Source organism: Olea europaea, chromosome 10 (assembly GCF_002742605.1).
Source record: "Olea europaea var. sylvestris chromosome 10, O_europaea_v1, whole genome shotgun sequence".
Taxonomy (NCBI): Eukaryota; Viridiplantae; Streptophyta; class Magnoliopsida; order Lamiales; family Oleaceae; genus Olea; species Olea europaea.
In genome coordinates, this window is record NC_036246.1 from 24,217,431 (window position 1) to 24,279,843 (window position 62,413).

At 31.8% G+C, this 62,413-nt stretch overlaps 2 protein-coding genes across 3 annotated transcripts; one reads left to right on the forward strand and one right to left on the reverse strand.

The window, feature by feature from the left end:
- The first annotated feature begins 36,785 nt into the window (after window positions 1-36,785).
- On the forward strand, window positions 36,786-41,972 carry LOC111401582. Of its 2 annotated transcripts, none has more exons than XM_023029385.1 (9): window positions 36,786-37,234; window positions 37,991-38,196; window positions 38,283-38,385; window positions 39,161-39,240; window positions 39,328-39,405; window positions 39,951-40,042; window positions 41,143-41,254; window positions 41,457-41,582; window positions 41,663-41,972. In XM_023029385.1, exons 1-9 carry the CDS (start codon window positions 36,955-36,957, stop codon window positions 41,777-41,779), a joined length of 1,194 nt encoding a protein of 397 aa, XP_022885153.1. In that variant the 5' UTR covers window positions 36,786-36,954; the 3' UTR covers window positions 41,780-41,972. The 2 variants fall into 2 exon arrangements, with proteins under 2 accessions (XP_022885153.1, XP_022885152.1); XM_023029384.1 differs by having other exon boundaries at window positions 36,787-37,251; window positions 37,981-38,196.
- Window positions 41,973-49,929: 7,957 nt separating this feature from the next.
- Window positions 49,930-52,512, reverse strand: LOC111400428. The gene is made up of 3 exons (XM_023027849.1): window positions 52,182-52,512; window positions 50,938-51,125; window positions 49,930-50,097 (listed from the first exon to the last, which is right to left on the reverse strand). The coding sequence occupies exons 1-3, from the start codon at window positions 52,510-52,512 to the stop codon at window positions 49,930-49,932; spliced, it is 687 nt and encodes a 228-aa protein (XP_022883617.1).
- Window positions 52,513-62,413: the final 9,901 nt, after the last annotated feature.

Genomic DNA, 62,413 nt, shown 5'->3' on the forward strand with positions numbered 1-62,413 from the left:
TGGGTTAGTTATGGCAGTTTACTTGTGATTAATCAATATTTGGACTATCGACTAAGTTATCTTAATTTTAAAGATTTCGAATTTTCCTTTCAAGACATGTACAAATGATAAATTTATTCATCTGCTATTAGAATGTATTGTTTGAACCCCATTTTTGGTTAAAGAATTATTTTTAAATAGTGATTTAGTTGAAGAATGTGCTATTGAAAGATAAGAAAAATGTTTTGATTTACGTGTAATGTTATTTTATTAAAAAATGCGTAATTAAAAAGAAAAATGAGAAAAATGTATTTTGATAAAAATGAAATTGAAACCGTAAAATTTAAAATTTTAAACATTATCCATTTGATGGGATGTATAAATCAACGACATGAACAAGGTGGATGTTGGGTTGTTGAACAAATAAATAGAAATGCAACTTCACAAGTTATCACTATGTGATGGTATCCATATGAGACTATACCTCTCATATGATCATCCATGAATTGTATCACGTGTGATTTTTTTGCATATGGGATTCAAGGATCGAACTCTCTCCAAATCAAATGTACATGGTTTTTATCAACCAATATTTTTAACTTATAATTTAATAATGAAGACGATCTTATACGATTATATTTATGCTCAATTCATGTTTGGGCTCCATTTTTTTAAAAATATTTTTTTTCCAAAACTTATTTCTTAACATGTTCTTCCATAAAATAATGTTATATGTAAATCCAAAACTTTTCTTGTTTTTTAACAATGTATTATTCAAAAAATAATTATTCTAAATCACATTTTTTCCCAAAAAAATTCATTTTGATGAAGCCCAAAAACATTATTCTTGGACATGGATTGTGGGTAACGGCCATAATTTGAGGGCATTTATTCCGTTGCCAAGTGCCAAAGCCATGAGCCACACAGATGATTGTGGTGCAACACAAGTTAAGGACAGTGTTAAAATATTCAACAAAATTATTACTTCTATTATTACTACTGTTTATGAAAGAACCTCAAAATGCATGGGTGGTTGTGGATCCATGTTGTTTAAAGTTGTAGTTGAGTGTGTGTGAGTGGGAGAGAGAGAAAGATTTGCGTGGTTGACGCAAAATCAAAATAGATTCTTTGCTTCCAAGTTTAGGGATGATACCTACCATAAGTTTGTATCTTAATTATTTATAATTATTTTTGTTTGATAATTATATTTATTTTTTAAGCCCAATGCTGCAGGACATTGAACTTAATGTGTAATTAATGTAATTGAAATGTTCCTCCAACTTGCTCAACAAATCCCAACACCTCTCATGTTTACATGAGTCTTGTTCTTGCACACTTTGACAAATCGTTAATCATATATGGCCTTTTTCAGTGGGGTAGAGTTGGTCGTGAGCACTTCGTCGATTAAGTCAGTTGAAAAATCAATTATATGAATGTAGGAGGGCTTTAGACATGATCCTGCAATGCAAAAAGGGGGTCGATTTTGGGAGAAAGAATAATGATATGATGGAGTTATATAATAAGAGTTTAAATTTGCATTACATTTGGAATGACACCAAATGTGAACTTTTATAATAAAATAAGGTGAGTAAGACCCGTTGGATGAAAAGATAAGTGGCATCATCCTAGCAACCAGGGCCTCTTGTCATAAGCATCAATCAGTCAAACCTAGGTTCAAGTGCATTTGATGTTATGACCATTTGCAGCTCTAGGTCTAATATGTAAGACTAGACTTTATCGGTTGATTGAGTAGATCCGTCTATTCAGTGAGTTGTCACATTACTCACTTGTTACAGGATCTTGTATGAAGATCTTCCTTATGATGTTTCTACCTATCTCGCCTCATCCATTAGGGCTTGACTCCCATTCGGATAATAGGGGTTCGGACAAATTGCCACACGTGCAGAATGATGTAAAGTACGGACCTAGATTCCTTGCTGTGCAGGTGTCACTTAGCAATTATTAGAGTTTCGTTGGAAGGGGCGTAACATTTTCTTTATTCTTATTTTATATGTAATATTTGAAGTGTGGATGAAAATTATTTATTTATTTTTATGCTGTGAGATAGAAAAATAAATTTTATATAGATAGTTTAGCATTAAATTATTAAATGTTATAAAATAGAGACAAATCAATAGAGTTATGTGTATTATTCTGAAAATCAAAGCCATATATTTATAGGAAATAATTGGGAATACAATGGTAATAAAACTAGTGCTGCAGTGGTATAATTGTCATTCACTAATAATCATATTATTTACAATAATCTCCTTGAATGACATACTGCGAAATATTTACCTCATTAAAGCTTTGTCAAAGAAATTCAATGGAACAAAACTTGATCAAAGGGAAAAGAATACAGTTGCTCCCATAATTTCAATTATCGTACCAATTATCCTTATCTTATAGACTTATACGTTAATGTCTTCAAGTAACACTATCTTCATACAAGATATTTATCAACCTTTAATAATTGTAGTAACATGATCAATCAAAAAATATCCCATGTTGATCTCTTCGGAGGTCTCATACATATTATAGTATTATTTTGAGGGTAAATATCTTGTACATTATGAGCATTCATTACATAAAGAATATACCTAATTAAAACCTAAATAGAAAAAATTTGTGGGGAACATTCTTATGAAGGAGAAAGAGTATATTATTCTCTTCAGTACGCTACAAAAGTTATCACATTAAAAATCTTGGCAGGAAAATCCAGTGTGACAAAACCTTGATCAAGGGAAAAAGAATACAATGCATATTTACTTCCTTTCATGATAATATCACTTGTGTTATGTTTCAACCATATAAAATCCTTCAAGGATAATATTAATGGTCATGCTAAATGAGTTAACTCTAACGTATTTCAAATTTCATGCACAGTAAAGATAACATGATATGAACTCGTGATTTCATCCTCTACGATTGTGAAATTCACTATGTTGATGGTCGTGCATTACATATTATGATTTCATTTTTCTCACTTCTTTTTCGCATAAGTATACACCTTTAGATTTTCAAACTGTAGGTTCATAAATTTCAGGTTTACCTAATGAATTCAATTTAGGATTACAATCGTTTTATTTGGCCAATCATTACTTTAATCGATATATTTCGACACATTTATTTCAATTTCCTGATATATAATGCAATACATTATGTGTAAAGCCATTATCGATAACTTTTTATTTTTCAATTCTATTATTTTCTATAATGACATAACTTATTGAAGTATCTCAATTTTCAACATATCTAATACCTAAATCTCTTCTGGAATTTTATAATTTGCTATGTTTAAACACTCATCAAGAGTGTATGCTTCCTTAACAACCATCTTTGCTAATTGATCTATTTTTGTCTGGAGATTTTTTATATTAAAATCGAATATCATCACACTCCAGGCTTGCCATAAACTTATCAAATGTAATATTAACTAATTATTTTCTAGGACGTTAATTCGAATTTGAGCATTTAAAAATGGTTTGTAAGATATTGTTCATCTATTTGATCAGTAAATATATCTAAATGAATTATCATTCAAACTTCTGATTCAAATTATTTTTTGCGAGGATTTAGATAGGGATACATTTGTACATTATTTTTTGTTTTTTAATTTCTCTCCCTAATACTGAGAAAAGAGTCGAATCAATTTAATAATCAACAAATTGCGTTATAAAATATCATTCGTATAGAATAAGGGTTCAAGCTACACATTCATTTTCAACATTATTTACTTTTCATCTCAGTGTAATATGATGGATTAATTATACATATATTGCATTACTAAATAATTAGATGAAGAAATCAGGCTCTAATCATAAGCCAAATATAATAGGGAGAACTTAATGTTGGTATGATGCACAATATCATTTCCTAAATAGAAATAGAAATCACTTTGTTCTCAATAAAATTAATTGGAGGTGTTTAACAAGCAATAGTGTTAAATCATTCATCGACATCTCAACTAACATTTATTAAAATGTTGAAATTTAAGCTCATTAACATTAATAAGGCACAATACCATTATTGTGTAATCTGAAAACTATACTCATAATTTAAAATTTCAACAATAATTTTGCAATATTCAGGTTGCAAATACCACACAATCATCTAGTGGATGAATCAAATTGTGAAGGTAATAAGTCCCTTTTATCATCCTAATTAATTTTCAGAAATATAGAAAATTCAATCCATATTTTTAACCAGTGCTGATTAATGAAAAAGAACAAATAACATAAAAGAATCCATTGGATTGAAGAATCTTCTAGTTCTTCATTTAATGTCCATTTGAATTCTCAATTTCGCATGATTATTGATCCAATGATGATCCAACATGTAATGCTAAACAATAATAGAGGAAATATAGATGGTTAACGTGGAGGGTGACGATCCCCTTTTATCACTCTAATTTTATTTTATTTTTCAGAAATATAAGGAATGCATTTCATATTTTAGCTAATACTGATTAATGAAAAAAGAACAAATAACACATAGAAATCCATTGGATTGAAGAATCTTCTACTTTTTCGTTAAATGTCTATTTGAATTCTCAATTTCGCATTTTTTTTTATCCAGTGATGATCCAACTTATAATGCTAAACAATAACATATTCAATAATTAAACTTATGATTCAATATAATGTTTGTCATTTAAATAAATATTCAATCAAACAAAAGAGACGCATTTAAGAATCAATATCCACATGACATGAGTTTTATGTTTTCTTTCAGGGATAAATATTAATTCAAAATTATATATTTTTCGAAACATATGATATTTCAAGAATACATTGTATTCACTATTATTTATTCAAAAGTAATACATCAATATTCTGTTGGAATATTAGAATTTTAATATCATGCTTTCCGGGAGTAATTGTATATTATTATTTAAAATATAACTTATATAAAGACTTACTCTTCAGGAGTAAAAAATAATTTATGATAGATTTACTTAATTATGCTGAGCAAGTAAACCCTAACTAGAATATCAATAATAATATGTTATTTTAGGACTAATAATATTTTATTAGATAGATATGCAGTTACTAAATTCAAAATTATACTTGTATTAGAAAGAACATGAACAATATAATTAATTGACTGATGAGCAAGAAAATAAATAACTAACTAAAGAAAATATGAAACACGTGTAAAATATTGGGCTTGAATATATTAACGCGAATTCAATTAAACAAGATTAACGTAAAATTTGCTTTTTTTTTCCACTAACGTGAATTGACTTGATTTCATAATTGATTAATGTAAACAGATATTCATATAGAATAGAAATTTAATCAATATGCGTATAATAAAATACTTATTACTTTTTCAATAACGATGAATCAATTTTCTTCTGAAATATTAAAATTGTAATATCATGCTCTAAGAAAGTAATATTTCACTAGAATATTAGAATAAAATAATTTTTTTTTTCAAAATCTACTTAATATTCTCCAAGAATATTAATGGATTGTAAATTGTATTTTTCCATGAAAACACAGTTAGAGACAAATTCTATTCAAAAATTATTATATTTTTTCAAGATTAATAATACAATATCATTTTAAATATTGTATGTGTGAATTTTTACTTCTTCAAGAACAACTAATAGGGTGTTTGACGGCCATTTTTATGAAAAAATGAATTTTAGAATAGTAGATTGATGAAGAATGTGTAGATGAAAAATAAGGAAAGTTTTTTTTTTTTTTTATTTAAGCCCTTGTTTGTTTCCTATTCTTTCTTCATTAAAATGAAAAATATGACCGTTATCCATCACATCAAGCCACCAAATTTGAATTTCTATCTCTTGTGTGGAGCTCATAACGGCTATATTTTTCATTCTCATTTTTACCAAAATAAAAAACAAACGGGCCTAAGTGTAATATTATTTTAAGATAAAATTGCGACAGCGGTCCTAACATTTTCATTTTTTACAGACTTTACTCTAACCTTCTTTTTGTGCTAGCGAAGGTCCCTAACCTTTCATAAATGTGCACCTGAAGTCCATCTGGATGGAAACCGTCAAAAACACTGTAAGGTGAACTAGAAAATTCCTTGAGCTATATTTTATCGCGATAGTTTTATTAGATGTTGACACCTTATTGGACTGGTGCGTTTTAAATGGTGTTTTGGACGGTTTCCGTCCAGATGGACCTCAGGTGCATATTTATGAGATCTTAGAAACCTCAGTTGGCACAAAATAAAAGTTATGGTAAAGTCTGCAAAAATGAAAAGGTTAGGGACCGCTGCTACAATTTTTTTTTATTTTAATAAAAAAATGTGTGGTTACAAATAAGAGAAAGAAAAATATATTTTAATAAAAATGAAAATCAAACAGGACCTAAATAATACAAATATCGTACCTTTTTAAGCAATGTTACAATATTCTTCTAAAATATTAGTTTAGATTATTTCCTTTCAAGAATAATAATACAATCAATCATGCTATAAGTACAAATAATTTTAATAGTAAAATCTTAACAAAAAATACATGACGTGAAATCATTGGAAGATGAAAAAATAGGCGAATCAGGTTCCGACATGTCGGCATCTGTACGAGATTGATAAGGAATTCCCTATACTTGAGGTTTCTTCGTAATACAATATTCTTCTGAAGTATTGATTTAGAGTATTTCTTTTCGAGAACAATAATACAATATTTTTTATGGAATATTGAATGAAAACAAAAATTATATTCATGTAAATATTTATTTATCATAAATTGGTATAATCAAATAGAATAACTATACCTCATTGTTATACAATTTAAAGTTAAGATAGTACCAACATTTTCTTTGAGCAAAGTAAAAGAGTTTCTTTATAAACTCAATTAACTAGAACCCTTTTTTTTATTGAAGAAAAAAAATGCCAAATCTGAACTGGCTAAAGGTTTGAAAGCAGAAAGAGAAATAAATTTTGTTAACTCAATTGGCTAAAATCTCTCGCTAATAACATGTTATAAATTAGAGAGAAAATATAAAAAAAACAAAGAAATCAATAGACTTTTATCTATTATATTGAGAGTCAAAGCCACATTTATATTGAAAAATTATAGATACAATGATAATAAAAATTAGGACTACAGGAGTATAATGGCAATTATACCTAAATGAAAAATTATGGATACAAATCTTGAGTTAAATTTGAATGTGGGTATTCATTTTCACTAAAAAAAAAAAAGTCAGTTTTTACCTAAATAAAATATTATTAATTGTCATTCTCAAAATATATAGAACAAACTGCAAAAGGGTTGGTGGCTTGATGCCTCGATATTGTTGGAAAAAACGGGGAGGTAAGTATGGCATGATGTGAAGTATTGATCGCACAAGTAAGAACAAATTAAAAGCAAGAAGAAAGATAGTGGAGGAACCAAGTAATTTTATTATTGACAATTAATTGAGAGAAAAATACAATATCAACAATAATGCTTCATGGCTTCACAAATCTAGAAAAAGAGTCTAGTATTTATAGGGAACAATCTAATCCCTACAAGTAGAGTTGTACATAAAATAAAATGTCAAAAGTTTCCTTATTTTGATCTCTTCAAGTCCAACACAAATTTCAACTCTCAATAGGACTTTCAAATAGAATTTTAACTAGAATTTGACAATTAAACTAGAATAGGATTCCACAATAACATTCTAGTTAGACTTCCTCTTGATGTACACTTCAATTAGAATTCTACAATTATTTCAACAAGGATTTCGAGTCACGCACAATTTCTAACAATCTCCACCTTTACACGAATTTCACTGCAACAAACAAAGCTCCAAAATTTCTCCACCTGAAAAATAAGTCCGACTGAAGCAAAATAAACTAAACTCTTCAACCAAAACCAAACCTCTCCAACATACGAAAAATACTCGTCCTCCACCTCAGTATCCACAAGTGATACCCAAGCCCCATGTTCCCAAAATTCTAACAAAGAATTCAAAATTTACCAAACAGTGTCAAAGCACACCCTATAGCAGAATCCACACCAAATGTTTTAATTGAAGGCCCCTTGTTAGTCCCGATACCTTCAAACACACTGGAAGCATAAATACCAACATCTGCTAGAAATTGGTGACAAAGCAAAATTACCCATATCATCAAAACTCTCCCGAGTAGTGTTCCTCAACCACTCAAAGCCAAGCCCAAAAAGTACTGTACCCAATTGTATGTCTACTAAATTACTAAACCTATCTAGATTTTTCTTAACTGATTCTGCGTGACCTTGCAAGATGTATAACTGAGACTTTTTTCGTCCCTCCAGTACAATCTAGACACCCCTTTGGACTTTCAAGATTCCACCTCCTCCAGAGAAAATGTACCCTTTTGCGTTCAGGGTACTCAACAAAATGGGATTTTTCTTCAAGTTTGGAACATGTCGAACCTGGCCAAGATATCTAACTATCCCATCTTTCAACCTCAATCTAACCCTTCCAATTCCAGCTACCCTACAAGGTATGTTGTTTTCCATGATAACTACACCTTGCGTCATCGCCTCATATGCTTCAAACAAGTCCTGATTGGGACATATACGGAACGAACAAGCTAAATCCAAAATCCACTCGTCGTCAGGCTTAGATTCCTTATCAGTTTCGGTCAACATCGCATCTCCGCCATCTAAATAATCCTATGCTCCGAATGATTTGATTGCGTTCCACAATTTGCAGATGAATTACTTTTATTCTGCAACTTATCTCAATCCTTCTTGACGTGTCATTTCCTCTTGCAATAGAAGCAGAGCTAATTGCTGAAGTTCACCCTCGACTTACCCTACGTTAATCGCCATGAATAATAAAAGCTTCTTTACCACTGGACTTATCTCCAACTAGACGCTTCATCTTCTCCTTTGAGAATAAAATATCATAAACGTCATCAATGGTGAGTGTGTCACGACTGTACAGAATCGTGTCCCTGGATGACAATAACGAAGCAAGCAACGGGTACAACAGTATCAAGGCAAAGTCCTCTTCATCATACTTTATCTATAACATTTCCATATCAACGACAATCTCCTTGAACACAGCCAAATGATCTTCCAAGGGTTCGTCTTCTGCCATGTAATGAGAATACAGCCTCTGCTTCAGATGCAACTTCCTGGTCAGACTTATGATCATGCAAGGTTGCTCCAATTTCAACCATAATGTAGCAGCTGTCTTTTCCTTCAAAACATCTTGAAAAATGTTGTTAAAAAGATGAAGATGTATTTAGGAAAAAGCTTTTCGATCCTTCTATTACTCTCCTCTGTTGTCCAAGTTGTGGACATCTTGTTAAATTCCAACAACGTATCATCCAAATCCATCTACGTCAAAACAGTTCGTATCTTCACTTGTCACAACGAAAATCTTGTATTGAGATCCAAAAAGTGAAATTTCATACTTCATGGCAGCCATCGATGATAGAAACCCCAAACAAAAATTACAACCAATAGCTCTGATATTACTTGTTGGGAAAAAATGGGGAGGTAAGTATGGCACGATAAGAAGTATTGATCACACAAGTAAGAACAAAATTAAAAGCAAGAAGAAAGATTGACAGAGGAACCGAGTAATTTTATTATTAACAACCAATGGAAAGAAAAATACAATATCAACATAATGCTTCATGACCTCACAAATCTAGAAAAAGAGTCTAGTATTTATAGGGAACAATCCAATCTATATAAGTAGAGTTGTACATAAAATAAAATGTCAAAAGTTTCCTTATTTTCATGTCTTCAAGTCCAAGACAAATTTTAACACCCAATAGGGTTTCCAAATAAATTTTTAACTGGAATTTGACAATTAAACTTGAATAGGAATCCACAATAGCACTCCAATTAGAATTCCTCGTGATGTGTACTTCAATTAGAACTCTATAATTATTTCAACAAGAAATTCGGGTGACGCCTAAATTCTATCTGATATCTTATTCTTGAAATTTTCTTAAAATAACATGTCATTTTTATAATACATGAAGAAATTTTAATAAAATGGAAAAATGAATTCTCCTAAAGTTGTCTGAATTATTTAGAAACAATTTATCTTCATTGACATTAGAACCATCGAACAAAATGAGATAAGTAATTTATATAATCAACTTTAAATTTATTAAAAAGTAATTAATGGTTCAAAATTTATGTTAATCTTAATTTTTACTTCAATTAGTGGGGAATTTTCTATGACAATTGTAGGATGGAGATATTTAGGATATACAAATTTATCTTGGTGGACACTACTTCCTTAGAACTTCACTATAACAATCGTGGGCCAATTTCCTTATTTTGATGAAATTCTAAATGAAAATAATATCTTGACATTTTATATATACATAAACACGTCCAGAACGTAGGGAACCTCCCTTAAACCTAAAAATCTCTATATTCTACGTATTTTGGAGGCAAAGAACAAGACTAAACATTAAGATCAAGGCAGATTATACAAATTTATTGAAGAATATTCATCCCTTGTCAAGATTCAGGCCAAGAAATTGGATTTCTCCACTTTATTCATTATTTCTTCTTTTCAGATATTTTTTCTAATATTTATTGTATATTTTGATCATTAGAATGCTAGGCTAGTTTTTCTATTGTATTGGATGAATAATGAACCCTATTGTATATTTGTTTTGATTTAAGATTACTAATTTAGTTATTTCTTGATTGATTTTGCATACCCATTGAATTATTTAATTGATTGGCTACTAATTGAATAATTAATTGATTGTTATAGTGTTAAGAAATTCACAATAAGTTTAGAACTCGACAAAATTAACATATGTAGATAGAATTAGGAATAATTTTGTCGCATATGCAATCACATTGATAACCTATAATTTGATGCATTTTGGTCTTATAAATTCGAAATAGGAATAGAATCGGATCGTAATTAGAATAGACTTAATTTGTTTTGAAATGAGAATTAAATACACTAGTGTTATCAATCATTACGAAAGTATTCCTTAGTTTAGAATTAGTTTAAATAACAATAAAATCACGTCTTTTGTGTCACAAACATTGAATTTAGTAGTAACTAATAAACTAGAATTAAATATTATTCATCGTGGAATGATAACTTACAACTCACTTTATTATTACTTATTAACGATCCTGTGCGCTTACGGGTTTCAAGTGAACAATATAAAAGAAGTTATGCAAATATATTTAATATTACTTTCTTGCATAATCTCAATATGATATCCATTGTAGTAGATATTTTTGAAATTAAGCAATTTTTTCTGAATTTGATAGAATAAAGAACATAGTCAATTTATATTTTTGTATTATTTCGTAAAACAATACAAATTCTTCCGAAACTTTCAACAATATTTGATGTACATGATATCATATTAACATTATTTTTTGCTAATGTTAAGTTTGAAAATATTTTTTTGTCTTGAAAAATAGTATGCATAGTTGCATTATAAATCAAACAACTATTTTGGCAACCTATCATGAATCTATAAATATAACAAAATAAATGTTATTTTAAATACTTGAATTTGTATTCAAAAGAAGTAAACATAATTCAATAATATGAAAAGTAATGACGCATAATGAAGTTTCAAATTTTGAGAAAAATAAAAGCATATTTCAAGCTGAATTTCTAAAACAAAAGGGAAATATTAAAAGCATAAAACAATAAACTGATCTATATCTTCCATCACACCACCCCCAATCAAATGATAAATATTGTCATTTGGATCAACAAAGAAATTAGGAGACTTTCAAACGAGCCATGTCAATTGGACAATCATAACTCCAAAAATTTGTCTTCATTTTCTCCTTTTCCTTGATTGATTTTTGGAAGAGATCCATAATCATTCCACACCTAAAGCAACTTTCTTTATGCTTTTTTGGATATGCCACTTTTGTTTGCTTTGTGCCTTTTTGAAATTGTTGCCATGTTGCCGATAGATTTGTTGATTACTTCGTCCAAAGTTTATTCCAAGTTCAGGTTCGCATATGGTACAAAAATTAGTTGGATGTAACCTATGATTTTTATTAGTAGTATATTATTTTCTTCAACAAAAGTAGACAAGATATAACTTCTGAATACTTTTTAAAAATACTGTCATGATATTGCTGTTGTAGGAGCACGTTCATGCATGAAATGTGAAAAAAGTTTTCTCCAACATATCTTCATCGGTAATTTTTCTTCATACAAGATCAAGCTTGAACATATTCTAAAAGTTCATAATTGTACTCACTAGCAATTTTAAAAGTCTTACAAGTGAAGGTGCACCCACTTATAGTGGGTTTTAGGGAGGACTGTAGTCCTTTGGTGCTCAAACTTTCAATCAATTTTTTTTTCAAAAAATCCGTGGATCCCTTACAGTAAAGTATTCAATTTTCAATCCATCATGGAGATGATAACGAGTGAAGAAAAGTGCTTTTGCATTATCCTGCAACGATTCTTTGTTTTCTTCTTTTATCGTCTCTTCTAGACCCTTTGAGACAAAATGAATATCAGTATTGAGGATCCATGACAAATAATATTTGCCAAATATGTTAGGTGCAGTAAACTTAAGTTTTGTGATATTTTCCGTTTGATTCACTACACAATAAAGTAAAAGAAATACAATTATTTTCAAAAAAATACGTTTAAACACTGTATAAACACATAATAATTAATCAAGTAGTCAATATCGTATTCACATGAGTCATATATTTTTCTTCAAGGACAAACACTAATTCAAAATAATATATTTTTCAAAACATGTGCTATTTAGAAAGTACGTTGTATTTTACTATTACCTCTTCAAGAGTAATAATAAGAGTGTAAAATATAATATTTTCTCCTCTTAATTATTGTATTGGTATGATTATTTGATACCAAAATGTACCCATTATACTTATGCTTTAATTTAGGTTGCATCTTGGTAGAAAAGGTGAAATTTAGAAGAAAATAGCGAAAAATGACCAAAATGAAAGAAAGTGAAAGTTTAGGGACCAAGTTGCAAATAATCTAAATATGAGACGAGTGATGGGATGATGATTCGAGAAATTTAGGAGTCCACTAGATGAAATTAGAAGTCAAAAGAAGTTAAATATCACCATAACATATTCACAAATCAAATTCCACCGCGTAAAGATTATCCATATTTTTAGCCGGAGATTGAAGTCCACTTTTGACCTAGTAAACATTATAATTTCGAAAAATTATTTTTATCAAAATTCTAGCCCTTTATGTTAGATTTTCGACGCACTTTGAATTTTCTTAATTGAACATCGGAAGAGAAAGTTATGATCAAAATATTAAAAATAGTCGCACAGAATATTCTAGCCGAAAATTTAGTTTCCTTATTCAGTTCAATCTCTTTTGGAAACAACTTGGCACACGGTTTTAAGCCCTATACTGGATAGAAAATGCCTCTCTTTATCCTCACATCAATTTTCTTTGGTTTTTGGCTCAGAGTTCTATAAAGAACTAAAACACTTGGTGAAGTTTGGAAGGAACTCACTGGATTTGGGGAAATCACATCAATTACTCATGTAATTTGGTATTTTATTGTCAAACAATTCTAGATTTTAGACTTTCTCCTTATGAATTGATTTTGAAATTGGTTTAATTTTTATTAGATCTTTCATAGATTCAATCATGTTTTTCTATTGTTTGATCGAAATATTTATTGAATTGCAATTTCATTTATATTATTGGTGGGTTATTTATGATCTTATGCTTGAAGCATATGGTTACTTTTGATCTTAGTCCAATAACAATAGTGAGAATGTGTTAGAATGTCTCAATTTTAGAATTACAATTGGAATTAAAGTGATCTTTACTGTTAAATCTTCCAATTAGAAAGTTGGGAAGAAAACCTCTAATTGAGTAATAATACATGAATTATTGATGCTGATCGATCCAACCCAATTGAGGGAATTCCAAGGCTTCACTAATCTCGCATATTGATAATTAAATTTCATTCCAATTGACAAATTATTTTCACATAATTCACAAAATCCTAATTCAATAAATCCTTTAAATAATTTGTTCATCTCCCTGTGGAATCAACACCCCAAAGCCATGCTACAACTACCGCGTTATTCTTTGAGCTCCGTTGTCGGGCAGACGGTACAACTAATCAAAGGATTTTTAAGCAAAATGGTGACTTTGTTCATCTTTTACATTTTTTTAGTTAGTTTAATTTTATTAGTTTTTATTCTGTTATTTCTCACAAAATTCCATATTTTTTTTGTGTTTTATGAACAGAGATCGAGCCGAGTGGGGACGATTCAGTGCAAGGACACAACCAGTGTTTGAACCTCTTTCTAACCCTTTCTTTGATACTGAATCTATTAGCACACACATCACATCACATAATACAATGACTGATAGTGAACACGAAGAGGCACCAACTAGGACTTTGCATGACTATCTTCACCCCCACACGCACATCTACACCATCATGCATTATATTTCCACATAATATGCCACGTATGGACCTTAAACCAGTACTGATTCAACTTCTTCCCACCTTTCAAGATCTTGAAAATGAAAACCCATATGTGCATATTAGGGAATTTGAATAGGTGGTTGCAACTTTCCACAATCAACGTGGTACAATGGATGCAGTCAGACTTAAATTTTTTTTGTTTTCTCTTAAAGAAATAGCAAAGAACTGGTTGTATTCATTGCGACCACGTTCGATTGGGACTTGGACTGAAATGACTCAAGCATTGTTTGGCAAGTACTTTTCCCACCACAAAACAACTGCATTGAAAAAGCAAATCTCTTCTTTTACTTAAAAGGAAAGTGAAACTTTATATCAAGTGTGGAAAAGGTACAAAGAATTGCAAGCTCTCTGCCTCACTTATTTTTATGAGGGATTATTACCTAGGGAGCGTCAATTTGTTGAAATGATGTATAATGGTGAATTTTTGCAAAAAGATCCGGATGAGGCTATAGACTACTTAGATGACTTAGCTGAGAAAGCCTATACCTAGACCGGGCCTAGCGCCACTGAGAGTACTAATAGGTCACGACCCACTGGAAACCTGAATAGCACAGGTATTTGTCATCTTAGGGAGGAAGATAACCTTAGAACAATGGTAGAAACCCTCACTAGAGAACTTGAAAACCTGCATGCTAAGGATTCAAAAACCACTCGATCTCTTTCTCGTGTTGAGTCTTTTGAGACTTGTTTTGTTTGTGGTGGAACTAATCATCCAACTCAAGGGTGCGCTACCTACGCTGAGATGAGGGAAGTTTATGAGGAACACTGCACTACCTTAGGCACATTCCAAAAATCTTATTCTTCCTTTTCTGAAACATACAATCTGAGATGGCGGAATCACCACAATCTCAATTGAAAATCTAAAGGCCAGCCAAATAAAGCTCACACTACACCTCCATATCAGCCCACGTCCTCTAGGAACTCTTTAGAAGACACTCTACATGCATTAATAGTGGCACAGAGTAAGACTAACCAAAAGTTTGAGACTATGATCACTCAAATTGTTGAAGAAAACAAGAAAATAAAATCCCATATGTTCAAACTAACTAATGCCTTAGATATAGGAGAGCGGGAAACCCTAGGGGACCACACATGGCACAAACTTCAGGGTTAGGAGAAAGCAATCTTAGAGAAGTAAATGACATAACCACTCGATCTGGTAAAGTCATAGAATCAATTCTCAAACCTAAGGAAAATGAAAAGGTCCCTAGCAATTCAGAAGAGAGCACCCCCAGTGAGGAGGTGGTGAAAAATACATCTAGAGTGCCTTTTCCTCAAGCTCTCAAGTCTACATAAAAATCTGTCGGTCAACATAGTGAAATTCTAGAGCATCTAAAACAAGTAAAAATCAATCCACCTCTCCTACATGTGATCTCCCAGGTTCCCACATATGCTAAAATCCTAAAAGAGTTGTGCACTGCGAAGAGGAAATACCATGTCAAGAAAACTGCTTTCTTGACTGAACATGTGAGTGTTGTGATTGAGAAAAAGATCCCACCAAAGTATAAAGATCCTGGTTGTCCTACTGTCTTTTGCATCATCGGGAATCATGAGATTTCACTAGCCCTTCTTGATCTAGGGGCTAGTGTCAACATCATGCCGTATGATAGTTACTTTTCGTTAGAATTAGGAGAGATGAAACCCACATCAGTAAGTTTACAATTGGTTTATCGATCCACTGTTAGGCCTAGAGGAGTAGTTGAGGATGTGTTAGTACAAGTTGACAAATTTTACTACCCTATTGGCTTTTTGATTTTGGACCTAAAAAACGATGTAATGTTAACTCCAAAATTCCCATAATTCTTGATAGACCTTTTCTTTCCACGGTTAATGCTCTTATCAATTGCAGGAATGGTCTAATGAAACTATCATTTGGGAACATGACCCTAGACATCAACATCTTTTCACATCATGAAGCAACCTGAGGAGGATGACGAGTGTCATCAAACATTCATAATTGATGCACTCGTTCAGGAGGAAGCCTACAATTATTAACCCTAACCCTTTAAACTCTTTTCTTTTAAATTCTAAAATTCTAGCAGGGTATGATTATGGGAAATATGCTAATTTTTGTGCTGCCTTTAATGATTTACAAGATTGTAGAACATCACCAGCGATTATTTTCACTGAGTTTGGTGCAATGTAAAGAGTGTTGACAACGTCCTGGCTGGATGCGGGCTACAATAACAAACATTAGATCGAGCCAACGACAATAAACAAATGCACTACTTGGGAGGCAACCCAAGGAGAGTTCTTTTCCATTCTTTTATCTTATTTATGCATTTGTTAGGTTTATTTGCATCACATGCATTTTTCACTGCATTCTAGTTTATTTTCATTTTCTACATCACCTTTTCCATTGAAGACTTTCAGGCTTCTTATACTTCAACTCATGTGATTCACTTCAGCACTCATGTTTATTTGGCAGTGATATGATCCAGGAGTCGAGGCCGACGAAGGCGAGTGCGAGACGAGATCCGTTGATAATCGATGGAGGACCAATGACGCGATCAAGGACAAAGTAAGTGAAACAAGCAATGGGATTGCTCATTCAAGAAACCATTGATGGAACATGTTCGGGACTCAAAATGGAGCAACTTTCATGTTTGGGTCGAATGTCGAATCAACTTGAATCAATTTGTTATCAAGCGACGAAATCGGAGGTTGAAAACAAGCATGTGCGGCCGCACAGGCAAAAATACCATGCGGCCGCATGGTGGCATACCGAAACTCAAGACGACATTTTTGTTGAACCATGCGACAACATGAAAATACACCATGCGGTCGGACAAGCCATTTTTTTGGCGAATTTCCTATTTTCGTAGTGATGAGGATGGTTTTGATGAAAATGACATTGATATGGGTCGGGCGAGGCATAGGGGCAATATGATGGAAAGACGGGGTAGGAATAACTTGAGAGATGAAGTAGATGGAAATTTGGAGAGTATTAAAATGACTATTCCGCAATTTAAGGGGAGAAGCGATTCGGAAGCATATTTAGAGTGGGAAAGGAAGGTTGAGATAATTTTTGAGTGCTATAATTATTCGGAGGAGAAAAAGGTAAAATTGGCGGTCCTTGAATTTGTGGATTACGCGATACCTTGGTAGGATCAAGTACTTACATCACGGCGCAAGGGTCGGGAAGACCAATTAGCACTTGGGAGGAATTGAAGGTGTTGATGAGGAGGAGGTTTGTTCCAAGTCACTATTATAGGAAAATCCATCAAAAATTGCAAGGTTTGTACCGAGGATCGAAAAGCGTAGAGGATTATCACAGGGAGATGGAAATTCTTATGATTCGGGCTAATGTGGAGGAAGATCGGGAAGTTACCATGACACGGTTCTTGAATGGGTTAAATCGGGACATTGCAAATGTTGTAGAGTTGCAACACTATGTGGAAATCGGGGACATGTTATATGTGACAATGAAGGTCGAGAGGCAATTGAAGAGGAAGGGAATGTCTAGGCAACCGTTAGGTACTTCGACTCCTAATTCAATATGGAATCGAAGTGGGATGACAACAACAAAAATGGGGCTGCACCTAGAGCTAAAAATGATTAGCAAAAGGGCAAAGATGAAAATGCTAGCAAACCAATATAAAAACCGGAGGCACAACCGTCGCGCAATCGGGACATCAAATGTTTTAGGTGTTTGGGAACGGGGCAAGTCTATGAGGACCAATTAAAATTGAGAAGTGAGGAATAATGGAGAGATTGTGAGCAATAGTGATGACGAGTTTGATGACATGCCGACGTTGGAGGGTGTTTATGAAGAAGAAAAAGTTGCAGAGCCGAATGGGGATCTACTAGTCACAAGGCGAGCTCTCACTACTCACGTCAAAACGGATTACTTGGAGTTACAACAGGAGAACATTTTCCATACTCGATGCCATGTCAACAATACGGTATGTAGTGTTATAATTGATGGTGGTAGTTACACTAATGTAGCTAGCATATCTCTTGTAGAAAAATTGGGTTTAACATTGTTGAGATACCTGAGACCTTATAAATTGCAATGGTTGAATGAGACTGGCGAGGTGAGGGTGAATAGAAGGGTGTTACTTAATTTGTCAATTGTGAGTTATAAGGACGAGTTAGTATGTGATGTGGTGCCAATGCAAATGAGACATATTTTATTGAGACGACCATGGCAATACGATAGGAAGGCTATGCATGATGGGTACAAAAATCGATATAGTTTCATTAAGGATGGAAGGACCATTACTCTTGTGCCATTAACACCGGTGCAAGTCGAGGAGGACCAATTAAAATTGAGAAGAGAGGAGAGCAAAAGAGTTAGAAAAAATGAGGGCAAATAGTGAGTTAGAGAAAAAGAGAGAAAATGTTGAGATAGTCATTGGAGAGAAAAAGAGAGAGCAATCAAAAGAGAGAAAAGAAAGAGAGTGCCCCGAGAGAAGAGAGAAAACACGAGTGAATTTCTTTGTAAAAGAAAGTGATTTGAGGAGGGCAGTAGTTGAGAAAAAAGAGATGATCTTGTTCGTTTATAAGGAATCAGTCCTCAATTTTGAGGAAACTAACCCACCCCTCCCTAGTTTGGCTAAGTCTTTGTTGCTGGAATTCGACGATGTATTTCCGGATGATGTACCAAGTTGATTACCGCCTATTCGAGGTATTGAACATCAAATTAACTTCATACCCGGAGCTGTCATTCCGAATCGACCGGCTTATCGAAATAATCCCCGAGAGACTAAGGAGCTTCAAAGGCAAGTGGAGGAGTTAATGAGCAAAGGATACGTGAGGGAAAGTAGGAGTCCTTCTGCGGTACCGGTTTTGCTTGTACCAAAAAAGGATGGAGCATGACGAATGTGCGTGGATTGTAGGGCTATCAACAACATAACGATAAAGTATCGTCACCCTATACCTTGGTTAGATGACATGCTTGATGAATTACATGGTTCTTGCATATTTTCTAAAATTGATTTAAAAAGCGGGTATCATCAAATTCGTATGCGGGAGGGTGATGAATGGAAAACTGCTTTTAAAACTAAATATGGTTTATATGAATGGTTGGTTATGCCGTTTGGACTCATAAATGCACCTAATATTTTTATGCGTTTAATGAATGATGTTTTACGTGCTTTTATAGAAAATTTTGTTGTAATTTATTTTGACGACATCTTAATCTATAGCAAAAACCTAGGAGAGCATCTGGAATATTTAAAATATGTACTGATTGTTTTAAAGAAAGAACAACTCTATGCTAATCTTAAGAAATGCACGTTTTGTATGGATAGAGTTATTTTTCTTGGTTTTGTGGTTAGTGCTAATGGGGTAGAAGTAGACGATGAAAAGATAAAAGTTATTAGAGATTGGCCGACACCTAAAAGTATAACGGAAGTTAGGAATTTTCATGGTTTGGCTAGTTTTTATAGGCGTTTTGTGAAGGATTTTAGCACTATCACCGTACCACTCACGGAAGTAGTTAAAAAGAGTGTAGGTTTTTATTGGGGTGATGAACAGGAACTTGCATTTAATACTATTAAAGGTAGATTGTGTGAAGTACTTGTTTTGACACTATCTAACTTTGATAAAACATTCGAGATTGAGTATGATGCATCAGGAATAGGGATTGGAGCATTTTTAATACAGGATCGGAGGCCTATTGCATACTTTAGCGAGAAATTGAGTGGAGCTGCTTTAAATTATCCTACATATGATAAAGAACTTTATGCACTTGTTCGAGTTTTGGAGACTTGGCAGCATTATCTATGGTCGAAGGAGTCGTAATACACACCGATCATGAGTCACTAAAGCACTTGTGGGAACAAGGTAAATTGAACAAGAGGCATGCACGGTGGATGGAATTCATTGAGACCTTTCCATACGTCATTCGGTATAAACAAGGTAAGGAAAATGTGGTGGCAGATGCGTTGTCGCGAAGGTACGTATTGCTAACTCTTCTTGATTCTAAATTACTTGGGTTTGAACATATTAAGGAATTGTATGAAAAAAAATGTTGAATTTTCGGATATTTATTTGGCATGCATAAAAGGGGTGGTTGACAGGTTCTTTAGGCATGAAGGGTATTTATTTCGAGAAAATAGGTTATGTGTTCCTAATTGTTCTATTCAGGAGTTGTTAGTAAGGGAGACACATAGTGGTGGATTGATGGGACACTTTGGGGTTCAAAAGACTTTAGATATATTGAAGGAGCATTTTTATTGGCCTAAGATGAAAAGTGATGTTGAGCGAATTTGCAATCAATGCATAGGTTGTAAAAATGCTAAATCTAAGGTTTTACCACAAGGTTTGCACACACCTTTACCTACACCTAGTGAGCCTTGGGTTGATATCTCGATGGACTTTGTTTTGGGTTTACTTAGGATTAAGAAAGGTCGAGATTCTATTTTTGTAGTTGTAGATAGGTTCAGTAAAATGACACATTTTATACCATGTCACAAAACTAACGATGCCACGAACATTGCTGACTTATTCTTTAGAGAGATTGTGCGTTTACATGGGGTTCCTAGAAGCATAGTGTCGGATCGGGATGTCAAATTTTTGAGTCACTTTTGGAGAGTTTTGTGGGGTAAGTTAGGCACTTAGTTACTATTTTCCACAACTTGTCACCCACAAACGGATGGGCAAACCGAGGTAGTGAATAGGACTATGACACAATTGTTACGCACAGTAATCAATAAAAATTTGAAGAGTTGGGAGGAGTTCTACCATTTGTTGAATTTGCATACAATCGAGCTGTTCACTCTACTACATCATATTCTCCATTTGAAATTGTATATGGTTTTAATTCGCTAACTCCTTTTGATTTAATTCCTTTACCTGTGAATGAACATGGTAATTTAGATGGCAAAAAGAAGGCGAAATTGGTTAAGTCACTCCATGAAAAGGTAAAAGCGCAAATTGAAAACAAAAGTAAGTTGGTTGCGTTGCAGGTAAACAAAGGTAGGAAGCGCGTGACATTCGAGCCAGGAGATTGGGTTTGGGTGCACCTTAGGAAGGAGCAGTTTTCGAAGCAAAAGAAGTATAAGTTGCAACCGAGGGACGATGGTCCATTTCAAGTGATTGAAAAGATAAACGACAATGCTTATAAGTTGGACCTTCCAAGTGAGTATAATGTTTCGGCTACTTTTAATATATTCGATCTCTCTCTATTTGATGCAGGTTTAGATTTGAGGACGAATTCTTTTGAAAATAGAAGGGATGATATGATCCAGGAATCGAGCCCGATGAAGGCGAGTGTGAGACGAGATCCGTTGATAATCGATAGAAAACCAATGACGCGATCAAGGACAAAGCAAGTGAAACAAACGATGGGATTGCTCTTTCAAGAAATCATTGATGGAACCATGTTCGGAATTCAAAATGGAGCAACTTTCATGTTCGGGTCGAAGGCCGAATCAACTTGGATTAATTTGTTATCAAGCGACGAAATCGGATGCTGAAAACAAGCCTGTGTGGCCGCACAGGCAAAAACACGATGTGGCCACATGGTGGCATACCGAAATTTAAGACGGCATTTTTGTTGAACCATGCGACCGCATGGAAATACACCATGCGGTCGCAAAAGCCATTTTTTTGGCAAATTTTCTATTTTTGGTAATTTTCCATATTTTGTTAGATTTTGATTCTTTTCCATATTTTGGGGATTTTGATCGACTTTTGCACGATTTTTACCTAATTTTTAGGTTTAGTATAAATAGGAGTTTTCATTCAATTGTTAAAAACCTTTTACATTATTGATATTGAATTAAAGTGAGGCATATTGTCTTCTCTTCATCGTTCTTCATTGAACAATTTTGAACTTATCAAGTGTTAACTTGTGGCGTTCAAATAACCGGATTTAATTCTTGGATTGCGTGATCAAGGGGTCTTTCAAGCATCGTTCTTGTTGGGTTTTTTGTTCGACTTTCTTTTGGGTTAATCCTAAACTCTTGGATTAATTTGACTTTCTTGAGTTTGTCAATCTCGTTGTAGGTTTCCTAGTCAACGTTGCTACGGGGTTCGCATCAGGCAGACATGTTTTTGCATTGAGGACAATACAATGTTTAGTTGGAGGGAGAGTTTAACTTAAATTTTGTTGTGAATTGCATGCTTTTCATGAAATTTTGGTCTAATTTTTTTTCATAAGTTTCTATTTGCTACATGTTCATGTTCTTGAATGACAAAATATGTCAGTAGGAGTTGATATTGTTCATGTGAGTCTAGATGTTGAGACACCTGTTGAATCATTTTGTGCACACAAATCTTGTGGTAAGGTAGTGGTTTAACACATGTAGTTAGAGGAGTCTCTTGCTGAAGTTTTCTTGTGGGAGAATTGGTAAGGATTGAGAGCCATATATACTAAAAATGGTAATAAGCATTCATTAGTTTTGTGAATTGGAAACTCTTTTGAGAATAACGTTACATGGTTTGTGGTATGATGGTTGATAACTTGGAAAATGTTGACAATCAATTTATGATTAAATTTTAACCTTTCAAGCCAATTTTCTTTCATGATTATAATCCCTAGTAGATACTTTGAGCTAATACACACACATGTCTAGCATTTTTCTTCATGTACCCGTGCTATCCTTTTCCCTCTACATTGGAGAAAGACATACACATGTGTTTGCCCACCTTTTCACTTCCAAGTGTATAGTAGATGTTGGAGGTTTAATTGTGAAGAAAAGAAGCAAAGAGATGACAAAAGTTGATAAGTGTTCAAGTGAAGTCATAAAAGTTAAAAGAAGAAGAACGGAAGGTTATTAAAAAAAAACAACAAAAAAACAAAAAAAGGGAAAAAAAAGATCTTTTTTTTTTAATAATTGATTTTGGAGATTGAAAGTAATAAAGAATGTGTTGATGTGATCCATTGAGAAGCTTGATGCTACACTTGGCTATGTACTTGAAAGTTTTTGAATCATTATATCCCTCATTTCATATAACTTAACTCAAACTACATTACAACCCTTTACATTGAATGATTTGATCCCAAGTATGATTGTGGTAAGAAGTGGATGAATTCTCATTTGGAAGTATGCCTATCACAATATCAATGTTTGTTTATTGCTTATTCATAAATATTTAAACCTCCAATTTATGAATGTATACCCTTTCGTAGCTCCATAGAGAGAGACCGGCACTAAACACTTTGATGCCCGTGAGTTATTGGGCTGAACCTTCAGCTTGAGACATATTGTTGCATATGCTAGAGTTGGCGGTAAGATGGTTATGACTTGACACACACTTACACATTTGGCATGTGTTTTCGATATCTTGATGATCATAACATTGTTAATTTCTTGTGATGTTGAATTTGAAAAGGACTTGGCATGTAGCTAAATTGATACTTAATAATTTCACTTGTATCACAGTCTAATAATTCGTTTACTTGTTTTGCATTAAATTGTTAGGGACTAACAATAAGCAAGTTGGGGGTGTGATAAGAGTGTAAAATATAATACTTTCTCCTCTTATTTATTGCATTAGTGTGATTATTTAATACGAAAATACACTCATTATACTTATATTTTGATTCAGGTTGCATGTTGGTAGAAAATGTGAAATTTAGAAGAAATGAGCAAAAATAACCAAAATAAAAGAAAGTGAAAGTTTAGAGACCAAGTTGCAAATAATCTAAAGATGAGACGAGTGATGGAATGATGATTCGAGAAAGTTAGGAGTCCATTGGGTGCAATTAGAAGTCAAAAGAAATTAAATATCACCATAACATATTCACAAATCAAATTCCACCGCATAAAGATTTTTCAAATTTTTAGTCAGAGATTGAAGTCCACTTTTGACCTAGTAAACATTACAATTTGGAAAAAGCTATTTCTATCAAAATTGTAGCCCTTTATTTTAACTTTCTATCTCACTTTGAATTGCCTTAATTGGACATCGGAAGATAAAGTTATGGTTAAAATACTGAAAGTAGTCACACAAAATATTATAGCCGAAAATTTAGTTTCCTTATTCCGTTCAACCTCTTTTGAAAACAACTTGGCACACGGTTTAAAGCCCTAGACTGGACAGAGAATGCCTCTCTTTATCCTCACATCAATTTTATTTGGCTTTTGGCTCAGAGTTCCATGAAGAACTAAAACACTTGGTGAAGTTTGGAAGGAACTCATTGGATTTGGGAAAATCACATCGATTGCTCATTTAATTTGGTATTTTATTGTCAAACAAGTCTAGATTTTAGACTTTCTCCTTATAAATTGATTTTGAAATTGGTTTAATTTTTATTACATCTTTTATAGATTCAATCATTTTTTTTATTGTTTGATCGAAATATTTATTAAGTTGCAATTTCATTCATGTTATTGGTGGGTTATTTATGATCTTATGTTTGAATTATATGATTACTTTTGATCTTACTCCAATAACAATTGTGGGAATGTGTAAGAATGTCTAAATCTTATAATTATAATTGGAACTAAAATGATCTTTACTGTTAAATCTTCCAATTAGAAAAATGGGAAGAAAACATTTAATTGAGTAATAATACATGAATTGTTGATGTTGATCGATCCAACTCAATTGAGGGAATTCCAATGCTTCACTAGTCTCGTATATTGATAATTAAATCTCATCCCAATTGACAAATTATTTTCACATAATTCACGAAATCCTAGTTCGATAAATCCTTTAAATAATTCGTTTATCTCCCTATGAAATCGACACCCCAAAACTGTCCTACAACTAAAGTTATTCTTTGAGCGTAATTAAGTAATATGTCAATAATAATAATAATAATTCATACTCTTCAAGAACAAGTGATACCTTTTTTAGAATATCAATTATAATGTCGTGTTACTTTTTGAGCAGTAATGAATTATTATCTAGAGACATTAGCTCTCCAGGAGTCGTGCATTATTTACAGAATTGTGATTTTTCGAGAGTAACAATGAGATACATTATCAGAAAAGAACATCTAAAATTATTTAATCAGATTAAAAATATTAATTACCATATAAACAGAATATAAATTTATTTATAAAAATTAATTACCAAACATGTATTAGGGAAAAAAATTCCAAACATGAATTCATTTCAACAAACAGTAGGCAAACATAATGAAACATGAATCAAAAGGCAGAATTGAAAGTGTTATTAGAGATTAAAAGCGGAATTAAAAGTATTTACAGAGTATTGTAATGATTAGCGCATGCACACACATTTATGGCGTGTATATATAAATCGACAGAATTCAACACACACATATTATAAAAAAAATCGACATAATTCAACACACATATTATAACTACATATGTATATATGAAAAATCACGTGTCACCAAATTAATTTAGGCACACGTAATAGATAATTATACTTATAAAAATGTTACTAATATATATATATATATATATACACACACAAAAGAAAAGGGGGGCTGTTATAAGGCTGTTGGAAAATGCTGTTTTTCTTAATTAAACTTAAATCCTACTCAGTACTCTCCTTAGTTTTTTGTAATTTTTTCTAAGAATTCTCTATAAATCCCCCCCCCCCCCCCCCTTTTTTTCACCACCTAAAACATATAAACTTGAACCTGATTTTCCTTTTTAAGGTTATCCGTGGCACTCCTTTAAAAAATTTCTAAATTAATTTATCCCTTTCCCCAGCATTTCAGAAAATATCAAAAGGCTCACTCCGGCCAACAGTTTTCACTTATCAGGGTCACTCATGATTAATCTAAAAATAATATGGCTTCTAAAAATCAAGTTATGATTTTATTATATGCATATGATGAAATGAAAACAAAATAAATATTCACAAGATAAACATAAAAATATTTACTTCATAACATAAATCATAAATCAAGGATTTATAAATTCATCTTAGAAATTTACAATTAAGGATTTCCCTTTTGGGAAGTCCCTAAAGTTCTAAATAAAAACTTTTAAAGAACAAAAGAATAAATAAGAATAGATTAACTTATCAAGTAAAATATAGTAAAGATATTTGTGGCTACTTTGAAGAAGATAACATAGTAGGAACTTATAGTAAAGATTTAATTGAAATTTTAGAAATTTTAAAAGTTGTTAGATACTTACCTGTTGAAATAAGAGAAAATATAATTAAAAAGATATTAATTGAAGAATATAAACATATATATATTAGAAGAAGTTTGTAGTGAATTAGAATTTATATTAAACTGGAAACAAAAAGAAAGTTAGATTATCTAGACTTAGATTTAAAAAATATCAGTAAAAAATACAAACAGTAGATAATAATATAATTAAGTGTAATTTAGACAATAAGCATAAGTTACATAGTTTATTTTCAGAAGATCCTAATCAGAATTGCTTAATAGATTTAATTATAAATTTATCAAAAAATTTAGAATCAGAAAATAAAAAGACATTTAATTATTTAGAAATAATTAAAGATAGTATTACTCCTAGGGATCAAGAAATAAGAAATATAAAAGAATCATTAGATTATATTAAAAATCAAAATTTAAGTATTTTAGAAAAACTTGTTAAATTAGAAAAAGTATCATCTAAAGTAAATTTAATAGAAATAAAAAGAATTTTAGATCTTAATAAATCCAAAGAAATAGAAATAACATCTACGTCAGTGTAGAAAAAGATTTAAAAGTTTTAACAAATACATTAGAAAATTTAAGTTTTAAAGAAACGGGAAAAGAAAAAGAAACTAGAAAATTACCTAAAGAATATAAATTTTCAAGATGAGTACAAATCATTTCTTAGGAAGATCTAGAACAATAAATGAAATTAATAGAAATAATGAAGAAGTATCCACATCTAGAAGGAGTACTTCAAGCATAAGCAAAAATATAATAGAAAGAGTTTTGAATAGATCAGTACAATATAATTAAAATATAGAAGAAATCATAGACCCTCAACAAGATTATTTAAAATTTCAGACTAATGGATTAAGAATTTTTAACCCAGAAATATTATATAACAGAGGAATTTTTGAAACAAGAACATAATTTTTAAACTAAAGAATCTGTATGGGTTAGACCTTTAAATATTAAAGATACAGATTTTATTATAGGATTAAGGTTTTTATTAAAAGACAATGGAAGTATTACAATTACTAAAGACTTCTTACATTTACAAAAACATACATTATTTACACAAATACAGTCTAAATTTGCATTTCTTCTAAACTTTCTATTCTTTTTCTAAGAACTTTTATTTCTGAAATTTCAATTTTTTCTCTTAAAATTTCTGTATTAATTTCTTCTTTTTTAATAAGGATTTTTTCTTCTAAACACTTTATACATGCTTCTTTACAACATTCTAAACATTTAGCTCTAAGTTTTCTTACTGGATACCAATTACATAAGTAACAAGCTATATTATCTGCTCCTTTATATTTTTGCCAATTATGCAAGCATTCTATTATTAGATTATTCATTAAATTAAATTCTTCTTCTGATTCTGATTCTTCTTCTTCTTGTATTCTTAAATTTGAGAATTCATCTATTATTTCATAATCAGATTCCTTATTTTCTTCTGAATTTTTATCTTCTATTGATATAATACTATAAATAGATTCTTTATCTAAAATATATTCATCTAATTGTATTCAATTTTCATTAGTACATTCTATTAATATGCTCTTTTTATCATAATTATTTATTCTTTTTGGACAAGTTTTGGATAAATGCTCATTTTTATTACAAACATAACAACTAAGTCTGTTTTTGTAGGTTTTTTCTGGCTTAAATTTTCTAACATGTCTTTTTTCATCTAAATACGATTTTCTTTTATTAGATTTTCTTAGAAAATATCTTTTCTTAAAAGGTCTCTTATATTTTCTTTCTTTATTATTATATTTATTTTTTCTAGGGTTAGTAGCTCCATAAGTTTGTGGAGTAAAAATTTCTTTACAAAATTTGTAATCTGTCTTCTTTAATTGTTTTTGAATTTGTAATTCTACACATTTATCTTCTAAGCATCTTATTACAAGTTGTATTCTTTGTCCTATACTCCATTGTTTTTCTGGTTCTTCTTTTACTGATACTAAATTATTCCATTTGTCTGTAATTTCTAATTCTAATGGTCCTGGTAATTTATGAAATAATTTATTACCAATATCTTGATTAAATGTATTTCCTGAAATTGAAGTTAAATAATGGTATTCATTTAAAAATTTCTTAACATATCTTCCTTTAGTCCATTTATAAAGACTAAATTGTTCTAAATCCCTCGTAGCTTTTCTTTGTATACTCATATGTCCTGAATTTGGGTCTGCTTCTGTTATTAATATCTGTATTTTATTAACAAAATTATATGGATTACTTCCCATATTGACTAGTTGTTCAAATTCTTCATTCTTTTCTAATTTAAATGCTTCCCACATAATTTTTACACTTTCTCCTAAAAATGTTTCTAAATATCTGTAAATATCTAAAACTTCCATTTCTTGAAAATTTCTAATATAGGGGCCTATTATAGTATTTTTTTTTCCATACATCTATTACATTATTTCATGTTTGTGGATCATGTGCTGTAATATTTAAAATTTGTGCTTTATGTCTGATTGAAATTCTATTTTCTTTTCTAAGGGTCTTTCACTTCCTTTTGCTAAATATTTTTCTTCTGTGTTATTATATAAAGGATAAGCTCCTCTCGGGGGAAATCCTCCACCATAAATCATTGCTTCATATTTAATTGTTTTATCAAAGGGAGTATCTCCAAAAGTTCTATATGTATTTGAATCTTCCATAAGTTCTTTTGTATAACTTAAATCTGAATTTTCTGAATCATTATCTTTTTTAATAATTCCTATTCTTATATTCTGTTCTTGGTCATAATATAGATATTCTGATTCTTTTATCATTTTATTAATATACATTTGATCTTCAAGTTCTAATAATTCTTTTTTATTTAAATTCATTCCTAATTCTTTTGGATAAATTATTCTATCAAATTCTTCATCCATTAATTCTATGTGTACTTGATCTTGATATGGTTCATTTTGTTCTTCTTCTGGATTAGATTCTTTTTCAAAATTATTTTGCCTTTGTACTTGATTATAATCTAAAAATCTTAAACTAGTTCTTCCATGAATATCTTTATATGTTAGTGCTTCCTGTGGTGCTATAATTGTTTCTTGATTTTCTAGAAATTTCTCTATATCCCATTCTAATCCTGCTAACTGATCTAATAAATATTCTTTAGGTTTAACCATATTAATTCATTTACTACTCATTAAATTTACTACTTTATCTATGTAAATTTTATATTTTGTTTGAGAATTATTTGAACATCTTCCTAAAAATCCTATACTAATTAATAAATTGTCTCCACTTTCTACCTATTCATATCCTTTAGTTTGAATTCCTATTTTAATCTTATCTGAAAAATCTTTAATTGTTAATAAAACATTTGGATTACAATAAATTATTCCATTATTATTGTTCATATCAACTTCTGTACTAGCAATCATACTCTTATCTATATTATTAATTCTTTCATCATATATAGTAACTAAAACCTTACATCCTAAATTTTTTCTCGTTAATGCTTTTATTCCTATGATTATTAATCCTAAATGTATAAATCTAAAATTTTTCTTTTTTAATTCTCTTTTAGAATCTTTCGATATCAAATTTAATTTTCTTACTTGATTTCCTATACACTGAACTGATATTTCTTTCCTGTGTCTGAAAAATTGTGTTCTTGTTTCAAAAATTCCTCTGTTATATAATATTTCTGGGTTAAGAATTCTTAATCCATTAGTCTGAAATCTTAAATAATCTTGTTGAGGGTCTATGATTTTTTCTATATTTTGATTATATTGTACTGATCTATTCAAAACTCTTTCTATTATATTTCTGCTTATGCTTGAAGTACTCCTTCTAGATATGGATACTTCTTCATTATTTTTATTAATTTCATTTATTGTTCTAGACCTTCCTAAAAAAGGATTTGTACTCATCTTGAAAATTTATATTCTTTAGGTATTTTTCTAGTTACTTTTTCTTTTCCTATTTCTTTAAAACTTAAATTTTCTAATGTATTTGTTAAAGTTCTTAAATCTTTTTCTACACTTGACGTAGATATTATTTCTATTTCTTTAGATTTATTAAGATCTAAAATTCTTTTTATTTCTATTAAATCTACTTTAGATGGTACTTTTTCTAATATAACAAGTTTTTCTAAAATACTTGAATTTTGATTTTTAATATAATCTAATGATTCTTTTATATTTCTTATTTCTTGATCCCTAGGAGTAATATTATCTTTAATTATTTCTAAATAATTAAATGTCTTTTTATTTTCTGATTCTAAAATTTTTGATAAATTTATAATTAAATCTATTAAGCAATTCTGACTAGGATCTTCTGAAAATAAACTATGTAACTTATGCTTATTGTCTAAATTACACTTAATTATATTATTATCTACTGTTTGTACTTTTTTATTGATATTTTTTAAATCTAAGTCTAGATAATCTAACTGTCTTTTTATTTCCAGTTTAATATAAATTCTAATTCACTAAAAACTTCTTCTAAAATATATATATGTTTATATTCTTCAATTAATATCTTTTTAATTATATTTTCTCTTATTTCAACAGGTAAGTATCTAACAACTTTTAAAATTTCTAAAATTTCAATTAAATCTTTACTATAAGTTCCTACTATGTTATCTTCTTCAAAGTAGCCACAAATATCTTTACTATATTTTACTTGATAAGTTAATCTATTCTTATTTCTTATACCTGTAAGTTCTAAGAGCATAAAATCTAGTTCCAGTTTCTACTTCCTAATTGCTCTGATACCAAAAGAAAAGGGGCGGGGGCTGTTATAAGGCTGTTTGAAAAATGCTGTTTTTCTTAATTAAACTTAAATCCTACCCAGTACTCTCCTTAGTTTTTTGTAATTTTTTCTAAGAATTCTCTGTAAATCCCTTTTTTTCCACTACCTAAGACATATAAACTTGAACCTGATTTTCCTTTTTAAGGTTACCCGTGGCACTCCCTTAAAAAATTCCTAGATTAATTTATCCCTTTCCCCAGCATTTTAGAAAATATCAAAAGGCTCACTTCGACCAACAGTTTTCACTTATCTGGGTCACTCAGGATTAATCTAAAAACAGTATGGCTTCTGAAAATCAAGTTATGCTTTTATTTTATGCATAGGATGAAATGAAAACAAAATAAATATTCACAAAATAAACATAAAAATATTTACTTCATAACATAAATCATAAATTAGGGATTTATAAATTCATCTTAGAAATTTACAACTAAGGATTTCCCTTTCGGGAAGTCCCTAAAGTTCTAAATAAAAACTTTTAAAGAACAAAGGAATACCTTAAATATTCACAAGAGTATTTATGCTGTACAATATTTTTGGATTGAGAATTTTTCTGGAGGAGAGGTTTCAAAGGTTTTTTAGATAGCAGAGAGTGCATAGGTTGTAAACTTCTGCCTAAACCAAATAAAACTGTCTCTTTAAATAGAAAAATTTTTGGGAGCAAAAAAAAGTCTATTCTATCCTTAATGAGAAATGCACTCACTTTACCGATAAGCTTCTGGCAAATCAAATGTCTAACAAGTGTCTAAAATCATTTAAGTGGGAATCTTTCTTTTGAAAAAATCCCAACATCTTTTCTAATTATTCAAAAAGTTTATAGCAAAGATTCTTCAACTTTCTTTCTTTTCTTCTGATAAACTTTGTCTTTTTCTGAATTATTGGAGATCTTATTATGTGCTGAGATTATTGCGTGCCATTGATGAAAATGACATCCCACTATCTGAATTATTGTATCCTTCATTCTGTGAATCTTCGTCTCAAAGTCTGGAAGGACTAGCGTCATCTTTTTCCTTTTGATTTGGGTATTCTGCAATTTCTTTTTCTTCTCCATGGTTCTTTTTTTAAAATTGTCTCAAATGCTTGATTTACTACTTCTTTAATTTGTTCTTTCAATTCTTCATTATTTTTCTTATTCTTAATCTTTTTCTTTCTTTTTGAAGAAGTTCCTTCTTCTTTTTTGGATTATTTCTGAAATTCTTCAATTTTTTCAAAAATCTTTTCTAAGGAAACAGTATCTTGATTGGGGTCTTGTGCATCTTGAAAAAGTTATTGGCTATCTTGAACAATCATTTTTCCCTTTTCTTCACTGGACTGAATTTCTTGGGTTTGTGAAAGATTTGGGTTATTTGAAAAATGTTCTGGTGGACTATATTTAACTAAATAATCAAATTTTCCATTGGGTTGTCCTAAAAGATTTCAAATCTCTTTACCTTTGTCTGTAGCAGATTTATCAGTCTGCTGAGTCTGATTATTTGCTTTAGTAGAGGAATCAATAGTCCCCTGAGTCTGTTGAACTTTTGGTAAGTCCACAACCTTAAACGGATTTGATAAGTCTTTACCAGCTATCGTTTGGGCTGAATTAGCTATGGACTTCTTGGGCTCCTAGTACCTTTTGGATAATTGACTTTTAAATCCAAAATTTCTTTTTCTAGTTGGGCCACTTTCTTTTGGAATTGGATTCTTTCTAATAAAAGAATCTGATTGGCTTCATTAATAACTTTGTAATTTCTTTACATACACTCACAATGTTGGCAAAAAATATTCTGATCTTTACTTGGAGAGAAATCTAATGGAGGATCAGAGTAATTTTTTAAAGAAGGAGATAAATAAAAATTTTATTCCTATATGTTGTCTTGCTGTGTCTAAAGCTTCTTAAAAACTTGTAAAACCTTTATAAAGAGGATTTGAAAAATTTTTAATGCAGTCTAAAACTTCTATCCAAGAATGAAAAATTCTTGGTGTTTTACCTTTAATAACAATATAAAATTTAAATTTTTGCTTGTTCTAACTAAAATGTTCTGATAATGCATTCATGCATGCAAGAAAATATTTCTATTCTTTTGGATTCTTATTATATAAAATTCATAAATTATCTAAAATACAATTTTCTTCTCTAGATAAAGAAATATGAGGTAAAATTTTAAAAAAAATATTACTATTTGGAAAAACTTTCAGTTCTTGGTTTCCAAACCTTAGTCTGTCTTGTAACATTGGTCTGTTATGATTAAATGGAGTCTGTGGTAAAGAACTTGATGCAAATGAATTCCCTGGTGGAATTTCTGGTCTTAAAGGTCTTGGTCTGGACATCTGTGTAACAAAATCATGTTAAACAGTTTTAATAATTTCTATCTATTATTATTCTACTTAAAATATCTGCTACTTTATTATCACTACTTTTAATATGCTCAAATTCTATATTAATTCCTGTATTTGCAACTCTGTCTATAAAATTTAACCATCTTCTCCTACTACTTTTTTTGAATCTATTTTCATTTTATTCACAAAAGAGACTATGGCTACACAATTTGTTCTTATAGTTATTTCTTTTTTAGCTATGATAAACAATTCAAAACTATTTAATGCATAATTTATGGATAATAATTCTGCATTTATACTGCTTAAATTTCCTTTTTCTCTATAATTTTCACTATTATATCTACAAATTCTTTCTGTACTTTTATTAGTATATTTATTAGGCTTGCATATTAATATAGCACCCCATCCTATTATACTTCCATCTGTTTCTATAATTAAATATTTTGAATCTAACGACATGGTCAATTCTGGTAAAGTTTTTATTTTTTCTTTTATTTGTTGTATTAACTTTATATCTTATTGATTAAAAAATTTTTGTCCTGTAGGAGAGGTCTTTGCATATAAAGGTCCTGCAATTTTTTTCAAATCTTGTATAAATGGACTAGCATAATTTACTATTCCTAAGAATTTTTGAATTTGTTTTAAATCTTCAAGTTCATCTGAAAATTCTAAAGCTTTCTGAGCTATATGAGGTTGTAACTTAATTTTTCCTTCTCCTATATTAACTCCTAAAAAATCTATAAATTCTTTAAATAAAATCATTTTCTTTTTACTAATTATTAGACCATGTTTAATAAATTCTGAAAAAACTATTTGTAAATGTCCTCTATGTTCTCTTCTATTTTTACTGAATATTAAAATATCATCTATATATACTATTACGAACTTACTATGTTTATTAAAAATATTTTTCATTTTTCTTTGAAAAATACTAGATGCATTTTTAAGCCATTCAAAATGTCCTTCTGGACAAGTAAAAGCTGTCCATTTAATACTTTCTAAGTGTATTTTTACTTGGCAAAATCATGATTTTAAATCAAATTTACTAAAAATTTTACAGTCTTGTATTTTATTTATTAAAATCGTTTCGTCTGGTATGTTGTAAGCATCATCTATAGTATTATCATTAAATCTTTTATAATTAATTACTATTCTACTTTTTCCTCTAACAATTTCTGAATGTTTTCTAACAATAAAGGCTACTAATCTATGAGAACTTTTTGATTTTCTAATCACTCCTAATTCTAAAAGTTCTTTTATATGTATTTTAAAATTTTCTAAGTCTAAATTTGTGGCTTCTATATTCTTAGTTTTAGTGTGTGTGTGTGTGTGTGTATTACTAAATAAATATTTAAATAGATTAAGGTCACAGTATTATACAGTTTATAATCATAGTTACGTATTAGTCATAATCATAGATCGTCATAGTCACAAATCACAAATTTTATATGTCACAAATTATTGCTCAATCACAATTTATTGACAAACACTACCACCATCATCGTAGATCGCACTACCTACCACCACTGTGGATGCACTGCACCACTATCTCCATACCATGTACCATCACCACACCATCATTAGAGAAATCATTGTTGCGTGGAAGGAGAGACGGGGTGGGGTGGGGTGGCGAGGGGAGGGGGGAAATATCGTAATTATCCTTATTTAATTACCTTTAATTTAAGGATTAATTATTAAACTTTTGATAATTTAATTTTATGAATATTAAAATGCATATTTTGTATTTTAAAAAACCAAAATTTAAAATAAATCTTAGCTCTTGTTTGATATCGCTATAAAATTTGATTAAAATTTAAATCAAAATCAACAATTAATTTTAACATTATATTTTATAAGGTTCACATCTTTTCAACCAAACTTCTAGTCAATTTTTATCAAAATCTACTAAAAATTTAATTTTAATCCCTTTCAAATCCCTTAATAATATGATGAATGATATTCAAACTTAAAATTAATGGTTTTACTTAATTTTCCCATATTTATTGGGCCACTGCGAACATGGCCCACTCTATTTATCACCGTCACATCCAAATCAGATCCTATCCAAATTCCTTAACACCTATCTTTTTTTAATTTCATCCATGGGCACTGTATTTTTGTACTTACTGTCATCTTGTCCATCAACTTTAATTTATCTCAGTTCCATTACCAAACGTTATAAAACTTGTCAGTCAAGCCACCAAGTTAATCAACTATCTATTATTATTTAAAAGAAAATTGGAAACGAACAAACGTGTTGACGAAGTGTGCATTTATTTAGTAAATCGAAGTGTAAATAACATGTCTGTGTGTACTCACAATACAATATATTTGTATGCAAGATTTTAAACTTAGAAAAAACCTTTAAATATCACAAATCGAGCCCATTAAGAACATCAATTTTAGAAATTCTCTCCCATACTGCCTAAGGTTCTCGATGGGTTACTTAGATCGTCTCTAATGCATTATGCCCTTGTCTTATGTTGTTATTTAGCTGATTTTTATCAAGTTTGTAAGTTTGAAATATCAAAGTTTGAATAAAATATTCGTTAATAGTGGCTCACCCTAATTTGATCTCTCATCCTACCTAATATATATATATACTTACAATTTTTATTCCCTTCTTATCATTGTGTTTGAATTGTCAATGAATGCATAGTTAAGCTAGCTAGCGTAAGCATTTTATTCAAATTTCAAATATTCAAAGTTACAGACTTGTTATAATCTACTAATTAACAACATCAATCTATGGCCTTATAAATAGTATTCTAACTGATATTCAAGTTGAAATACTTACACGCTACATGAAATTGATGTTTATTGAATAGACTATCGAACGCAAAATTTGGAATCCAATTAATTCTATCTACTATATAATATAACTCCTACACATTTTTAGAATTATATAAAATGAAAGGAAAAGAGAAATCGAATGCTCTAAAAATTATAAAAATCTAATTAGAGCTCTGACAATGTCAAACATTAAAAGTTTGACAAATTTCATATCAGCTAGCACAGAGAATTTTTTTTTTTTTTAACAATGTTTATTTTACTTGTGTGACAAAACTATTTTAAAAATCTACAATTACATGAGAGATGCTTTCTTTTTGAATTTTATAAAGTTCATGTTGTCATAGGTAAAATTAACCCATTTTTGTTGATGGCCTGAACAACGCATTTTATAAAGTCTGATAAGGGTCTAAACAAATTAAAGTTGTGTGGCCAATGATATGGTAAGTGCAGAGTACAGTGGCCATTGATGAAATTTACCCAATTTTCTCTTCTCCCTCGACTTTACCCTTCTTTCCTCCAGAAAACCTTTCCGAGACAAGCCCGCCTCCCCCCTTTCGGAACAGTAAAGCATCCTCAAAGTCCTCTTTTTCTCGTTTTCTTCACTGAATAATGATCTTCTCTACGCAGTCCAATTCAAACTTTCGCTACATATAGTGATATACGTACACATTCAAATGGCTTCTCTGTCTGTATCTTCATCGATGGAAGCAATTTCGAGCTCCATTTTGCATATTCCGAAGCTCTACGAGTCTGTATCTGCAATTCAATCTATCAAAACAAGCAGCAAGCATTGTGGGTCCCTGAAAATGAACTTGAGTTTACCTAAAAAGGCGAATTTAGATTTTGGGTTTCGAGTTTTCGCGGTTGGGAGTGAAATATCGGACGAAGGCAATGATAAAGAAGAGATCGTACCAGAGAATGATAATGGCGGATTCAGTTTAGTTACTGAACAAGGTGTGTCTTTATCTCAGGTAATATTACTATGAATCATTTTCCCCCCTTTTTTCGATAGCTAGAATTTTGTCGAAATAAAAATGCTATAATGGAGTTTGAGTAAAACTGCAAACGATTAGTAAAACTTCAACCAATCATGTCAAATAAATGTAGAGTTGAAGGGAATTCGCTGACGAGAAAATGGATTATGGGAGTGTGTGACTTGAACTATTGATTGATCTGTGTAGATATATGTCTGCCACATTGGAATTCACAACGAAATGTGTCTTTGTTCCAACCGTTTTGTAAACCGTATACAGCAGATAGGCTGGTCCACTTGAAGAGATTTTTTTTTGATGATCAAATCGGAATCATGTTGCACATGTTTCTTTTTGAATTTATGTCCTCTTTATGTTAATTAACAAGATTAATTAGTTTACTACAGTTAATTTCTACTCACTAGAGTGTAGTATGAGTTTCGGTGCCACACATGTTGATATTATTCTCGAAATACATTACATGTCGACACATTTATTACTTCGATGTCTGGTATTTCGAATGTTAATAAAGACTTATTTTGATGCTGGGAGTTTGTAAGCCTTTTAGATGAGGTAGGTGTGCATTTTGGGGCCTTGTTATTGTTGCACTTATGCACGCTAACCAAAGCTTGGTAGATTGTGTCTCTTTCCATGATGTAATAGTTCGTCAATGGATATTTCAAATGGCTACTTTAGCTTTGTTGTGATGGCCTCTCTCGTACTTTGAAGGGTAATTTAGATTTCAAACAAAGTAGTGAAAAAAATGCGGACACAACATCGAGTGTGACAACACCTCCTCTTGTGCTCTCATATGGAAATACAACAGGGGGAGGAGGTACAAGGGCAGGGCTTTTCAGAACGCCAATATCTGGTGGAGTACAGAGTGCAACTTCTGCTCACGGCTTGCCCAGACCAGCCTTAGCAGTTCGGAATTTAATGGAACAGGTATATATTTTGTCTCCTCTGTTGCAATTTGTGAAGAGTGGTCCTCCTGATATGTTTATTTCTTCACGGCATTCCAATAATTGAAGGCTAGGTTTGCTCACTTGTGTACTGTGATGTCCCGGATGCACCATCATCGGGAAGGCTATCCATTTGGTTCACTCGTAGATTTCGCGCCAGATCCCATGGGGCGTAAGTTATCTTTCATTTTTTACATGATTTGTTGTTGCTTTCTTTTTGAGTTTCATAACAATGCTAATCAATTAATTACTCTTCTCTGGGGCTTTCCACTTAGGGAAAGCAAACATTTCAATACCCATGTGTTTGGCCTTGATCCTCAAGTTTAAATTTCATATGACTAGAGAAGTATACATATTTCAGCTCTTTTCTTGGTGACATGTGCATATGTAATATGTTATGTAAACCTGAAGAAAGGAATGCCCTTCTCCTCTTATGTTCTATGGATTAATCAGTTCAATTACATGTACAAGCTATTAACTTTCTTTACTCTTTGTTTTGCAATGAAATTTGGATTTTAATTAAAGTTAGAGAAGCATATTGAATGCAATCCTTTTAAGTCTTGTTTCAATACCCAACAACTGGCAGACTAACACTGGGCTGTTGCAGAATGCCACCCTTCATATCTGTCCACGTGCCATTTATATTTCCCAACTTGAATGCTTCACTTTCTTTTTGGTGACGTCCAAATTAAGAACACTTCATAGCAACTTGCTAAAAGTATTTCCTTTGTGTTATTCTTTCCTATACTACCCTCAGCAGAATAATCCACCTTTGTATTTCATTTGCATTCTAAGCAAAAACTCTCTCATTTCTGTCTCAAGTTGGGGTTAAAAATCTAAAACCTTGCAAATAACATTACTTGGTTACTTGTACATACATATTCATGCTACATTAAAATGAGCTATCAATCCAGTATAGAGGGATTAATTCCTTAATTGTTCTGCAGATCCGATATTTTCATTTTCACCACTGGCTATACATACAAGAAATTTGTTAGCTGATCCAAGATGCACTCTAGTTGTGCAGGTTAGTATTTTACCCTATACATATATTTCAATGTTTTATTTTGCCTTTCTTCAACTATGGGTTACATTGATCTGCAAATTTGTTTAGATTCCCGGATGGAGTGGCTTATCAAATGCAAGGGTAACAATCTTTGGTGATGTATACCCTCTTCATGAAGATCAGCAGGTTATATTTCCTTCTTCAACTGATATATGGAATTAATAAGTATTTAAAAAAAAAAAAATCATTAATTGTTGTCGTACTTGCATTCACACATTTGGAAATGAAAAGCCTTTTGCTGTTCACATATGTGGAAGTTGTGATGAAAAATCCTTAGCTAAGAATTTTACTTCATTGAACTTAGAATTTCTTAAATAATTGCTATTTATTGGCTTCCATGTGCCGGGAATTTGCATTTATGAATTTTGACAATTAATACTGGATTCATAAACCTCATGTGTGTTGTTGATATGGATCTACTGATGTTAAAATGTTGTGACTAAGTGCATGTCTAACAAAGCTTAAATTATAATTTAAGCTGTTAAAAAATACGTTTTATCTACACATTTCTTAAGACCAACAACTACTACTCTCTTATTATCCAACCATTTTGTAAGACCCACAACTTATAATCTGCATATTTTTTTACCAAACATACTCTAAATCACTTGCATAACAGATAATAAAATGAAGCACTTTTGACTGATGGTTATATCTCATTGCATTGCCAGGAATGGGCTCATAAGCAGTATATAGCAAAGCATCAACAAGGACCTTCTCAGAAGTGGGGAAACTTCTACTACTTTAGGATGCAGAACATAAGGTTAACTTTTTTGTATACTATTTTTGACTTCATAATAGTTTGCAGCATCATGTTTGCGGTTTTTTACATTGCTCAATTAACTTTTTAAAACACTCCAAAAATATCTGCAATGAAACTCTCCATATTATTCTCAAAATTTTATGACGCCCTCATCCATTTCACTATAGTTTGGTCGCTTTCAGGATTTGAATATATGTTTACCTCATATGTGATCAGTTGTAAGACTTGGATCATTTATATCTGATGGTTTTTTCCCCCCTTCACCCTGTACCCTAATCTTACCTGTTCTGAATGTCGATTTGAGATTTAATTTAGCTAAATGCTTTTATTTGTTCAACACCTTAAATTTTAAGATATAAATATGTCATCATATCATGACACAATCTTGTTCGGAGCTTCGAGATGAACATTGAATTTTTTTGGAATCACAAGTGCCCCAAGGCTCAGCGGTGATATGTAGAATTAGTTTGAGCATTATCCAGCCATGCATCCACGGAATTAGTACTCCTGTAATAGCCCAGCTACAGCTTACCTCAAACAATCTGTAATCTCCAGCATTTTCTTCCTAATATGTGGCATATAATGGTATTGAAATATCTTTGGAATTCTGAAATGATGTTTTGATACCTTGAACTGATGTAGTTTTAAAAATCCACCCTTAAAGCAAAAGGTTATTCTTGTCCCAACTCAAACTAATAGCTGCAGAAATCCAGCTTTTCTGCTCTTCTTTTTACTCGGTTTTCTTCATCTGTTTGTGTGATTTGTAGTGTCTTTTTTTATATATACCTTGACTCTGTCATTTGTCTCTTAAGAGACTCTCTTCACATGTTAATGGCTGTGAACGAACCAAAATATCATGAATTTAGTCAGGTTTTTAATTATATTTGGTTATCACTAGATTTTGAAGGGATGGAAACATCAGAGTTGTAATTAAATTTCAGCCATCCGCATACATCATGCAGCTATCTGTTGGTAGTGCAATTGTATGCAGAAAAAATATTGGAAGGCTGGAGAACAACCTTAAATTATTTGCAATTAGATGAGAGAATCATCAGGATAAGCATTTGAAGAACTAAACAGGATTCACATCTTACTGGCAGTGACATATATTTCATTGGGGGGTTTGGAACTGTTGCTTGGATTGATGTTAAAGAATATGAGGCCCTTCAACCTGATAAGATTGCTGTTGACGGTGGCGAGCAAAATTTGAAGGTTTGTGTTATGCTATATCAATCACTTTTTGGCGCATTTTTGTCTTTCAATTATTGTTTACAACCTCATGATGCTATCTATATGTTAACTAGATACTTACAGCTAGTGAAATTTTTATTTTTGCCATAGTTGTGGTGGAGCTTGGTTATAACAATTCACTGCACATTGACTTGTGTTGAATTTAACGGCTCTGTTTCCATAGGAACTAAACGCAATCTTTTCAAAGCCCTTAAAAGAGCTTTTGTCCAAAGAAGCTGAGATAGATGATGCTGCTCTCATATCAATAGATGGCAAGGGGATTGACATTCGTGTCCGTCAAGGCGCTCAGGTTATCTCAATTGCATCAATTCTTTTTCTGTTCTTCCACCGTATGGGGGATGTAGCTTAACTTCCTTTCTTGGCCTGCAGTTTAACATCCAGAGGATATCGTTTGAAGAAGGGCACTTTGTTGAAACACTAGATGAAGCTAAGGCAGCACTTTGGAAACTGATTGATAGAGGCCGACTGTACAACTTGCAAAAATAAGCAGCAGTCATGCTAAATTTATAATTTTCTAAAGACTTCAGCAATAGGTAAAAGAATGGTGGGTTTTGAGTTTTAAAATTTATGCATTCGTAACACAATAAGATTCTAAGAAAATGTTGCAAAATTTTGGATTCCATGTACCAGCATAGTAACTCAAGTTTCACAACATAATGTAATTTTTCTTGTAATTTCACGTCGTGTGACTTTTCCTCCAAAGATTTTGACAATTTAGGGTATGATAGAAGAACAATCACTAAGAAAAGAGCAAGAGAATTCACATGTTAGCCTAAGATGGGGAAGAGGGAATAGAAAATGCCAACTGTCTCTTGAAGGCTTCTCTACCAAGTGATCTCTCGTCTTATGGCACTTGTCTAGTATTATGTATTTATTATTTAGCATGTTTTATATATACTTACATATACGAAAATGAGTCTAGACTATTTACGCTAATTGCTCTAAATCTTGTTTGGAGAGATTTAACAGCTTTCTAGATGAAGATAAGTCAATGCAGGGTTGAACTTGAGATTTTTCAAACTTAAGTCGAACTTTTAAAAGTTGGCCCTAGGTAGACAATGCTTGGAAATTATTAATTTGTCATGTGGATTGACATATGTAATTAATTGTGTTTATGATTATTGTAAAGTAAAGTTCAAAATTAAAGTGATCTAAAAAATAATTAAGTAATTGAGTTTCGGGCATCTAAATAAAGTGTGGGTCGGAATACATGTAAAAGTAGATTCCTTTAGAATTGTATTTCTTGATTGGCGAAATATATAAGAATATTATATATAGGGTTATAGTTCTCAATTCATATGCAATTTCTTATTGTTTGAGTAATTTCATCGACACAAGAATTAATAAAGAAAGCATATTGAAAAGGAATATTCAAAAATTCACAATCAAGAACAAGCAATCTACGATCAAGGAGAAGGATTCAAAAATTCATAATTAAGAATCAATGTTAAAGATCCAAAAGACAAAATTCAAAGATTATAATTCAAAATTCATCATTTGAGATATGGATTAATGTATATTTCGTATTAATTTTTTGCTCTGTTCTGTTCTGTTTTTTTTTTTTTTTAAGTGATTTGACATGAAAATCTTGGCAATTATATAAAGTTTATAAAGTTTAAATTTCATAAATATTCAACAAGTTATATTAGAGTAGAATCCATATTAAATGATTAGGATTAAAGGAAGAAATTTGTTGCTGAAATACATACATTAAGTTTTTAGAATATTTTAATTTGGAATAAGAATTTCAACCATAAATTTTGAAATTCAGAATTATTCAATAAAGAATTTTAGGGTTGAAAGTTCTAATTTGGAATTTTCAATTTAGGATATAAATTTTAACTCATAAAATTCAAAATTCAGATTTATGGGATTTTCTCGAAAATTTTGATTCAAAATGCGCCCAGAATGGGTGTTGCAACGCTTAGGCAGCGCTAATTTTTTTCGAAATATTTTTTCTTTTGACCACAAAAGAGAAAAATAATAAATAAAAAATAAAAAATGTAAATGGCCAATCAATTTCAAATCTTGGTATTCAAAGTTTATTTCATATTATTAATTTTTTAAAATAGATTAGTTGAAGCAACATGTTACAAAAGTAATCCCTTTTGCCTAAATTAATTTATTTGGAATATTAGAAGAGTTGTGTGTATGTAATTGATGCGAATATTCCCTAACCCAAAGAAGGGTCAATATTTGGCAGAACTATTTACATATATGTGGTAATAAATATGTGACAATTGTAAAGTTTCTCACTATGTAAACATTGAGTTGGTCCTAGATGAGTTGATGTTTAACCGGATTCATTATGAATATTTGATTACTGCACCAAGAGTACCACTTACAAAATATTTCTGTTCAAAGAAGATTTTGACAATTTAGGGTATGATAGAAGAACAATCACTAAGAAAAGAGCAAGAGAATTCACATGTTAGCCTAAGATGGGGAAGAGGGAATAGAAAATGCCAACTGTCTCTTGAAGGCTTCTCTACCAAGTGATCTCTCGTCTTATGGCACTTGTCTAGTATTATGTATTTATTATTTAGCATGTTTTATATATACTTACATATACGAAAATGAGTCTAGACTATTTACGCTAATTGCTCTAAATCTTGTTTGGAGAGATTTAACAGCTTTCTAGATGAAGATAAGTCAATGCAGGGTTGAACTTGAGATTTTTCAAACTTAAGTCGAACTTTTAAAAGTTGGCCCTAGGTAGACAATGCTTGGAAATTATTAATTTGTCATGTGGATTGACATATGTAATTAATTGTGTTTATGATTATTGTAAAGTAAAGTTCAAAATTAAAGTGATCTAAAAAATAATTAAGTAATTGAGTTTCGGGCATCTAAATAAAGTGTGGGTCGGAATACATGTAAAAGTAGATTCCTTTAGAATTGTATTTCTTGATTGGCGAAATATATATGAATATTATATATAGGGTTATAGTTCTCAATTCATATGCAATTTCTTATTGTTTGAGTAATTTCATCGACACAAGAATTAATAAAGAAAGCATATTGAAAAGGAATATTCAAAAATTCACAATCAAGAACAGGCAATCTACGATCAAGGAGAAGGATTCAAAAATTCATAATTAAGAATCAATGTTAAAGATCCAAAAGACAAAATTCAAAGATTATAATTCAAAATTCATCATTTGAGATATGGATTAATGTATATTTCGTATTAATTTTTTGCTCTGTTCTGTTCTGTTTTTTTTTTTTTTTAAGTGATTTGACATGAAAATCTTGGCAATTATATAAAGTTTATAAAGTTTAAATTTCATAAATATTCAACAAGTTATATTAGAGTAGAATCCATATTAAATGATTAGGATTAAAGGAAGAAATTTGTTGCTGAAATACATACATTAAGTTTTTAGAATATTTTAATTTGGAATAAGAATTTCAACCATAAATTTTGAAATTCAGAATTATTCAATAAAGAATTTTAGGGTTGAAAGTTCTAATTTGGAATTTTCAATTTAGGATATAAATTTTAACTCATAAAATTCAAAATTCAGATTTATGGGATTTTCTCGAAAATTTTGATTCAAAATGCGCCCAGAATGGGTGTTGCAACGCTTAGGCAGCGCTAATTTTTTTCGAAATATTTTTTCTTTTGACCACAAAAGAGAAAAATAATAAATAAAAAATAAAAAATGTAAATGGCCAATCAATTTCAAATCTTGGTATTCAAAGTTTATTTCATATTATTAATTTTTTAAAATAGATTAGTTGAAGCAACATGTTACAAAAGTAATCCCTTTTGCCTAAATTAATTTATTTGGAATATTAGAAGAGTTGTGTGTATGTAATTGATGCGAATATTCCCTAACCCAAAGAAGGGTCAATATTTGGCAGAACTATTTACATATATGTGGTAATAAATATGTGACAATTGTAAAGTTTCTCACTATGTAAACATTGAGTTGGTCCTAGATGAGTTGATGTTTAACCGGATTCATTATGAATATTTGATTACTGCACCAAGAGTACCACTTACAAAATATTTCTGTTCAAAGACTAAATATCAATATTGCGTCCGATCTCTTGTGATGGGGCTCACCACTTTGAATTATTGACTGTCCAATACGAATTTCTGTGTGAACATGTTATTTAGGTTTAGGTTCTCTATTCGGTTAATCCATCTACTTCTATAATATCTATCAACATCAATTAAATTCTCGTGCTTGAACCAAAATTTAAGAATAAGATTTGAGATCAACTTTCATTATGCAATGCAAATGAATAATTCTTAAGAACTGATTGTTGCCGTGAATTAAGATACAAAGTTCATGATCAACAATGACGACAATGACGATTGAGAATTCATCCCATTGCCTGAAGGTACGCGAAATCCATTGGTTGTAAATGGATATTTAAAAGCAAGAGGGATTCAAAGGATGATGTGAAGAGATATAAGGCCCATCTTGTTGCAAATGACTTTACTCAAAAGAAAGACATTGACTTTAAAGAGACATTTTCTCCGATTTCTACGAAAGACTCTTTTATGATTATTATGGCATTATATCTTAAACTATATTTGATGGTTTACAAATTTAAAAAATCAATCTATGTGCTTAAATAGGTTTCTCGTCAATGGTATTACAAATTTTATCAAATAATTATCTCATTTGATTTTGAGATGAGTTCAGTTGATGATTGTGTATATTACAATTTCAGTGGGAGTAGACATATTTTCTAGTATTGGATGTCAATGACATACTATTCGCCTGCAATGGTTAAGGATTATTGGATGAAACCAATAGATTTCTATCATGAAATTTTGAGATGACAGATCTTGATAACGCTTCTTTTATATCAGGAATACAAATACGTTGGGATCAATCTCGGAGTATATTTGAATCATCACAAAAGAACTATATTGATAAAGTTCTTAAAGGATTTGGGTGCAAGTATGTAAACTAGATGATATTCCTATTATTAAGGGAGATAAGTTTAGTCTTAGTTAATGATCAAAGAATAAACTTAAAGATATGAAAGTACAGAAAATTTTCTATACTTTAGCAATTGGAAGTTTAATGTATACTAATATTTGCATACGTTTGGATATGACATTCATTGGTTAAATGCTAGGTAAATATTTAAATAACTCTGGGATGGATATTTGGAAAGCAGCTAATTAGTTTATTCGGTGTTTATAGAGTATTGAGATCACATGATCACATTCAGGAAAATCAGACCAATTGGAAATCATTGAATATTCTGATTTTGATCATGGAATATAATTGCAAAATTTTGTCACTAAGCTGTATATTTTGAATGGATTTGAAAAACCAATTTAGTTATTCTGTGATAATAGCAGTCTTCTATTCCAACAGGAACTTGACAATGTCAAAGTTTATATACATTAAGTTCATAGTTGTTAAGGAAATAATTTAGAGTGTTCAAATTTCTATGGAATAATTAGGACAAACTCTATAATTATAGATTCGCTTACTGAGGGGCTATCACCCAAGGTCTTTCATGAGCATACTGTTCACACGGTTGTTGCATTTTTTGTGATACTAGTTTAGTGGGAATTTGTATTCGGATGCTATCCATTTTGGACACATAATTCTATCTATGAATATTCGATTTATTTTAGAAATAAAGAATTCAGTTCAGGTTCATTCTGATTAAAGTTTTGGTTTAATCTTATAAGGTAGGATCAATTGGAAATAAGCATGTTGAAATCACATTGTATGTAATTTTCATGCTACACATCCATACTTGATCTATATCATTTGATTGTGTTGATATACGTTACCATCGATGATTTACTTATGATAATTGTAACAAAGACTACTTTGATCCTATATTAGCATAATTAATGGACGAGATTGTTTAGAGATATCTTTTGATTATGATAGTAAAAGTTTTGAGTTCATAAGGTAATGCACATTTAAAAGTTAACATATTTGGCCAAGTGGGAGATTGTTAAGAATTTATTAATTTGTTATGTGGGCCGATGTATGTAATTAATTGCGTATATAAGCCATTTTAAAGTTAAGTCCAAAATTAAATTGATCTAATAAAGCATTAAGTAATTGGGCTTAGGGTTTCTAACTAAAGTGTGGGCTAAATTATAAATACATATGGAAATTATATATAGGACTATGATTCCCCATTTATATGCAATTCCTCATTTTTTTTGTCATCCTATCAACATAAGAATTGATAAAGAAAGTATATTGAAGAGGAAGATCTAAAAATCCACAATCAAGAACAAATAATCTACAATCAAGAAGGATTATTCAAGAATTCATAATCAAGAATCAAGATTAAAGATTCGGAAAACAAGACTCAATGATTATAATTTAAGATTCATCATTTGAGATACAAATTAATAGATTGAAAATGTCAAAGTTTATATACATTAAGTTCATAGTTGTTAAGGAAATAATTTAGAGTGTTCAAATTTCTATGGAATAATTAGGACAAACTCTATAATTATAGATTCGCTTACTGAGGGGCTATCACCCAAGGTCTTTCATGAGCATACTGTTCACACGGTTGTTGCATTTTTTGTGATACTAGTTTAGTGGGAATTTGTATTCGGATGCTATCCATTTTGGACACATAATTCTATCTATGAATATTCGATTTATTTTAGAAATAAAGAATTCAGTTCAGGTTCATTCTGATTAAAGTTTTGGTTTAATCTTATAAGGTAGGATCAATTGGAAATAAGCATGTTGAAATCACATTGTATGTAATTTTCATGCTACACATCCATACTTGATCTATATCATTTGATTGTGTTGATATACGTTACCATCGATGATTTACTTATGATAATTGTAACAAAGACTACTTTGATCCTATATTAGCATAATTAATGGACGAGATTGTTTAGAGATATCTTTTGATTATGATAGTAAAAGTTTTGAGTTCATAAGGTAATGCACATTTAAAAGTTAACATATTTGGCCAAGTGGGAGATTGTTAAGAATTTATTAATTTGTTATGTGGGCCGATGTATGTAATTAATTGCGTATATAAGCCATTTTAAAGTTAAGTCCAAAATTAAATTGATCTAATAAAGCATTAAGTAATTGGGCTTAGGGTTTCTAACTAAAGTGTGGGCTAAATTATAAATACATATGGAAATTATATATAGGACTATGATTCCCCATTTATATGCAATTCCTCATTTTTTTTGTCATCCTATCAACATAAGAATTGATAAAGAAAGTATATTGAAGAGGAAGATCTAAAAATCCACAATCAAGAACAAATAATCTACAATCAAGAAGGATTATTCAAGAATTCATAATCAAGAATCAAGATTAAAGATTCGGAAAACAAGACTCAATGATTATAATTTAAGATTCATCATTTGAGATACAAATTAATAGATCAAGGTATGTTCCGCAATAATTATTTTTCTTAGTGATTGACCTGGAAATTTTGACAATTATATAAAGTTTATAAATTTTAAATTTCATAAATATTTAACAGAGTGTTTTTCCTAGAGAGAAATGTATTTTGACTGGAACAACCTTTCTTGTTAACTGGCTTGCTTACGGATAAGAAAGACAACGATATATATAAAATACTTGCTTTGTAGATGTTTGCATTTAAAAAAAAAAAAACAAAACCGAAGAAGAAGAATTCTTCATAGGAGATTTTAGACACTAATAAGCCCTTGTTTGAGCCCTAGTTTTCAAAAATTTATTTTTTAAAATTCATTTTTAATTATACATTCTCAAATAAAATAATTTTTGCACGTAAATCGAAAATTTTGTCTTATTTTATACCACACATTTTCAAAAAATCACTTTTTAAAAATACATTTTCTTCCCTAAAATGGGGTTCAAACAGGGCCTTAATCATTAAACTCAAAATCAACCGTAAAATGACAAATAAAATGTAATATTTAAAATATTTATATTATAATTAAGGGAACACAGCAGCAGCGATTCCTAACATTTTCAATTTTTCTAGATTTTATCTTAACTTTCATTTTTGTGTCATAGACGGTTCCTAACCTTTAATAAAGATGTAGTCGGAGTCCGAAATGAATGGGAAAACATCAATTTGACTATTAGTTGACTATAAACAGTGAACTTCGACCAATTTTTACTAGATCAGAAGGGGTCAATGTAGTGATTGCAAAATAGCTAGTGGACTCGGACCGCTCGTGGCCCGGCCCTTAAAAAGCTCGAGCCTCAGTTGAGCCCCATCTTGGGGTGTCAAGCCGACTTGAAATTAAAAAAATAATTATAAAAGGCAGTGAGGCTTCTGCCATGAAATGAAAAAAAATCGAGTTGGCTCGAGCTGAAAGCTCGAGTGGAGCCTTGATTTTTTGGCCAAGCTTTTGCTCGGTTTGGGCCAAACAAGCTCAACTTAAAAAAGCTCAAGTCGAGCCCGTGTCTCAATTTTTGACTCGTGAGTCAGCTCGACTTAGCTCGTTGACACCCCTATATAAATGGTAAGTTTAATATTTAAAAAAAAATGGCTACTATCATCTCTTCCTCACAACCCACCCCCACGCCCACCCACGCAAGACAAAATCCAAAAAAATTAGCAAATTTGCTGTCGCCACCCACCTCACCATCTTCTTCCATAGCCACCATTGTCACTATAAGGACCGAATTCTTAAATCACTAAGGCATTATACAGGCTCAGTTACCGAAACCCAAATCAATACCAAAATCAAACGACCCAAGAACACCACAAAGGTTCCACATATGGTTGCTAGACCTTTTGCCTCTTAGAGACCACCACAAAGGAAGAGGAATATCACTAAGATAATCAACACAAAGAAAGACGGCAGAAGGCAGTAGAGTAGGCTGAGAAAGAGAACACGCAGAGAGTAGAGAAGAAGACACCAAGTCTAGTGAGAGGCGTGCAGGACCAAGTGAATAAATATTGGGCCAAGTCTCAAATAAGGTAAGTTAGGTCTAGGTAATGGGTCATGGCCCAATAACACATAAATGGATATAGAATGGGCCTCAAGTATTGCTAGCCATCCAAGTAGGTAGAAGATTTGGCCCCCGAGCAACACAATAAAATTAGTTGCTTCAAATGGTCCAATCACTTCTTGGGTTGAGTCATTCTAATTTTGGTATTGATATATCATTCTGTTATATTGCAAATGTCGACTGATAATTAATAACTGGTTTAAATCATTGTCTGGGAGGTCGTTTGACAACAATATGTTTAACAACCTCTACCTTGGTGTTAAAAGATCTGCAAAAGAAAACATTTCTCATTAATGACACCTTTAACTGAAAAACCAATAAAATTGGAAATCATTTACCTGTACCAATGTTTAGAAGGTCATTGCAACTTCTAAAATTTACCATTGACAGTACTTTCGTGCCCATATCTGAAGGGTTGTATTGTGTGTGGACCTTTTCAAGTCTTACCACCTCTTAAGCTACTATATCTCTAATAAAGTGTAGTCTAACATCAATGTGTTTACTGCGTTCGTGAAAAACAAGGTTCTTGCATAAATGTATAGATGACTGACTATCAGAATACACTACCAAATAATTATTCAAGACACATAGTTCATGAAGTAAACATTTAAGCCATAGAGCCTCTTTAATCGCTTCAGTGATAGCAATATATTCTAACTCTATAGTGGATAGTGCAACAATGTGTTGTAACTAAGATTTTCAACTAACACATGAATTAGATAAGGTAAACACATAGGAGGAAGTCGATTTCCTACCATCCCTATCTCCCACATAATTAGCATCTACAAAGCCGTTCAATTTCACACCTTCCTTATTAGCACTAAACTTTAGACCTATATCAATTGTACCCTTCAAGTACCTTAATAGCCACCTTAATGCTTTCCAATGTTCAAGACCTAGATTAGATATGTACCTATTGAGAGTACTAACAAGAAAATCATCTGGTCTAGTGCAAACCATTAAATATATAATGGAACCAATCACATTAGAATACGAAATTCTACTCATGTATTCTACTTCACGTTCATTGCAAGGAGATTATTCTTTAGATAAAACAAAATGATTAGCAAGGGGCAACGTGACAGGTTTGCAATCACTCATATTAAATTTCTTTAACACCTTAGATATATATGGAGATTGATGCAAAAATAGAATAAAATTTGACCTACCTCTTTCTATTTCCATGCTTATAGCCCTACTTAGGTCTTTCATGTCAAATTCATCACTTAGCTTTGCTTTTATATCATTTATTCACTTAGGAGAAGAACCAATCAAAAGCATGTCGTCCTCATAGAGCAACAAAATAAGTAATTATTATCAGTCTCGTTGTGTTGAAAATACAAACAGTGATCAAATTTACTTCTTTGGAACCCAATCATGAGTACAAAGGAATCAAACCTCTTGTATCACTGTCTAGGTGACTGTTTTAAACCATACAGGGATCTTTTCAAAAAACACACGTAATCAGGTTTTGACTTGTCCTTAAAGCCTTTTGACTTATTCATAAATATTTGTTTGTCAAGCTCACCATATAAAAACACAGTTTTTACATTAAGTTGTTCAAGTTTCCAGTCAAAATGTGCAACCAATGCAAGCATGACTCTAATAGTAGTGTACTTAACAACTGGTGAGAAAATCTCATCATAATCAATGTCTTCCTTCTATGTGTAACATTAACCGCTAACCCAGCTTTAAACCTTAAGGGTTCTGAGCTATTGGTACCTTCCGTAACCTTAAAGACCCATTTCCAATCAAAGATTTATTTATTCTTAGATTTAGGTACTAGCTCCCAAGTATGATTCTTTTTTAGAGAAATCGTCTCTTCTTTCATCGCCTTAAGCGACTCTTTAGATTGATCACTAACCATCGCCTCTTCAAAGGTTTTTGGCTCTCTATTGACTAGTTCTTCGTAACTAGCATGGGCGAAAGCTAACTCAGATTCAAATCCAAACCTCCTAGGGTCTCTCGTCTATCTCCTCTCTCTATCCTAACTAAATTGTAATTAGCTAAAGGATTTTCTTTCTTAGGATGCTCTTCTATTACTACTTCGTTACTATTCTCCACCATAGGTTCCTGAACTTGAATCTCCACCTCATTTGGAGTAGTAGGGGTAGGCGTACTAAGTTTTCCTAACTTCACCTTAAACTGATCTTTCTCTTCATCTAGTTTAGTTTCTCTCGCAGGTTCGATTTTTCCTTTATGACGAGGCATGTCACTCTCGTTAAATGTGACATCCCTATTTACGATGATCTTAACCTCCTTTTGGCTTCTATCCCATAACATATAACCCTTAACACCCTCGAGATATCCTAGAAAGACACACTTTCTAGCTCTAGGTTCAAGCTTTCACTCACTCTGATGAGAAAATGCAGCACATCCAAAAGTTCTAAGCATAGAATAATCACTCAATTTACCAGACCATCTCTCATGTGGAGTGTCACCATTTAATGCAGTAGATGGAGTTAAATTAATCAAATAACAAACAGTCATAACAACCTCATCTAAAAAAGATTTAGGGACACCAAATTTCTAGCTCTAGGTTCAAGCTTTCACTCACTCTGATGAGAAAATGCAGCACATCCAAAAGTTCTAAGCATAGAATAATCACTCAATTTACCAGACCATCTCTCATGTGGAGTGTCACTATTTAATGCAGTAGATGGAGTTAAATTAATCAAATAACAAACAGTCATAACAACCTCATCTAAAAAAGATTTAGGGACACCAAAACTTAACATCATGCAACGTATTTTATCAAGTATGGTCTTATTCATCATTTTCGCTACCCCATTTTGCTGGGAAGTGTAAGGAATTGTCTTATATCTAGTTATGCCATTTTCTTTGCACATACTATCGAATTCAGTATTGCAAAATTCTAGACCATTATCTATTCTTAAAAATTTGATCTTCTTGCCAATTTGATTTTTCATTTGTCTCTTCCAGTTATTAAAGTTATGAAAGATCTTAGATTTATCTTTCAATGGATAGAGTCACACTTTCCTAGTATAGATAATAGACAGGATATACATATTCCCACCCGATGTAGGATTACTAGTAGGACCCCATAGATCAGAATGCACATATTCAAGCATGCCTTTAGTTTTATGAACACTCATGGAGAACGATGTTTTATGATGCTTACCAAGCACGCAGTAATCACAAAATGACAAATATGACACATAGTTATTACCAAATGTACCTTTTTCATTAAGTAGCTTAAGTCTCTTAACGTCTACGTGTGCAAGCCTGTTATGTCATGTGTGTGTGTGATCAATCTTGGCAGAAGAGATAGAGGAGTTCAAACCTCTAATCACTTCCCCAATAATGATATAGATGTCATTTTTCTTAGTCACCTTAATAGAAACTAATGCATCATTAATCATCTTCAGTATACCATTTTCAATTTTACCAGTGAAGTCATCTTTTTCAATTCCTCCTACCGAAATCAAATTTCCAGACAATTCAGGAATATAGCTAACATCATTTAACGTGTACACAAAACTCGTGTCAAATTTTATATTTATGTCATCAATTCCAGCAATCGTATAGGCAAAATTATCAAACACCACAACATGCCCAGCATAGATTCGTGCAAGTTATCAAACCAATTCTTTTTAGACGTCATAGGAAAAGATGCACCAGAATCAAGTATCCACTTATACTTGCGAGAATTAGTAGTTAGATTCAATTCAGCAGTGTATTCAATGGGACTTATAATCATATAGACCTTACTGTAATCTATGTCGAAAGCAGAGGATGACACATTGACCTCATCTTTCTCCTTAACCTTTAACTTACCCTTCTCCTTATGACAATCTTTTATAAAATGTCATGTGTTTCTACAACCATGGTATTTTCTAGCCTTAATTCTAGACTTTGATCTAGACCTACCACTGCCCTTTTTCTTCCATCCATTACCACTCGACTCACCACCACTTTGATATCCATCATGAATATTTTGCCCAAATTGAGTCATACCCCATATCATATGTAACTCACCGCTTCTCTTATCGTGTTTGTCAGCCCTAATTTTCATCTCTTTACTCCTAAGATAATTTATGACAATTTCAAGTGTCAACGTATTCCTACCATACTTAATGTCATTTTTAACTTCCTTATAAGAATCATGAATAGCATTGAGCAAGATTATAGCCTCAAAAGTTTCTAACACAACCTCATCACAATTAACGATACCTTGCACCAGTTTGCTAAACACGTCTAAATTGTTATTGAGATCCTTTGAAGGATCCATTTTAAATTTGAAAAAGCGTTCAAGCAAGTAAAGTTTATTTGGTGTAGATTTAAGCAAATATTGGTCTTCCAATGTTTTCCAACGTTCTTTGGTGTTTTTCAGTTTACCTACTTTTCTCAAAACTGCATTAGACAAGTGTAAAATGATTGAGCTATAAGCAAGCTCATCGGTTTCTTCTTTTTGTTCTTTTGAAAAATCAGTTGGAAAATTGCCTTCAATAGCTTTTGAACTTTTTTTTTGAACTAAAATACCCTTCATTTTTTGTTTCCAAATAAAAAAAAACAATCATCTTTTCCGTTAAAAATTTTCAAATCAAAGTTGTGAGTTGTCATCTTCACAAAACAGCCAAAGAATGCACAAAAAAATCAAACCACACAAAGTAATCTTAGGATCACAGACAGTAGACATTGGTCTAGATTCTCAGAGTTTCGTAAGACTCGCAGTCTTAGATAAAGGGAATATTCGAACGGGTAAGGTCACGGTAATTCTAATGGAATTAATAAGCAGCGGAAGTAACAATTCAACAAAAATACGTCTAACAAATAACCAGTTTCATAGCAACTATATCACTAAGAACTAAATACAGATTTAACCAAAAGACAAGTACTCAATCAATTAATTAAGAGCAAGTAACCCTAATTTCTAGTACAAACAATGGTTTCCAAGCAATGATAACCTCCAATTCTAATGATCACCCCATATGATGATCTGCTAGGGAGATAATGTAAAGGTTTCAGTCAATTTACCAGAGCTAACCTATCTGAGTCTATAACGTAAAGAGATGCGAATTTGCTGCTTTACAGCCACCATTATTCGCCCTAAAGATTTAGTAAATGCGCTAATTCCAGTCAACTACAAATGTAGATAAAAGGTCAGGGCAAAATCATCCAAATTTTTTTGTGCAACCTGAAACACTAAACCAAACAAATCAGTACGTTAAGATGACTAAAATAAATGAAATTGCAATAAAAAATCACATCGAAAGTCCACTACGCACCACTGTTAGGCCACCACGCGCCACCACCACAGGGGCACCTCGACCTGCTGGTCATGGGTCTGGTCTCCGTTCGTCCAATGGATGTCTGGATTGGGAGTAATTAACGTTTTCAGATTCGATCAGTTTGAAGGTGGCGCCTCTTTCTCGATTTTGGACCAATTTTGATAGAAATTAACACCCTACGCTCTGATACCAGTTGTAAGGGATCGAATTCTTCAATCACCAAGGCGTTATACATGCTCAGTTACCAAAACCTGAATCAATACCAAAATCAAACGACCCAAGAACACCACAAAGATTCCACCTACGATTGCTAGACCTTTTACCACTTAGAGACCACCACAAAGAAGGAGGAATATCACCAAGATAATCAAAACAAAAAAAAAGGCAAAAGACAATAGAGTAGGCCGAGAAAGAGAGCATGTAGAGAGTAGAGAAGAAGACACCAAGTCTAGTGAGAGACGCGAGGACCAAGTGAATAAATATTGGGCCAAGTCTCAAATAAGGTAAGTTAGGTCTAGGTAATGGGTTATGGCCCAATAACACATAAATGGAATACAGAATGGGCCTCAAGTATTGTTAGCCATCCAAGTAGGTAAAAGATATAACCCACGAGCAACACAATAAAATTGGTTACTTCAAATGGTCCAATCAATTCTTGGGTCGGATTGTTCCGATTTTGGTATTGATATATTGTTCAGTCATATTGCAAATACCGACTGATAATTAATAACTGGTTTACATCATTGTTCGGGAGATTATTTTACAACAAGATGTCTAACAATCACCCTCCCCACTCATTTCGTCTTCTTTTCCAACCTTATCCCACACCAATCTCCACCTCCATTTTACTTCGCACTCGAAAAATGAGAAGAATAGAGTCAATTCTCACCGGTCTTCGTTGTCTAAGTTTGATTCTAGACCGTTTATATGTCGACGAGCCAGAAATTGGGTGGATGTCGAGGGTATTGTCGTCACGGCTGCATTATCGCGATGGCAACAGACCTATCGACAACTTGTACACGGCAAAAACTAGGATGTTCACTTTCCCACATGAACAACAACAACACAGCAGCGTACATCAAGAATTCCTCAAGGTGTATTGCCAATTGGATAGCATCAACAAAGGATTCCTCAAATTGCACCTCGAAATTATAGAAGTTTTAGGAAAAATCATTTCTTTTGGAAAAATGATGTTGCAAATTTGAAAGATCAGAGACTATGTTTTTTTTTTTTTCCCTAAATGACGATTGAAAATGTGAAGTGGAATTGGTGGCGGAGCCTCTGGAATTTGAGGATGTTGAGTAGGGTAAGGTTTTGTGAAGTGAAAAGGACAAGTTTTTTTTTTTTTAATATGAAATTAATTAATTTACTACCTTACTAAATTTGGTCAAAATTAAAATTTTTGGTCAATTAATGGTCAAATGAATTACACATTTGGACTCCAACTGCATATTTATTAAAAGTTAGGGGACTTTTTTTGGCACAAAATAAAGCTTCGGATAAAGTTTACAAAAAAAAATGAAAACGTTAGGGATTGATGCTGCAATTTTCCCTCTAATTAATTTGCAAAAAATGAAAAAGGAATACTTTTAAGTATAACTTGATCCAATATGCAAGGGAAACTATAAACTCAAAATCAACAAATAAAATGAATATTTATAATATAATTAATTTTCCAAAAAAATAAAAGGTATACTTTTCAAGTATAATTTGATCCCAACATGTAGAAGGAAAAATGGTTCGACATTTATTTTTCAAGGATTTGATTTTAATCATTGGAAGCTATGGTAATACAACACGAAAGAGAAAAGAAAGGGTTTATATCAACGCAAAGCACTGGTGCCATTAGCCTGCTAAGCCCATATTTGGAGGTAGGGACGAATCCAGGATCGAAATCTAGCTAAGGCGGGTTGACTGTTGACCGTTGACCGTCAACAATCGTAATAGTGTTTATTAAAATTTGGTTACATAATATTAAAAGTTATTCAATATATATGTAAATGAACTAACTCATGATAGCGTTGTCTCCAAGCTTATTTCATTGTGCCAAGATCTATTTAAGGATATATTTGGTGGATTTAGTTTTCATCTAATATGAACCAGAATGTCATATATGATCCTAAACAGTGAAGCCTACCAGTTTTTTTTTAATTAGGATATATGGAAACAGACACAGGCTTTACTTCATTTTAGATGTACCATTCCTTTTGTTTTTCAATAATGATTTGTAAAATATTCTGTTTCTTTGTAGTTATGATTTTCAGCTAAGCAGGCTAAGTCATAGTGGACTTGGAGAAAAATGTCACAGTTCTCATCTTACCCAGAGGATCGTTAAGTTTGTATGGCAACACTTCAATGCTTTGGAAATCTTTGATTTTAGTCGAGGAACATTATTTGCTGGTTTAAATGCTCAATATTTGATAAAATTACTCTCAGTTGTCTGATACAAAACTCATTTATATAAATTGCCCAATGAATACAGCAGGCTATCTAACCACTTAGTCATGATTCGCAAATATAAATTCTCAAATGAATAAATCATAACATAATTAATATTAAGTTATTCAGTACTCAACATCAACAACACAACAACTCCAAGTCTCCAAGTCAAGTAGACAACTAGACAATCACAGACACAGTGGCAGTAGGCCAGCCACAACAAAATAGAACAAAATCAAAATAGCCAAAACAAAATAGAACAAAACCAAAACAAAAGGGGGGGGGGGGGGGGGGGGGGAGAAACAGTCACCACTCACCGACAGCATGGTCTGACTTTTTTCACTGCAGCGGAAGCAGATGCTACAGAACACATTTGTTGGCTTGGCTCCGGGCTTCGACAAATGCCGCCTCTTCTTCGATGGAGTCTGCGATCTACCTCTGAGAGCTAGGTCGTGACTCATGTGGATTGGAGAAAGAAAGAAGAAGCAAGAAAAAGAGGCAATTTGGGGGAATTGGATTTGGGCATTTCACAATTCTTGGCTAATTGGACAATTGGGCTAAACAATAAGATTATAAGAAGCCCAAAATTTCTCAACTTTACTAAAGCCCAAAACCAACCAAAAAAAAAAAGGGCATTTCATCTTCTTCTTCCTTCTCCGGGCACTGCAACGGTGGTGAACGGCTAGCTACCCTGCGTTTCTACAGATTCCGGTGGAGCCAGCACGCGCGACAGCGCCCCGACACCCGATGCTGGCTCCGCGCCTGTTTGGGAGGCCTTTATTTTAATTTACTCTACTTTAATTTCATTCTCATACCCATTTTCAATCACATTCACAAAATAATTCTACATATAAATCCAATATTTTTCATACTTTTTAACCACATATTCTCCAAAAAAAATACTATTCAAAGCATAGTATTTTTCCCCTTCTCCAAATTAAAGGTTACCAAACAGGCGCTAAATGTGCCTTAACACTTGAGCGTTAAATATAAACTACCTATCTTCCTAATTTTAAGAAAAAATAGAGTAAGGTTTTTACCAATCTATTCTATGAAAATTCTTCTTTACCTTTTTGTTATGCTTTATAAGATAAATTAGATAGTTTGAACCAATAATAATAATAATAATAATAATAATAATAATAATAATAATAATAATAATAATAATAATAAAATAAAGGAAAACTAGAGAGAGAAAGACTCACTACTTCAAGCATGGTTAGAGAGGAAGAGAGAGAAATTAAGAGAGGAGAAAAGTCAGTGCATATAGCGTGGAATAGACATTAAATTATGGTTTTTTTTTACGGGAAACTAATGTTTGTTATATAGCATTGAGGGATGTCCGTACATTGGAGTCAATCCTAGGTTGTCGGTGGGCCACACATTTGACACCCCTATGTCTGCCTGGCTGGAATTTTTAACAAGCCAATCTTGTGGTGACACCTGGATTTTGTAGGTTTTGCTGACATGGCAATAGGGATTGAATTTTTATGAAACAATTTTTCATCTTCCATCTCTCTCTCTTTTTGCTGATTAATTTATATAAAACCGACCTAGAACACTATGATACTGTAGTGTACCGTTAGGTGTTGTATTCTTATTACGCAAAGTGTTTTTATTTGGGAAATTGCTACAGAATCCTTACCGACCCCTCACTGTAGGGTCAGTCCCACATGCAAAAAAAAAATAATAATAATGCCGGGGCCCACACTGTGAGTATCTGGCAAAAATAGACCCCTGTAAGTGTAGTAAGTCTCTTTTATTTGGCTTGCATTTAAAGAAATCGAGAAAGATACTCATATTCTAATTCATTCAGTTAATTTGCTAACAAACTTAAAAGGTTGACTCTTTGATGAAGGTAATAATGAGAGTAAGTCAAATCAAATGAATCGTTGTTGATAATTTGATGAATCTTTTGAAGTATATTTTCAATGTGCTACAATTTTAATAAAGATCTTCGGTGGTACAATTTTAAAAAGAAGAAAATCAACAATAACTAATTTTGTTACTGTTGGAAATAATACTGTGATTGAGGATATTACTCCTCAATCACAATCTTCCTATAGCATGCCAATGCCAATCACGTAATTGAAGGAGGCTAATTTACACGGTTTCCATTTCATTTACACAGTTTTCATTTCATTGTAAATTATTGATTTGTATTCCATTTATACTATCTTGTAAAGCTCTATATAATGCAATACGATACACCACTGAAATCAAGGTGGATTTTAATCATTCTTATGGTATCAGAGCCAAGTGGTTTAACATACATTCCACATATCCTGTTCTTCTTTTTTCCTTCATGGCTTCTGAAACTTTTGCCACCCTTCTTCCTTTCAATACCTTAATCCACATGATCACTATTAAACTTTCCTCCTCAAATTATCTTCTCTCATGCCAAGTGACAAATATGGAAAGCTATTGATCAGCGTCTCCTCAGTTTGTTACTTACTTCCCTCACAGAGGAAGCCATGGCTGAGGTAGTTGGCCTCTCCACCGCACGAGACGTGTGGCTGGCACTAGAAAATGCATTTAGCCATCATTCTAAAGCTCGAGAACTACACCTTAAGGATGACGTGCAATTAATGAAACGCGGCAATAGATCGATTGTTGAGTATGCCCGTTCCTTCAAAGCAATTTGTGATCAACTACATGCCATTGGTTGTCCAGTTGATGGTACTGACAAGGTGCACTGGTTTCTCCAAGGGCTTGTTGCTGATTTCTCTAGTTTATCCACAGCACAAATGGCCCAAACTTCTCTGCCCTCATTTGCATATTTAGTCTCAAAGGCCGAAAGTTTTGAAATTTTTCAGAAATCCCTTTACTCATCTTCTCCAGCAGCGACAGCCTTTATTGTCACAAAAAATTCCACCCATCGTGGTAGCTCTTCTCGTAGTCATCGGGGTCGCTTCGGTAGGCGTGGCAGCATTTCATCTGGTCGTGGACAAGGACGCTCCAACTACAGCCAATGGCGTCATCCACCAAGATGCCAGATTTGCAGGATGGATGGCCACTTTGCCGATTTACAAGTATACAAAGTTTGTAGTTTTAATAGCCTCCATAGTATTGTACCTCTGTTGGAGATGTAGGTCCGCCACCACTTGAGAAGCAAAAGATTTGAGGGCGAGGCCTCTCTCACATGATAACTAGTTAAAAAGGGAAATTAAGTGCTCAAGTTAGGTTAAAATGTTTTCCCTGTTGATTGAATTTGCCACTAGGTGGACCCAAGGGAGCGAGGGGGAGCATAGAGTTTCCCAACCCTCTTTCTTTTTAAGGTACAATAAAGAGATAGGCAAGAAAACGAATTCGCTAATACGTCTTTACTAGCGTATAAGACAAAGAGAATGAAAGTACCTACAAACAAAGGAAGACACTCATAAAGTGAACGAATTCTATGAAGAATTGTTACTTATGTGTTCCCGATCGACTAACTACTGTGAGAAATAATTCTTCACGAAAATATGCTATTTGTATATACTGCGGTGTTCACTACTCTCACATGGAGGTGGACTCACTTCAAAGAAATTATATTTTATTCGAAGTGGATCTCCCTTCATGTGAAAAAAGTAGATACCGTTATAGACATCCCGATATACGTGTAGCATCATTCTTCTTCACGATAGCTAAGTTGCCACTTTCATAAAATTATTTAGATCCAAACAAACCTTTAATGTAAAATAAGTGGGTGCTCTCTTTTATCTTAGTTTTAAAAAAATATGGTGAGTGAAAAGATCGAGACAAGATTGTGAGCAATTATTTGTTCAATCAAATTCAAGGATTTGACACAAGGCACAAAGTGGAAAATACTGTATATTTAATCTTCATATTGATTATAATTAATGACCGATCAAATGGGTTTTTTGATGGAGTAAAAATAAAATATTTCAGACGATAATATTGATGAAAAGCAAATCTGAAGTGGAAGAAGCCTATTGAATGCAATTCAAATCCCACAATTGGATTTCATCATGGACGGGAGAGAGAATAGAGAGATAATAATTGAAAATTTTAGGGAAAAATTATAATTCAAGCTAATATTCCTGAAATTATTTCATATAATTTTATGACATAATAGTAATTCCTGCAATATATATGAGTTGCAGAAAATTATATGATTTCTTATAATTTTCAACTGCACATTTTATTATTTTTTTATTAAAATATACTAAAAATCTAATTTTAATCAACATCTAATGAGGTCGATTTAAATAGATTAGAGACCCAAATCTTCACATCTAAAAGTTGCGAACTCTTAACCACACACTACATGAAAAATATAAGAGCCAAAGCCAAATTTTTATAAGTTAATGAACTTATGTTCTTATTTTAAGCGGCTTATTGAACATCCTTTTATTACTATTAAGCTATTAATTTATATCTCCTTTTAATCAAGCCACTTTACACACCTACAATGGCATATCAAACAAAAAAGACATAAGCCCCCCAGGGCACATCCGAGTTGGTGGAACAATCACTTCGCTGGGACGCTG

Excerpts from the sequence above, each read along its gene's own strand:
- LOC111400428 (XM_023027849.1), bottom strand. The coding sequence starts at position 52,512 with ATGTTATGGGATAGAAGCCAAAAGGAGGTTAAGATCATCGTAAATAGG. Across the intron at positions 51,126-52,181 it reads TAGACGAGAGACCCTAGGAG|GTCTTGAACATTGGAAAGCA; the intron begins GTTTGGATTTGA and ends TATCTAATCTAG. Across the intron at positions 50,098-50,937 it reads TTACCTTATCTAATTCATGT|CCTACTCTACTGCCTTCTGC; the intron begins GTTAGTTGAAAA and ends TCTCTTTCTCAG.
- LOC111401582 (XM_023029384.1), top strand. The coding sequence starts at position 36,955 with ATGGCTTCTCTGTCTGTATCTTCATCGATGGAAGCAATTTCGAGCTCC. Across the intron at positions 38,197-38,282 it reads TTCGGAATTTAATGGAACAG|GCTAGGTTTGCTCACTTGTG; the intron begins GTATATATTTTG and ends CAATAATTGAAG. Across the intron at positions 39,241-39,327 it reads GATGCACTCTAGTTGTGCAG|ATTCCCGGATGGAGTGGCTT; the intron begins GTTAGTATTTTA and ends AAATTTGTTTAG.